Source organism: Dermacentor andersoni, chromosome 8 (assembly GCF_023375885.2).
Source record: "Dermacentor andersoni chromosome 8, qqDerAnde1_hic_scaffold, whole genome shotgun sequence".
NCBI lineage: Eukaryota > Metazoa > Arthropoda > Arachnida > Ixodida > Ixodidae > Dermacentor > Dermacentor andersoni.
In genome coordinates this window covers 124064955-124130880 of record NC_092821.1, presented here as the reverse complement: position 1 = coordinate 124130880, position 65926 = coordinate 124064955, and the positions used below count along the sequence as shown (strand labels likewise).

Sequence of the window (65926 nt, the reverse complement as noted above, 5' to 3'; positions counted from 1 at the left end):
GTGCAGGGGGTGCCTGGCTGCACCCACCCGCTGCAAGGTTCAAGGGTGCAGTGCACCGCGGCGGCACCTTGCCTTGCACCCCGTTCAATCGAGCGCTGGAGTGCAGGGTGCACTGCTGCACCTCGGGGAATCGAGGGTCTAGGTGCAGTGCACCGTGAATAGGTGCAGAAGGTGCAGAGAAACTTGGCTGAATCGAATAGACCTTAAGGTTTGTTCGATTCAGAAAAAAGGTGCACGGCACCATAAACGAAAAGGTGCAGGGGGTGCCTGGCTGCACCCACCCGCTGCAAGGTTCAAGGGTGCAGTACACCGCGGCGGCACCTTGCCTTGCACCCCGTTCAATCGAGCGCTGGAGTGCAGGGTGCACTGCTGCACCTCGGGGAATCGAGGGTCTAGGTGCAGTGCACCGTGAATAGGTGCAGAAGGTGCAGAGAAACTTGGCTGAATCGAATAGACCTTAAGGTTTGTTCGATTCAGAAAAAAGGTGCACGGCACCATAAACGAAAAGGTGCAGGGGGTGCCTGGCTGCACCCACCCGCTGCAAGGTTCAAGGGTGCAGTGCACCGCGGCGGCACCTTGCCTTGCACCCCGTTCAATCGAGCGCTGGAGTGCAGGGTGCACTGCTGCACCTCGGGGAATCGAGGGTCTAGGTGCAGTGCACCGTGAATAGGTGCAGAAGGTGCAGAGAAACTTGGCTGAATCGAATAGACCTTAAGGTTTGTTCGATTCAGAAAAAAGGTGCACGGCACCATAAACGAAAAGGTGCAGGGGGTGCCTGGCTGCACCCACCCGCTGCAAGGTTCAAGGGTGCAGTGCACCGCGGCGGCACCTTGCCTTGCACCCCGTTCAATCGAGCGCTGGAGTGCAGGGTGCACTGCTGCACCTCGGGGAATCGAGGGTCTAGGTGCAGTGCACCGTGAATAGGTGCAGAAGGTGCAGAGAAACTTGGCTGAATCGAATAGACCTTAAGGTTTGTTCGATTCAGAAAAAAGGTGCACGGCACCATAAACGAAAAGGTGCAGGGGGTGCCTGGCTGCACCCACTCGCTGCAAGGTTCAAGGGTGCAGTGCACCGCGGCGGCACCTTGCCTTGCACCCCGTTCAATCGAGCACTGGAGTGCAGGGTGCACTGCTGCACCTCGGGGAATCGAGGGTCTAGGTGCAGTGCACCGCGAATAGGTGCAGAAGGTGCAGAGAAACTTGGCTGAATCGAACAGACCTTTAGTAAAGGAGGCATTGCACAGCGCGAGGGCCCACGTGATGCTATTAGGCCAATAGCGACGCGGCGTCGGCCTCAGCGCGCGAGGAGGAGGCAGAATTCTTCAAAGCGTGGCACTACTTTACGAAGTTTAAGGGGCGTTACGTGAAACTAGGGCACCGCGACGTTTCGATGTCCTCGCTCCGGCTCACTCGGTCGGCGCATGTGCAATGTCCTGCTCATGATCTTGCTCCTCCGACATACCGTGTCGTGACGTCACGACACAGCATCCTTCTGGAAACGAAATCGAAACTAGCAGTAGAAAAGCTCTTATGTTATATCATTAATGGTGCGGTGAGGCTTGTCACTCTTCTTTTTTTCTAGGGTTTGGAGGTGTATAGGACTTTTAACCCAAGAAATGAATTGTCCAAGATGCCATGCCAGCTAGTATACTCTTCAAAAGTGCTAGAATTTTATCGACTACTGAGCATCAGTCACCCGTGCTTGTCATTACCTTTGAAAAGAAAAAAAAAAATCAGTTCTGGGGTTTTACGTTGTCATAACCTTTCCTTGTCGCGTGGGCATTTCGAAAGTTTTTTTTTTGTTTGTTTGTTTTCGCATATTTCTCCGCCCAGGAAACTGTGTAGACTGCAATGCGACCGAACTTAATAAAAAAAAGAACTGCAGCATGTTGGATAGGACGTGTCGTATATGTTTTAAATTGTTCCGAGGGCGTTTCAAGAACAGTAACGTTATTACAAATTATGACTTTTTTTCAGATTTTATGTCGCGATTGGCTGCCCGCTACACTGTCGGTCAGCATTCAGTGCTATCTACAAGTCGTCTATTTGGCGAGCAACTTACGTTACTTGCGTACTTACACTAACGCTCCCCCCCTCCCCTTTTCGTAGAATACTTTAATATTTTATTTTATCAGGGCTTTTCTTGGCCGCATTGGCTGTCGACTCCATGTGTTTTTGACCAGGTCCATTGCTAAGTTTAATCCATTCATCCATGTGTTTCTTACTGAATACAAATCAAGCACCTCGCTTCCACATGTCCTTCTATAGATCACAATTGAGGTTTGCGTGCCTCCAACGTTTATAGATGTAACGCTGTCTGCGTTGTATTCGAATTATACATTCAGTTAGATTCGCATTCGTATCGTAGTCATTATTGCTCTCGACAGTGGCGTAGCCAGGAAGTGTTAATTTTTTTCTTTGTGGGGCGCAGGGGGGGAGGGGGGGCTGCAGGCTGGTGTTGTCGCATTTTGCCTTATGCCAGATGTATTGGTAGAGATAAATTTCGGAAGCGAGGAGGGAGGGCGTGTCTGGTATGCCTGCCCCCCTGACTAGGAGTCCCCTGGTTAATGGGGGGTCTAGCCAGGGGCGTCGACCAGGGTGTATTACCCCCCCCCCCCCCCGTAGCTAGGCCCCTGGTTAACCAGGGGCGTAAACAGGGGGCGTATTCTCCAGAGGCTTATTCCCGACTCGTGTTCATTTGAAGTGAGGGAGATAGAGAGAGAGAAAAGAAAAACGCCATTCGTACACCGCTAACGAATAAATAACGTTTAATATAGGCAGCTTCATACACGGCTGCATTGCGCTCGCCTGAGCAAGTGTCCGAAACGTTTTTCGTTAATTATATTTTTTTTTCATCATTAAGCTCGCGGAAACAGGCATTTCATTGTTTTCGAATCATTGTGTTTTACTTTTGTGCTGCACTGATCGTGTTTACATTTGTTTATTGACTGTTTTTAATTGCTGATGTCCAAACACCGCTAATTACTTGGGGCTGCGGACTCGTCAAGCCGCCTACTGGCAGCTTTTTTTCCGTTGTCCTCCATCTGTAATGTACATGGTGGAAATAAAGATTTGATTTGAATAAGAAAACACTTCTTTTTCAATCGTTGTACAGGCGTACGCAAAAAAAAAAAAGATCTCTGCATTCTCATATTTCGTTCTATTTCCTTTACGTTATAACAAAGGGCAATGCGCCGGCGACGAGGCATAATAACTTTGTTTTGACGCGGCATCAGTCCAGCTGCTACAAGCGAGGGTACCGTCCGCATGCACATTTTCAGCAACACGGCTGCATACAACTGAAGCGCAGGTGGGTTTTTTCCGTTTTCCTTCTATTAAAACAAAAAGACTTTTCCATTCCTGTCTGCGATTACGTTATGCTTCGTGAGCGTCCCGGAAAACCAGTCAGTACTAACAATTTACGGCCCTACATAGAACAGCGCACTTGCTCACACGTACACGCGTACTCTCGCGGTATCTCGCGCAGTTCTCGTTCTCCAGGTCTCGCACGCTCGGCGCGCGTCCTCGGTGTGTGCGAGAGAGCGAGGGTCACCACTTCAAATATATATGTACAAGTCAGACGCCTGTATGCGAGGATTGCCGTTACAACGAAATTACCTGAATAACGAAGCATTTGAACTCTGTTTCCCGGTTGCATACATTGCAAATCTATAGAAGGCACAGCGCCTTAGCAACCGCGGTTGAACGCGATTGGCTGGAACGCCGCCGGCGTCACGCTCGACGCCCTTTGCAACCGCTGCGAGAGTACGCTGCGCCACCTAACGGCTTTTACGCTAACCTAACCTAAGCCTAACCACGGCCGCACTCGGCTCACTCGCTCCTCCGCGCTGAGGAGAGAGTCGAGTCCGGCCGTGGCCTAACCCAGCCCTAACCCTAACCTATAGCCTACCGTGGGCGACTCGCAAAGGCAATAATGCTAACGGCGTGACGTCAGAGCGTCGCCGACGGCGCTTCAGCGAATCGCGTTCAACCGCGGTTTGCTGAGGCGCTGTGCCTTCTAGATTTGTCAATATACGCGTCCCCCGGTTCTATTGGGAGTAGTGCGGGCGCGCGACCTATACAGCGAAGTCACCTGTATAACGAATGATATTTCGGAGGTCCCCAGTTGCACTTTGTTATAACGGCGTCCGATTGTAATCTGGACTCTCGCTCCTTTTACGGAGATTTTGGGTTACGTGGAGAGTGTAGGTTAATCTTGCCCAACGCGTCATAAAATTGACGCTAAATTAAATTTTGCTGTTTTAGGTGTCACTTAAAACCGCGATTTCATTATGAGGCGCGCCGTGTGTTCGGGGGGCGGAGGGCGGGAGCGACTCCGGAATAATTCTGATCACCTGGGGATTCTTCAGTGAGCTATACTGCGGCCATTGTAGCGCTACAATGTCGAAATGCGGCCACCGCAGCCGGTGTTCGAACCCGGCGACCTCGAGCTTAGCAGCGCAATGTCATACCCAACTATCGTGCGCCAAGATTTAAAAAAAAATATGCAAATGCCTCGTAGGTGGACAGAACCAAGGTAATGTTGTTTGCCGTCGCTTGGGGGTACACCGATATTTTTTGAAGGGTGGGGGGGGCAGGGAGATTCCACCTAATTAGACACTTATATATATATATATATATATATATATATATATATTATACTGTATTAATATACGTTATATTGTTATTTTAGTGGCTAAATGTGTACCACGCGAAGAGAGTCTGATCTTTAACATTTGCTTACTTGTTTTTGTAATTAATGGCCTTGGAATGCGGACCTTCATCGTTTCAAACTCAGCTTCCAAAAATGCAATCGTTTACTTCACCCCCCTCCCCCCACCTCTTTCTCTCTTTTTTTTTTTGTTGCGTGCTTTAGAGTTTAAACGGAAGCTTGTGAGCACCTATCTAAAAACAATGAGAACGCAGAAATCGTTTTTCTTGGTACTGCACCGTGTATTGACAAGCAGTTAGGCGAGTGATCAATTTATTTAGCAAAAAAAAAAAAAAATTAAGGTTGGGAACAGGGAAAAATATAAAACAAACAAACAAACAAGCAAACAAACAAACTGAGCGATACATCAAGTTTACAACTGTGTTGACTCAGGAATGATGTCACAGCTAGTCCTGTAAGCTGCTCACGTATTGAGATATCTGAAGCAGACAAGCACCGATATGAAATAAACGACTTATTTTTGAGGACGGACTTTTGCATAAACCCCACACAAACGTTGTAACAGTTTATACAGAACTGGGTATATCTTTGCAGCAGAGTCACATTTTCATGCCATCAGCTACAGTTTCTTTTTTTCGAACTTGCCTGTTTTGGACAATTTTTGTAAAGACTAAGGTAACGCCCTGAATCAAAATACCGCTTCGTTTATATATATATAAACATAATGCAACAAATTTAATTCAAATCGCTGAAGCTCCTGTCGAATGCGTTTTACATGTATCTGGACAGGGAAATCTGGGTACGGGAAAGCTCTCTTTCTGCCCATTTGAGGCATGCACAGCGATGCAGCGTCCATATGAACAAATCACGGCGTTTTAGGTCTCGTGAAATGCGAAAGCTTATGTTTTTGGTATATTTTCTAGTTCTTGTGGGGCGAATGAAGCAGACGAGGAGGTACGCATAGCCTCCGAGATGTGTTATAGTGAGAAACTCTATGCTGTCGCCAACCGCCGCAACAAACGATGGCGCGACAGCGAGACTCAATCTCTGAGGCCATTGATCGCGGCTTTGAGGAAGCGGTGCCCGCGCCGCTTGCATGTTTCGGCACACCTGCGGCTCAGGCCAGTACTGGAAGCCGTCGTAGCGCTTACTGCAGCTAATAAAATAGGCAGCAAGAAATAAATGTTGAAAGAACTACTCGTACCTGAACTGAGTTGTCGGCATGGGGAGCTTTTAGTTGTTCCCCCATGCATGACGTCACGCCTCCCGCCCCCCCCCCTCCCCGCCACACTTGTCGGTGTTGTTGATCTCCGTTTTTCAAGGTTTTCTTCCCCCGCTTCATGTCAGCCGCCGTTCTCACCAAAAGCAAGTTTGTTGCTGCCTGCTGTAGCCGTCTTCTCCAGCGTCTTGACGTGAGAAGCTTTCATCGTTTCATTGTCCTTTTTATATCTAGGTTAGAGATGCGTTTTTCTCGCGCCTCATTCGGTCGGCTTGCTTGTAGTCGTATGATCGTAGTAGTAGTAGATGTAGTAGTACTAACCATTGCGTCGTTAGTTTAGTGCCGTTCCTACAGCTGGCCGTCCGCGGACCGCGCAGGTACTGCGGCCAGGCCGACGCACGATGCAGATCAAAGTGCTGAACGCGCTCGAGGACAACTACATGTATCTGCTGGTCGACGACGCCACCCGTGAAGCGGCAGTCGTCGATCCCGTCGAGCCGGCCAAGGTGCTCGACGAGGTGAAGAAGCTCGACGTCCGCCTCACCACGGTGCTCACGACGCACCACCACTGGGACCACTCGGGCGGCAACGAGAAGCTGCTCGAGCTGTCGCCCAAGCTGCGCGTTCTCGGCGGCGACGACCGCGTACCGCGCCTCACGCAGCGCGTCACCGACAACCAGGAGCTGCAGGTGGGCAAGCTGACGGTGCGGTGCCTGCTCACGCCGTGCCACACGTCGGGCCACGTCTGTTACTTCGTGCCGGCCGCCGACGGACAGCCGCCTGCGGTGTTCACAGGTAGTGCACGTAGTCGTAACACTCTCCGAACATTTACTGTAGACTCGGGCGAGCCTTCTTGATAGGAGCGCATCGTAGTTGAACTAGTGGCTGTTCTTGGCTGTGGAACTAGAACGCGGGGGCGACGAGACGTGAAGAGGCTGGGACACACAACACGCGTTTGTGTACGGGCCCGCCACTTTCGTGTCTCGTCGTCCCAGCACTCTAGTTTCGCAGTGGGGAAGCGTTCATAGCCGCACCCCTGTCGCACGCGCGACGCTTGGTTCTGCATGCCGAAGTTCGGCCCTCTGCGGAAATCACATACGTGTGCCATACCAATGACTGGCGCAGCATTGTGTACAGGCAGGTCTAAAATGAGTACTCAACGCACTGTGTTTGCAAAAGCTTGGCCACAGACCTTGATGTGCTAGGAGCTTGGCATTTATGCTGTTTCTTGCTCACTGGTACTGGATTGCTACCAGCACCGATTTGCTATTTTCTCTGACACACATGCAGTGATTCTAAGCTTGCGCTTGAAATTTCTCTTTCTTCTTTTGCCACAAGTATAAACTTACGTGCCTGTAAAACAGGCTGCACACTACTGTCTGCTGGTAAACTTCCCTGCTGCGATAGAATATGGGCCAATTTACTCGCCGACATTACCAGATACTACAATTCTTTGCCATAAGTACAGCTTTGTATAGGGGGAAAATGGGAAGCATATTACAGTCTGGCATTCTTTTAAGCTTGCAGTCCTTGATTACTTATATTCTAGCTGTCTACTGGACTGTCATGAAAACATGCAGCGCTCCTGAATGTGTTGAGGGGGTCCCGCTTTGTTGCACAGACACTTTTGAGTGTGCTTGATTCAGTACAGATTAATGTCCATGCAGATCTAGTACTGCTATGCACCAGTATTGTTACGAGCACGGCAAAAAAAAAAAAAAAAAAAAAGTCTGGCTACAGCACTGCTTGGCACAAACCACTTGAATTCGATCTTACTACAACTGTGCCCAAATAGATGTAAATTGGGTTTGGTGAGGGCTGAAACTGCAACTGTGACAGTGGTATAACGCTTTCAATTTCATCTGAGCCAGTTCCTATTGAACTCTTTGATCATTGCACGTTGAACACCGCTACTCAGTCGAATTTATACTGCTTTTGCTTGAGCACTTTTGAACATCTTTGAGTCAGTACAGATTGAGCATTGCCACACACGTCATGTCTCTGGTATGTTTGACTGGAGTCCTGTTGTACTCAAACCTGCTTCGCCTGTCCTCTAAAAGTTAAGTGCAGCTAATCTTCAGCGAATCTTCAGCAAAGACAACTACTCGCATGAGAGAGGGCAGGTATTAAGCATGCTTGACATCAATGCTGCTCCTGAACGATGCATATGATGAAGGTGCAGAGTGGCCCATGTAATTTTGGCAAAGGCTGTAGATCGTAGCTCACCGAGAAGCCACTCCAACACATCTAAAGTAAACCATGCTGCAAAAACTTGTGCTGCCAACGTAAGCGTGCATATACCCTGACAGCTGTGTGCTGTTGCGTTGCCGTGTTTTTCATCTGTCTCCTCCTGCACAGGCCAAGTCTGTTTTGGTAAACCAGTTTCTATGTGTATAAATAATGTTTCGTTTATTGTTTCTCTAAGCCAAGCTTGAAAGAGCCTTTAGGCAAATAGTTGAAAAGAAGTAAAAGCTCTGGCCAAGGAGGGATGCTAACAGAAACAGGAAGTGTGGTTGGTTTTGAGTTCTCAGTGTTAAAATTTACGGTGCGGAAGAGATTAAGGCGAGAACAGGAAGGAGATAGAACTAACCCTCAATTGTGAATCGTCGTTGCCTGAAGTTTCGTTCGGTTGGTTGCAATATGGCACTTGCTTCTGAGCAGACAGACATTGTAGCTAAGTGTACAATCTTGCACAGCTGGCTTCATACGTGCTTGTGCATGCTGTTGTTTAATCATTCATGGAAAAAGCTTCCTGTCAAACAAACATTTCGGCGGGGTCAAGTGGTGTCTGTGCAGAAATTTTGGTTTGACAGGTAGCTGTGTTATTGCTTCCACCTTCCACTCACTGAGATATTTATACCATTTAGAAGGCAAACAAATATTTATTACCCACCTTCTTGAATTTTTCAAAAGTAGTGTATTCTTTCCTCAGCAAGTACACCAAGAAAGTGAAAGTATCCCATTCTATGTTACCTGAGCAATTCTAGTAGACGTGAGAGAAGCAGCCTTTGGCATACAACATTGCACTTGAGGCTTCGTTTACTCAGACATCACTGATTTCAAAGCATTCCACATGCTCAGGCCATTTTCGTTTTATTCATAACAAGTTCTCAGAGCTCACTAGGTTGTGTCCTTACAACATGATGTCATACTTACTTACTGGTAAGCTACTATTCCCAAGCAGATGCTATTCAAATTGCATGACGTGATGAAGAGCTCACGTGGAAACTTCAAGCCTGTCTCTGCTTCTTGTGAATTTTCTGGTTTACCGTGATTCTACATCTCATGGTGAGACTGACGCTCCTGGTATTCCAGACTTGTATTTGAGTAATCCTTCTGAGCATTCTTCGTTAGTGTCCATTTAATTAACGTGACCAGAATTTCAGAAGTGGGCACTATGCACACTGCCTACCAGCAGGGTACAATGAGTTTCACTGTACCACTGTTCAGACTTTCCTTTGGGTCTGCATGCTTTGTGGTGTAATAGCACTCTGTTTCGATAATTATTAATGTCTACCGCCAAGCTCTGCACGAATGCAGGTCTGGCCTGAAGGCTTTATTTACGAGGGTTGATCCAGAAATAAGGTTCCCAAAGAGCTCCAGCCACACGGGAAGGTGTGAGGCGAAATCCGGCAACACTGCTGCTTGTGGCTGTTCCCCCAATCTCGATTCCCCCCGGCTGCACTTCGCTACGTCGCCTATTTTTGGCTCAGCAGCCGTCGAATATGGAGGCTCCCATTGTTGATCCTGCCAAGTGCGAGATTCGTTCCGTAATTCGCTTTTGCACGCCAAAGGGACTCCACCCATGGATATTCATTGTCAGTTCACAGAGGTGTATGGCGACAAGTGTAGTATGTCCATTCAACACGTCCGAAAGTGGTGCAGGGGGTTTAGTGCCAGTCGGAAGGAAGTCCACAATGAAGAACGGAGTGGAAGACTGTCAGTTTTGGAGGTGGTTATTGAGATGGTCCAACATGAAGTGCTTCAAAACAGGAGGATCACCGTCCGTGAACTTGTTGCTCAGATTCCTGGGAGTTCTTACGATACAGTGGAAAGAGCTTTGACTGAAATATTGGGGTATCACAAGTGTTGTGCTCGATGGGTACCGCAACTATTGACATCAGACCACGAGGAGAAATGCCTTGACTGTGCTCGCCAGTTTTTTTCAAAAGTGTCAAGAAGATAAGGAAGGATTGTTGGACTTCATTGTTACAGGAGATGAAACGCGAGTATTTCATTTCACACCTGAAACTAAACAATCCAAACAGGGGCGACACCCAGAGTCACCTTGTCGCAATGAAGTTCAAACAAACTCCCTTTGCTTGCAAAGTCATGGCCAGTGTTTTTTTTTTTTTTATCATAAGGGGATACTGCTGATCGATTTCATGGAACATGGGACAACAATCAACTCAGACAATTATTGTGCAACACTAAGAAAGCTCAGGCGAGCTATCCAGAACCGCCGATGAGGACGACTGGCAGCCGATGTAATGCTGCTTCACGACAATGGTCCAACCTCACGTCTCCCATCAAACCCAGGAACTTTTGAAATACTTTGGGTGTACTGTCATGCCCCACCCACCGTACAGACCTTGCGCCTAGTGATTATCACTTGTTCCCCAAGTTAAAGGAACATCTGAGTGGCAACCGCTTCTGGAGGGATGATGAAGTCAAAGAAGAGGTGAAATGCTTCCTCAACGGGTTGGCGGCGAAGCTCTTTGACATTGGGGTACAAAAATTGGAGCACTGTCTACAAAAATGCATAGAAAAAGATGGTGGTTATGTAGAAAAATAGAGCAAAGTTTCATCTTTCCAATGATGTAAATTTCTATTAGAATGAACAATGTTGTCTATTTCTAAAATTGATGGGAACCTTATTTCTGGATCAACCCTCGTAGTTATGCCCGATCTTGGGGACGATAGGTGGATTTCGTTGGGTGGGCCAGGCCAGCATTCGAGCCCGACTTGGGCCTGAAATTCTTGCTGGCTCTCCCATTTCCAGAAGAAACAATGGATAATTCAAAGACCCTCATGCCTGTCTAGCACTGGGGCACAGTTGAAGGCATTGCTCACAGTTTTAGTGAATGTGTAATGTATCAAAACCTCACCCAGATCTATGCGGACGCAGGGGTAATAAAGAATACTATTGCATGGCCGGGAGCAGGCTTGCAGCAGTGCCATTGCTGGGCCACACTGTGGTTCTGACAAGTTAGGCTGCACCCGGGAGTTGTTCTCAAGTCTGTCGTTGGGCTGGGCTGGCGTGCCTTCTGCTAGACTGGGCCCAGGCCTTGCCAAGCTGTGAAACTGCAGCCTATGCACATGTCCAGTCTACTGTCACTGCTGTGATTATGTTTACTATCACAATTGGAGTACAAGTCAAGTGTTGAGGGTTTATGGCAATGCCTGATGTCATGGCTACAGCTTTGAAGCCATTTTATGCTTTGGGAGACTACTGCACATTCAAGCACGAGTATGGTTCTCCACTGTACACATGTTCTGTTCAGACATGTGCGAACAGGGCTAAGGATGGAGACGTAGTAGAGCTACAGTTTTATTGATTTCTTGTGCACACATATCACAAGAGGATAAAACGAAGCTATGATTACGTTGGAAGTTCACAGAGTTGTGAAACTGTCAGGGGAGTTCCTAAAACAAAACGTTTGGGTTATGTAAAAGATTACAGCATGGTAGTACAATTCTGTGGGTATCTCATGTTACAGAATAGTTAGAGAGGATGCAAGAGTACAAAGTTAAGCAAAATAAATAAAGAAACATGCAACAAGAATATAATACAAACACGCAATATCCTGCATTAGTTAGTGTAAGTTCAGAACTTTTGTATCTGCAAGCTCACAGCGTAAACGGCATGAAATGATTGCACAAGAAGCCAATGCCATTGAAAAAACAAACTACTACACACAAGCTTATAGTTATAAACAATAATCTTCTGAGAAGTGTTATCTAAAAACAAATGGGCTAGTTTGAATATTAGCATTGGTCGGTGATCTTATGAACATACAAGTTCAAAACACAACAGAAGCAGCAGAAGATGTTCAATGCTAAACAAGTGTTGGAATCGCAAATTATTGCTGCTCTTTTGACAATTTATCGAGAGAGTACTTTTTGCAGGCACATCGAAATAAATTTAGTTTCACCACATTTGAGGCGCATAAAAGGATCGCACACTGTGCTGGCCATTAAATATCGAGCAATCTCTGAATAAAAAAAAAGAAAGAGTAAGGGAAAGTAAATGTAGTGCCGTATCTTCTGGACAATAGTCTGCGTACTACATACACATGTTTAAAAGCTAAATTTTTGCATGGCACATACTATGTAAATGTGTGTGGTTCAGCGTAATTGAATTACTATTCTTAGAGCGCGGGCACACTTTGAAAAATCGAGGCCCATCACCGCGCCTGGAAATTTTTACCATGCCTTTGCAGAACCACCTAGTAAAACTTTATAATAAGCTGTCCAACAAAGCATGGTGAATGCAGTCATCATCAACATGAAAGGGAACAGTGAAAATCATTTTTTTTTAAAGATAACTCATGATGCACGAGTTTAAATCTAGGAATAACTTTGCACATAACAATAAGTTGTCTTGTTAAACTTTTAGTATCGGTTACACTTTTATGGAGGGCATGTGTGTTTTTCCCCTATGGGCATTTGAAAATAAGTGCGGTTTTCTCTTTTATATTGATGATGACTGTACGTTCGCTGCCTTGCATTCTTTTGTTTATTTGTTTTAAGGAAATTTTGTACAACACCTTATTTTGAGTGCTTTCATGCATTTTTCATTTGTTCATGAGTATCACTCAAACATTTAGTACTTAGAAGTAACTATTATTTATGTACCTTGATCTGTGATTGGCAATGTTGTATTACTTGGTTGAGCTGTTGATAGCTCTTTCTTTTTCAATCAATCAATCAGTCCGTTAATCAATCTTTATTAATGGTATAAATCAGAGTATACAATACAGGTAAATATACAGAAACAGGTCCCAAGGTTACAAACTGCAGACGGGACCTCCTATATTAAGACTTTAGAAAACTGATAAAGCAAGCTCATAATAATAAAAACAATTTAGGAATGTTACTCTTACAAAGACAGCGTCAAATATTTAAGTGATTACATAGAAAATCATAGTGAATACACAGTTAACTAAGCGGAATGCAACAGTTACACATTGAATAAATACGTTTTTAGTTTCTGCCTAAATACATAAATAGACATTATTCTTTCAGTTCAGGTGTGAGTAAATTTCATGATGAAATAGATAAGAAAACAAGGCTCATTTTCACATAATTGGTATGTATTTTAGGCAGCAAAAGGTTATTATGGACCGCAAGCCTAGCTAGTTCTGTTAGGATTAGATAACGTGATGGGAGGAGAAATGTCGATTATGAGCATGTGATGAAAAACCTTAAAGAACAAGACACATATACTGTGAATATATAGTTCAGAGATAGGCAGTATGTTAAGCTGGACGAAAATAGGATGCGAGGGCGTCAGTCGAGTAGGGGAAGTGATAAGTAGCACGGCTTCCTTTTGCAGTACCTTCAGAGTCCAAATGTGAACTGAATATGAATTACCCCATGATGTAATACAATAACTTAGGTGACTGTGTATGAATGTGTAATACAGCACTTTAAGAGTGCTTATGCTAAAGCACTTTCTTACCCGCCGTGGTTGCTCAGTGGCTATGGTGTTAGGCTGCTGAGCACGAGGTCGCGGGATCGAATCCCGGCCACGGCGGCCGCATTTCGATGGGGGCGAAATGCGAAAACACCCGTTTACTTAGATTTAGGTGCACGTTAAAGAACCTCAGGTGGTCGAAATTTCCGGAGTCCTCCACTACGGTGTGCCTCATAATCAGAAAGTGGTTTTGGCACGTAAAACCCCATAATTAAATTTTTTTAAAGCACTTTCTTGATTTTACCAAAGCCTTAATTCCAAATGAAATCTTTTTACAAACAGAACTGATATATCGGTGAAACTTCAAATGAGTGTCAACTATAACTCCTAAATATGTTGTAAGATCACTTGAAGGAATGGCTACAGTGTTGACATAGAGGCAGGGAATAGTTAGCAGCTGTATTGTTGGGTGTATTAAAAAGCATGAAGGTAATTTTAGATGGGTTAATCAGGAGTCTATTAGAGTAGCGCCATTCTTTGGGAGAAGTTAAGTCAGCTTGAAGATTAGATACGAGAGTTGCAGAAGCGGGATGATGAGAAAAGGTAGTCGTGTCATCAGCGTAGAGTAAACAGGAAGAAAGGTTTAGGCATAGGGGTAAGTCATTAATGTATGTATAAAAAATAATAGTGGGCCTAAAATGGAACCTTGTGGAACAACTCTATTCATAGGGGTAGAATTAGATGTATAGTTGTTGATCTAGACGGCTTAAAACCTGTCAAGAAGAAAGCTTTGTAATAGTGTCAATGCAGGGCCTGTTATTCCATAGCACTCTAATTTACAAAAGAACAACTAAATGGTCGATGCTGTCAAGGGCTTATGAAAAGTCAATGAAAAAAGATCCTGTGATCTTGCCATTATCAAAGAATTATCTCATTTTTGCTGTATCAGCAAAAATTATATCATTGCTGTATAAGTGGACAGATTGCAATTGCTGTATCAGTGGACAGACTCGCCCTAAAGCCAGACTGACATGAAGAGAGTATGTTAAATGTACTAAAATACTTAGGTAGCCTTACTTTGATTAGTTTTTCCAAGGTTTTATCAAGGGAAGGAAGAATGGATAACGGATATAAGCCTATAATTTTCAATGTTAAGTGGATCACCTTCCTTAAAAACGGGCACTACATTTGCCAACTTAAATTTTTCGATAAGACACCAGTGCTGAAACAGTGGTTAAAAATGTAGCTTAGAACGGGGGCAAGAAAACATGTTACAGATTTAATATGTTTTCAGTAAACGTTGCCTAACCCAGGTCCAGTATCGTTTAATCCTGAAATAACCGAACAAATCTTGGAGGCACAAGTAGGAAAAAGAAAAAAAAAAGAGTGAGAAATACGAGTAAACAGAGGTGCATAGCAGGAAGAGGGTGAGGTGGTGAAACTAGGAGAAAAGTGATCGCTACATCACTGGAAATGGTGAGGATAGTGTTGTTAACACGAACAGACTTCACTTTGCTGTGCGAGTTGGTAGAACTTAAAAATTCATCTAGGAGCTGCCATTTTCTCTTTGTATCATTTTTACGGAGTTGAAGTTCATATTCGTAATAATTTTGTTTAGCATTCTTTAAAAGGAAGGATAACATGTTGGTGTATTCTTTTATACCACAATTTTAAGTTTTTGTTGAATGGTTGATCTTTGGTCTTCTTATGTAGGTTACCTTTCTTGCGAAGGGATTGCATGAGTGAATTAGACAACCAAGGGCAGCGCAGGGCAAAGTGGCGTCCATTAGATGATTGCAGTGTAATTGAACGCTCAGCTGCTGAATAAATAACATCGTAGAGCATGATCAATGCCTCCTCAGGATCATTAGTGGCATATATACTTGACCAATCTGCGTCTTCAATCAGCTGACAGTAATTATCCAAATTAGAAAGACACCTCTGACACGATACGCTGCTATGAATGATGGGCCTTTCAAAATATAAAAATATGGGAAAGTTATCAGTTATGTCACTCGATTATGCCTGCGTGAGTGATGTCACCAAACTTCGTGAAGATATAGTCAGTTAATGACTGCGATACAAAATGAGTACAGCAGGTTGGTGCAGATAAAAGCGATTGAAACCCATAGCTGTATATACAAGCCATATGCGCAATGTTAGTGGAGTTAGATTAATGAAGTAAATTAATATTCACATCACCTATTATTAATACATTTTTACACTCAGCAGTAAATTTGCCCAAGTAAGTGAGTAAGAGCTTAACAAATAATGGAGGGGTCTCGAGAAGGTGAATGATAGACAGCAGCAAGAATAGTTTTTCATTGATTCTTACAAAGTGCTGGCCTATCAATTTTCAGCCAGACAGATTCACATTTCATGGCATTCAAATGTAAATCATTCCGTCTCTTATACAGAACATTGTTCGACACAAAAATGGCAGAGCCACCATGAGGATCACCACTTCGATGACAATATTCACTAGAATAACCAGGGAAGCCATACAAGTCACCGTGGCAGGGTGATAACCAAATCGCGTGCATACTTTGTGTTCTTCCCTGCTCCCCTCTGCAATGCGATTAGCCCTAGGTGTATAATAAATAAATAAATAAACAAATAAATAAATAAATAAATAAATGAGATCTTATAGCTATTTACTAGATTTACTAGATAAATCTCTTGCAAAGCATTTGACTGCATTATTCATTCCATTTTACTCAAAAAACTTGAATTGTATGGAGTGCGTGGCCATTGCTGGAATCTTATAAAATCTTACCTTGGCTACCTGCGGCAGTATGTTCAAATAGGTGAGCACTGTTCCGACCAAAAACCGATTGCAAGAGGAGTGCCTCAAGGCAGCATTCTTGGACCTTTTCTTTTTGATATCTATATAAATGATCTGGTAAATATATGCGCTGAAGCCAAATATATATTGTACGCCGACGATGCCAGCATATTTTTTTCCGCTACAGACTGTGAGCAAATCAGCTATATAGCAAACTCCGCCCTTGTAAAACTTCTGGAATGGTCTGTAGCAAATCAGAGGTTAACACCAACAAAACTAACGCTGTGCTATTTAGACCGAAATCAAAGCAGGTAAATATGAACGTAGATCTTATCTATGGCACCAGAAAAATAGAAATAGTAAGTAGTATTAAAATTCTTGGGGTCACGTTTTTGCAAAATATGCTGTGGGATATTCATGTAGATTCTGTTTGCACTAAACTGTCAAGTGTCGTTGGTATTTTATCCAGATGTAGGTCTATATTACCTTTCAGCGTAAAAAAGCTGATATATTATTCTCTTTTTTACTCTCACCTCTCTTGCTGCTTTTTGGTATGGGGATCTACCACAGTAACAAACTTAACAAAGGTGTACGTCCTACAAAAAAAAGATAATTAGGCTTATTTTTGATGTCCCCTACAATTCTCATACACATACTCTGTTCATTAAAGCAGATATAATGCCTGTCTGGAAATTGTTTAGCTATAGACTAATTGTTGCCTTTAAGTGCGAATTAAAAGAAAATCGAAATTTCTTTCGCAACCTAGCCAAGCTAGAAATAAAGCCTACATCCTATACTGTACGTCAGTCTGACTACTGGAAGGTGGCCACTCCCCGTGCTAACTATTCTATGGGTACACTATCGTATATTTTGCCTAAACTTCTTAATGATCTGAATAAATGTGGAATTGATTTAGGTCGCACTACAGTTCGCGAACTGCGCCACGTGATATGTCATGTTTTTGAACAATTCTAATATTGATTCCTTGTGATACATTAAATCGAATCAATTTTGCGTTTCTGTATGTTTGTATTCCTGTATGTTTCATGTATGCTCCTGTACTGCCTTGTAGAGGGGACCGTGGGCTCTAGTCAAGCTGTTCAGCAGCTTTTACCCACGGCCCCTCCATCGTTTTGATGGACATAAAGCTTATTATTATTATTATTATAACTCTGATCGTTCAGCCACTGTGAAAATGATGATTAATATTTGTATTTGTCTGACCTTCATGCTTGTGGCTTGGGTAGTTCTTGTGACTGTTTATTACCCTATATCTACCTCTTATTGGCCCAAATTTCAAAGCAGTGCTACTGTTCTGAACGCAAAATGCAATACGACTCCGTACATGTGCACCAATGCCCTACGAATCATTGCATGCACTTGTAACGCAATATTTTGTTGAAAACGTACAAATTTCCAAAGTTGCACAAACCTGTTTGAAGCCAGAAGGACCAAGTTTGGGCTATACTTCATGTACTAACCATCATTCCCAGGCTGGCTGAGCCGGTATGCTTTTGCAGATGCCGCTAACACTAGCGCCATATGTCCCTGTGGTGATTTTTTGCAAAAGAGGCTCTGTGCAAATAGAGGTCCCAGGGTCTTACAGCTTGGCAATACTTTTTTTCCTTACCGACTGAATTCTAATTACAGTGAATCTAAAAAAAAGAAGCTTTTCCATTGGGATTCTTCCCCGAGTACCTTAACTACAGCGGGTGCGGACTGTATTCCGGAAAATACAGTACTTTAGTTTGGGCCTGCTGCACGACCCATTGACTCAGACCCATTGTAACCATACCCATTGAGTGGCGTGCTTTCTCGGGGAAACCTTGGTTGCGGCAGATAAAAAAAAAAATGTCCCACAATTACGATACTCCCTAATGCGAAATTTGAGCGCGGCTTTGTACATGTTTTCATTTCGCGATATATTGAGGCAAAGAATTTGAGACCGAAATCACCGCACTGATGACGACGGCGAACGCGCGAGGAAGCTCTGTCGGCGGCAGCTGCTGTGAATCGCGCCCACGCGCTGCCTCTCGCGATCCTCCAGGTTAGCGAGGCAGTCGCGCCTCACTTGGCTCCGTTGGCAAACGTTCCACACGAGACAAGATTGTCCGCGCCAGCCAATGTATCGCGAAATGAAAACACGCATAGAGCTGCGCTCGAATTTCCAATTAGGGAGTATCGTAATCGTCGGTGAATTTTTTTTCTTCGCTGTTGCGAGGGGGCGTATTCCATGCGGCTTTCGCGATTTCTCAGCTCTTTGCCAACGCGCTGTGGCAGAGGTACGGCACTTAACCACTTCGAACGGAGAGGTTCACTCGTTGGCACACAGTGATAAGTAACGTTGGATTCGCCTCTGCAACTGCCCTTGGCCAAGTTCCGCGGACCGGGCGCGCATCCCGCTACATCATATGGACGTGGCATTCTCGCTGCTTGTTCCAAATGCAAGTTTCGCGAGCCAGCAGAACCAGCGCAGCACAACGCGGTAACGAAACAAGTGAAACTCCAAAGCGCGCGCGGCGCAGAGTCGAGCGAAAACGAAACCTTTCGACCACCCATACTACTGAAGGGTAACGTCAAAATGTTATTTTTTCTTAGAATCAAACAGAAGTAGACAAGTAGCATTTTCTTCCGTCTTATAACCTAATGAAATTATCTTTTCAATACGAGTAGTTGAGTACTAGGGACATAAATTATGATGAGGAGTGCCTTCGTCATCGGTCTAGTACCGGAATGTCGCTGGGGGGTCTCAAATCGTGTCATGCATTTACCTCAATTTATCGGTTACTAAAGCTCTGTTCGCGACTGTATTGACACCTTAGACGTTCTAGAGCATTGCTTTATCACTTCAACTTGACTTCATAGTAACCTTTAGCGTCCCTTTAAGAAACGCGGCGCGTGTTTCTTCTCTCCGCAGTCGCGTATATGACAGCCACAGCGCTCTCAGGAACGTAGCGAGGCAGTCTATCATGACGTCATCATGCACCCACTTTTTTTGGGTAGCGAAACTGGCTCGTAGAAACAAGCGACATGGTAAAATTATTGCCGTAACATATCTGCCCCCTTCCCCCACTGTAAACCTGAGTAGTTATTGGCTAAGCAAGGTCACGTGAAGCAGTGCTTCCTGCCGCAAATTTGTTTCGTTTTCGCAAAGATGGCGGCGCCCAAAGTGTCAGTTTTCTGTACGCTGGCTTCTGTTCTGTGCGAAAGCCGCTGCGGCGTTGAAAAAACATGTGAAGCTGGGACGGGTCACCATTTATTGTAGGAGTGAATTGCCGCAAATCGCTGTCGCAATAATAAATTAAAAAATGGGTGATTTAGCGGTATAAATGGGAAGAGAAATGCGTTAGCGTTACGTCGCACCTCTTTGAGGTCCCGGATCCACGATTTAAACCGCGTTCACCACATTATAAAGTTTTGTACAGGAGCTCACTCGGCATCCGCCCTGCCTCTTCGGGGAGCGCAGTGCAATTGACAGTAGTGAAGAGTTCGTCTGGTCAGGTAACATGATGATGAAGAAATTTCGGTCACTGACCAAGTGAAGGTGAAACTAACACAGAGACGTTTCGGGACCCGTCTGGGTTCCTTGCACCGAGGGCCGGAGCGTAAACGTGAGCGGCCTGCACGGTGCAGCCACCTGGTAGAGCAGGAAACCGTACGGGTCCCGAAACGTCTCTGTTATTTTTACCTTGACTTGGTCAGTGACCGCAATTTCATCTGCAACTGACAGTGCTCCGAAGCAAACTGCTGCCAGTTGCGCACACGCACGCATGCGCGAGCGCGCGGTCTTCTAAGCTCTCCCGTCCCCTCTCTACCTCCAACACATCCACTCTTCCTCCCACTTCGACAGTAAACAAACGCATTAAAACCCATTGAATACAAATAAATCGCTGGCGACAACTTGTTTTGATGCGTGCCCCCCCACCCCCGGGTGTCGTTCGCACAGGCGACACGCTGTTCATCGCCGGCTGCGGCAAGTTCTTCGAGGGCACCGCGGACCAGATGTACAAGGCGCTGGTCGAGCGGCTCTCCAAGCTGCCCGACAGCACGCGCGTATTCTGCGGCCACGAGTACACGGTCAACAACCTGCTGTACGCCTCGACCGTCGAGCCAGACAACGAGTCGATCAAGTCCAAGCTGGCGTGGGCCCGCGAACGCCGCGCCAAGATGGAGCCCACCGTGCCTTCCACCATCGCCGAGGAGCGGAGCTTCAACCCCTTCATGCGCGTGGGCGAGGCCACGGTGCACAAGCACGCCAAGCTCGACGACCCAGTCTCCACCATGGCGTTTCTGCGCAAGGAGAAGGACCACTTCCGGCCCGCCGCTTGACCTTTCTTTTTCTTTTTCCCTGCGACCTGTATACCTGCGTTAGAGAGCCCAAATACAGCCGTTATCCGCCGTTGTTTTCACAAGCGTCTTGTCACTCGACTCTCATTAGAGAGTTTTCGTTTGTCCGGTGTTCCGGTAAACGCAGGCGGACTGGGCGTCTTACCGGAGGGGCGGAGGCGTAAACGTGAGCGACCTGCACGGTGCAACGTGGTGGAGCAGAGTTCGACTAGACATACGAAGATAATATTGCAGTAACCGAGTGCAACTCTTTGCTGCTGGTGTTAATTTTCGGCCACAACACGATTACGCCGCTGAATACACTTCGGTACTGCAATATGCGCGCTGTACGTGCTTGTCTGATTTAGCTCTGCGCCAACAGTTGGCTGCACCGTGCAGGATGTTCACGTTTGCGCCTCCGCTCATCCAGTAAAACGCCCAGTCCGCTTGCGTTTTTCTGAATACCGGACACGTTAAAGCTCTCTATTATACTCGTGACTTCTTCACTGCCTCGGGAGTTATAGTTCTTTCGAGACCCCTTGTGCATTTTATTGCACAGTCACTTGAATCATTCTACAAAACTGGGGAGTTTTAGCTGTTGCCCTTTGGGTGTCTGGATACGTAGACGTGAGTAGCCTACGGTTCCTGGACATTTTATCTAGGAAAGCTGCCGCGCAGGTGGTGCCATCTTACGGCGAAATATTTAATAAGATGGGACACAAAGCTATTATTGAAGTGGCCTGTCGTATACTACTTAACTATGGCCCTACTGGTGTAAAGCTTCGATATAGCGGCATAATCGTTAACATGCAGTTATTTCTGTGGTCTTCTTTCGACGAGAACACTCGCGCGACACAAAACGTTTCAAACGCGCTGTAGTTGAACAAAGCGCCACGAGGTGTCGCTACCAGCGTTGCCGTAGTATTCTCCACGGTTAACATTCCGTAAAAGGCAATGCGCTTTGCACATGAAGTCGGTTCATGTGGATCTGCCATGACGGTGGTTTGAACAGGTTTTGGATTGTAGCGCGAAGTGACACGGACACAGACTAGAAGCAGACAGGACGAGCGCTTAAGAGTTTAAACAGATTTTTGTCGTCAGCTTTCGAGAAAACGGACGCTAACTTGACCTGGATCGTCGTGTCGCCACAGACGACTAAATGTTGCCGTCAAGCGCGTTTCGAACACCGCGAGATGAAAATACAGGGTGCAGTATCACCATATCAACGCACAACGCAATGTTACGTCTTCATATCTAAATGTCATGGACAAGGAAACGCTTGTTTTACAACAGACAAGAGCCGGTTTTAAGCAACGAACTGTAGTTTTTTCGCCTTGGGGGGGGGGGGGGGGGGGGTATATTACGTCTCAATCTGCTATAAAAACTAACTTCACCAGCAATAATGCTCCTGAGCCCTCTTCGGCTATCAGGAAAAAATGTTGACGTTACTGCTGTTCTCGTTTAAGGATCTCAAAACCTTCCCGGAGGGACTTGGGTGCAATACGTGGCCCCCAGGTGACATCAGAAACTCTCTACACTGGAACGTCTTTCATTGGTTCTACTACATCGCTGGTGTAAATAAGCGGGTTTGATTTCTAAAGAAACTGGCAGCTTTTCACCAGTGAAGGAATAGATGTCTTCACCGCGGTAGTAGTCCATGATGACGTCATTTCCAAGTGCGCGAGTCACACGTCGTCGCGCGACCTGGCGTGAGCGTCTGGCCACGCGACGAGTGGCCCGTCTGGAAGCTTTTGAAGCTGCTGTTCCGTTTTGCGGTTCACAGCACGCACGTTGCATGCGGACTTGCAGACGGCGCCGAAATTTGTCATTCGCTCATCACCGGCCGCGGGGTTGGGGGGCGACGGCAGCTGGACGTCGCGATAAACGCAAGTCTGAACGGCGGAGATAACGATCTAGGCATTTCGTTTGGACCGGCACCTCGCCGAGTCCTGACAGGTTCGTTGTGGGGTCGCGAGGTGAAGGGAAAAAACAAAAGAAAAGAAAGAAAACGACACGTGCAGACGAACGTTCACAGAATGAAAGCTAGCAGACGAAAAGAAAGGCGTCCCGTCCCGTCTGGTATTTTTGCTCGCACACGAAGAAATGAGCTGCATGCCAGTCGGAACGCGACATTCGCGACGCTCCGTGAACTGCGATTGTCCGCATATGTAACGGCGACAGCGGATCGTGGTGCGCACTAGTTGTATCCCTCCCAGGGGAATATATTTTCGCGACAACCTGGCCTGTACCTACGAAATTTGTCTTGCGTATGCTGAGAGCGTTTCCTCGTTTTTTTTTTTTTTTTTGCGGCGTTTGAACGGAAGCCACTCGAGATAGCGATAGGGACGTGATAGCGAGACGCGATTTGTCCGCCAACGTAGCCACGAAACTCGCGCGGAAGTTTCGTAGATAACTGGTCAAGGTTGTTTGCGGATACGATATCATTGCGCCATGGGCACTGGGTTGCGGACGTTGCCACACTCCGCCCTGTTGTCGCTTTTTTTTTTTAAAGAAGTATTGGTAGCTTTCGGCAACGTGCTCATTGTGTGGCCTTCAAAACACCACACCGTAGTGACTGGCGGTACAGTGTACCGGCGGGCTTGCTTGTGATACCACGTGGCCACCACCTCCCCTTTTGGTGGCGTGTTGAAGCGCGTTATAAACGAGTCGTTTAAACGGCGCTGTAATTGAAACATTTGTGGCGCTCTCAAAAATTGAGGCTTCGTACCGCAAATTATGGAGTCTGCGGTTACCCTAAAAAATGCAACAGAAGTGCAGCACAAAACTTTCGCGTCAGTACTCATTTAAACTTTTCTTTTGCGTGGGGGGGGGGGGGGGGGGGGGGGGGGCTGCTGTACGGGTTTATATATACGGCTTGCATACGTTGGCGGTTAAATCGCGTCTCGTCTCCATGTTGTCACCTCTGATTGGCCCAAAGGGACATGCTACGGCTTCTCTGATTGGATTATAGACCGTCGAACATGTCAGATTTTCGACGACCTCGCAGAACACGTCGTGGTCCAGAATATATAGCATCTCAGGTGTGATGTTAGGTATTCCTTTTTCTTCGATCCGTGCGCTTTGTTTATTTATTTCTTTTGTTTTGTTTGATCATGCGCCATTCACAACAGGGGCCGTTCCCGCTGCAAAACGTATAGGCGAACAGCGCCGATCTGACCGCTGTCGAAGTGCAAAAAGAAAAAAAAAAAAGAGTAGCATTGTAATAATACGTAATAGGGCGTCGTTACATCGCCTCGGCCTTTGATTTCCCCCCGAAGATGTGCACTTGTCGCCACTACGCGCTTGTATGCTGCGTGTTACATAAACAGGAACGTCACGTAGTAGCCGATATGGCCGCTCAAATTTCGCCGAGAGGTGTATCATATTGCAGTGCGTTTGTTTGGCTGAACGTCTCGTTTTCGGGCGTTTCGTTGCATCACCGGTTTGGTCTGCGATAAATTCCACCGTGAGCCTCAATGGTGGCGACGCGCTCAAAACGTGGATTCCGTCCCGTCACCTCTGTAAACCGTAACACCGTGTTTTGGCCGTAGCAGTGACGCAGGTGGTGGCGCCATCCGTTCCGTTGATAGCGGATGACGAGTTAACTTTTTTTTTTTGCTGCTGTGCGCGAGCAAAAGTCTTCGCCCCGAGCTGAAGCGGCCTCCGCATTCCAGGAGGCCGCGGACCCTGTCCTCCGTGCCCTATAGCTGTCCGCCAGCGCTATACATCTTGTCCTCAGGGTTCCGGTTGGACAGCTGAGCCTCGTTGAAGCGGAATATATGTATAACTTAAAAGTCGTCGTCGTCGCAGGACACGGTAGGTGCCGGAAACGCAACCCGCACCTATAGGATGTATTATGAAATTTTGAGCGCGAAGGAGCCAGCGATTGAGCAAGGCTAATGGAGATCGGTCAGTACAGGGTCGTCCACTGCCTCATGCTGTTTCTGAAGTCAGTATACCTTCAACATTTCTTCTACTTCACGCAGGGGAGAAGTGCCTTATGCGGCGCTTAATAATGATGTCGATTAATGAAATAATGTTGATGCTAAAATTCAGCTGCTATGAGCTCTTGAATACTAATGAGGTGATTTCCCTAAATTTGGCTGATTCCTTACAGTCCCCCCCCCCCCCCCCCCCAACGAGAAAGATAGTTTAAATGAGTACCGTCGCGAAAATGTTGTGCTCCACTTCATTCGCACTTTTAGGTAACCGCAGACCCCGCAACTTGCGGTACGAAGCCTCAATTTTTGAGAGCGCCACAAATGTTTCAATTACGGCGCCCTTTAAAACGACTCGTTCAATACGCGCTTCGCCACGCCGCCACCAAAAGGGGAGGTGGTGGTCACGTGGTATCACAAACAAGCCCACTGTACAGCCAGTCGCTACGGTGTGCTGTTTTGAAGGCCACACAATGACCGCGTTGCCGAAAGCTGTCAATACTTCTTTTTAAAAAACGCAGCGGGACGGGCTGTCCCACCTTTCTTCCCGTAGAGTGCTGAGTGGACTCGGCTGGGCCGCGGCCTCGGCGTGCTGCTGCCTCTGATGCCCTCTCTCTTTCTCTACTTTCATTCCCTTCTCCCCCGGTGCAGCGCGGTTGAGGTGTCCTCTACTGAGGGACAGTTACTGCGCCACACTTTACCCCATTTCTTCCACTTTTTGCAACATAAGAATCTCCTTCGGACTCGGCTTTTCTGCAGCACGGCCATGTTGTGTGCGTGCGCGCCACAGTTATTTGGCCCCACGAGACGGCCACGACAGGCTTCGTTTCGATGACGTCTTGAAGAGTCTGCTTTACGTCCGAAGCCGCGCTTGCTCTGTAGGCGCGCGTTTTGAAATGGTCGCCCCGAAAATACAACGCAATTAATCATTCGTCGCGCTCTCTGGGAGAATCGAGGCTTCGCGGCGTAATTGCCGGGTCGACGGCTATCCAACAGAGCAATCGAAAACGATATCGCGCGATGCGTCGACCGCATGCACGGTGTGTCAGTGGCGAAGGGCTGAATCGGCGACAGCATGTGTGCGCAGATCGTGCCAGGCGATTTGCATTTCGAATGCCGTCTGCTGCTGCCCCAGCTGTTGGTCGGGTTTGCCGCCGCTACGACGATTTTAGGCCGCTGCTGACACGCCGTGCGGTCGACGCTCGCTGGGTATTTTTTTTTTTTTTTTTTGGGATGTTGTATAGACAGACACATCCGGTACGTCTGCTCCGTTTGCAACCTTCCGAACAAGCGAAGCCGCGGCGCGCAGAAAGCACAGGAGGGCTTTTGTTTGGTCGTTTGGTCGAAAGGCGCGCACACCTCTCCCCTCCGTTGTTTTGTGGCCCGCTTTCTCGGCCCGCTCGCTTCGTTTGCGCGCGTTATCTGATGCTTCCGACTGACGCCACCGCCGTTATTCCGCGGCCGCCTCCCGGGGACGGCCCCGTCCGTCGCCTCCTCCTCCCTGCTTCATCGCAGCCGGTGGTTGTTGGCTCTGGGCCCAGTTCGGCGTCGGACGTGGCCATGGAGAACTACGAGCCTCTGCCGCAATCGCCTCGAGCGCCCCGGGACCCGGTCTGCTGCTGCTCGCGAGACGAGAACAGGTGAGACAGTCCGTGCCGCGACAGGAAGTGGGCACGTCCTTGTGGTTTTGCCGGGCCGGCTCAATGTACCGATTCGATACTGCAACTTTCTTTTATTTTTCGCGCTTCTTGAATGGCGCTCTGCTAGAGTTATCACCAGGAGGACAAGATATCGGCTGGTCTTGAGTGATGGATTATAAGAAAGGGATAAAATGCAGTTAAATAAATCGCTAACAGCCCCGTTTCCTTCTCGCTATACAGCCGGGGCAAACCGACCGACGCGGTTAAGTACACGTTAAAATGCGCTGCGACTTGAGCGACCGCACGCATCCTCCAAGGGTCTATTAATATGTATACACCTGTGAGCAAACGTATACGGACCACGATGTCTCCCAAAAAACTGAACTTCCTTGCAATTGGTATGCATAAACGGAATTTCACGAGCAGACTGGAAAGTTCGCAATGCCAAGTTTGGACTGCAGCCCTCAATTTCAAGTTGCATTCACAGGCCGAGGAAAAAGTATCGCGCAATCCCTTCCTGGTCGGTGTACTTTTGCTCACGGGTGTACTTACAAGAGTTCACCAGTTTTGGTGGCACGTGCAACCTTCCAAGTTCAAAGGTTGCGCGCGCGCATCGCCGTTATCATCATCATCTCGTCCGCACTCCTCCACCCTGGTGGCGAGAACGGCGCGTGCAGTCTGTGGTTCAGGTGGACGAATAGCCTGCAGTGCTACGTACCACTCTGCAATCTAAGAAAAATTTACACCCTTTGAGCCGTGTCTTGTCACACAACGATAAACGTCATCTGTCTTGTCCGCATTTTCTTCAACGCTGCGAGCCCGGTACTTCCCTGGGACGAACGGCATGCGCGTTATCAGCATGGCATAGCATTGTCGACAGGAAAGTAGCGAGCGCCGAGTTTTCAAGAAAGGAAACGCAAGCAAGGCAGATGACGATTATCGTTGTGGGACAAATATACACCCCAAAGGGTGCAACCGTTTTAAGAGTGTTAGACAAAGGTACACCCTTTGGGGTGTATATTTGTCCCACAACGATAATCGTCATCTGCCTTGCTTGCGTTTCCTTTCTTGAAAACTCGGCGCTCGCTACTTTCCTGTCGGCAATGCTATGTCATGCTGATAACGCGCATGCCGTTCGTTACTGGGAAGTACCGGGCTCACAGGGTTAAAGAAAGAAAATGCGGACAAGACAGATGATTATTGTTGTGTGCACTCTTAGGCAAAGTTGCACCCTTTGGATTGCCCCTTCTGCCACACAACGATAATCGTCATCTGCCTTGATGCGTTTCCTTTCTTGAAAACGCCTCGCCCGCTACTTTCCTGTCGGGAATACTATCGTGCTGATAACGCGCATGCCGCTCATTACTGGAAAGTACCGGGCTCGCAGCGTTAAAGAAAGGAAACGCATCAAGGCACATGAAGATTATCGTTGTGTGGCAGAAGGGGCACTCCAAAGGGTGTAACTTTGCCTTAGAGTGTGGCAAATGTACACCCCAAAGGGTGCAACTGTTTTAGAGTGTTGTGTGGCAAGATACGACTCAAAGGGTGTAATTTTGTTTTAGAGTGTAGATGGTTCGATTTCCGGAAGCGATGGCCGCGTTCCCGCGTGGAAGTTGAATGTCAAAATGGCGCCCGCGTGCGCCCGTGCTGATTGCGATGCTCTGGCTTGGCGAGTTTAGGTAATCGAAATATGTTCCTTGTGTCTCCGTGACTGCATAATCTTGCGACCCAGTTGTGAGTTTAAAAGATAAAAAAAAGGAAATCGTTCAATACACTGTACACACGCATTTACGGACTCCTGGACCCTTTGCAAGAGACGGTAATCTTGCAGACGAAGGGCTTCTTGCAGGGGCGCTGGAATTAAGTGCATTTTGAGAGTGGGGGCAGGAGCTTGTGACTAGTTTTGCTTACACAAACTGTTTGTTATTGTGAAACCAACGCGTAATTACTATACTAGAGGGGGTAGGGGGAGGTTCTGCGTGGCATGGGGGTGTGCCCCCTCTGGAATGGAATCTGCAGGGGTGCTCCCCCCCCACGTGGTCTCTTGCGAAGATTTCAGCTGGGTAATGTGCTTAAAATGAGCACCGAGTAGCAAAACCCCGCTGGAAATGTTGCAAGTTGTTTAACCAGCAAAGTGTGGGTTAATCAGCGTGTTGCACTTCTCAAGGGAAACACTGAGACAGAGGTACGATCTGAACAAACGTTGGCTGTCCTGTTTATCAGCACTCAGTTTGTTGTTGTCTTACGAGGTCATCAGCCACCTTTACGGGATAGCAGCATTCGTGCATTGTCATATGGCTGTGGAGTCTGTTTACTCGGCTAAGCACGGCAAGGAATTGGCATGCCAAGGACTGCATTCTTGCACTGTGATATGGCTGCGAAACATATACTTACTTGACTAGACATGGAAGGTTTGCATGCGAAGTGCAGCGTTCCTGCGCTGTCATGGCTGTGGAACTGTTGTTTAGTTTACTAAAAAAGATGGTAACATTGGCATGCAAAATGCAGCTGTTCGGCCTGAAGCCCCTTGATTGGCAACGTTGGCATGTGAATTGTGCCTCGATTGGTTGGTCTTTGACAAGGCTGGCCAGAGGGAAACTGCATGGTGGGCTTTAGATTGGCTATTTAATCAGTAGCGTCCTTGCTGTTGTTGTGCACACCTGCCTGGCACACATATCTTCAGTGTGTAAACACGGCACAATATTCAGTGCAATGGTGTGCCAAGCTGCAGATTGTATCTTGGGTGTAAATGCGGTGCTTAGAAAGTTTTAAGAGAAAAGATTTGTTTCAGGAGCTCCTATCTGGATACATGGGACTGGAGAAATAATTTTGGTGGGCGTCCACTGGACCTACTTTCAGGACGTTAGTTGCATTTAAGAGAAATAGTCACAAAGGATGCATCATGTTTACAACTCTTTAATTAACTAAGTAAAAAAAGTAATTGTCACAGTTCTTTAAGCTGCATATTTCGGCACATCTAAAGTGGACAATGTTTATATACAAGACATCAGGGGGAAAGATAAATAATTCACGCATAGGAATTTTGCAGAACCCTTGTAAATAGCGTAATGATTTCACATAAACTGTGAAACTAGGGCGTCATATTTGTCCACTTAGGGAGATCTTTAGATGCAGTTTACAAAATTGGGTTATCTGTTTTTTTTTTCTCAGGTTTACAAAAATGGTAAACTTTGTGCTTAATGTTTATTTGTATTCTGCCCATCTTTAGCAACTTATGTAAATAAATTTTATACCCTCAACCAATATTCAGCTTCCAACAGTTGGTAGAATTTAGCTTTTTTCTTTTATAGGCAACAGTGCTCATTCAAATTGGTTCAGCAGTTGTGTAATAAGATTTCTGTACTTCACACGCAGTATTTCGATAGGTAAATCAATCCTGGCCTAAGCTGAAACTGGTGCTCCTGTTGCAATTGTAAGCATGGCTAAAGCTCACATTTCTAGCTTGTTTATAACGTCCACTGATTTCTCCATGCAGAAGGAACATAGATGATTGTGTGGATGTATTTGCACATGAAATTGATTTTATAGGAGCTATTCCACTGTGATAACTTTCCAGATGTAAGGGAAAGAAAAAAAAAGAAATCTTGGTGGTGCCGATTATGTATCGAACTTTTGAAAACAGCGAAAGAAACTGCGCTTGTAGGAAACAGAAAATTACAATCACTAGTTGATGCAATCAACTAGTGATTGTAATTACTAGTAAAGTAATTACAATCAGTAGAGTTAACGCTCATTTTTTAACGGTTGATACGTTCCCGGAATACATGATTTCTTGGCACCAACGTTCGGTACGTCGCCAAACTACGATCGTATGAAACGTTTTCCGGCCGCTAAATCCCGTGTAAACGAGAAAACGTGCGAGGCGCGCGCGATCGAGAACAGTATATAGCTGCCTGCCACGGCAGCTTCACCGCAACACTCGCCCGCCCATCTCACGTGAAGACGCCGGCGCTCACTCGGTTTCTCATTTCGTCACTAGCAAATCTCCAAGGTCGTCGCGCGCGGCATTCACAGCTATCGCCGCCAAACCTATTTCGATAAGCATCTTTTGTATCTATCTGTTTTACAGCGCGTGGTTGCGTAGTGCCGTTGGTAGCGTACTGCGTGCTTTTCAAAGTAAACGGTAATCCAAACGCGCCGTCGTTCCCTGCTGCAGGCGGCGCGCTGTGAGCACCACGTTTCGCTTCGGCGGCATCCGGCGTCGCCTAACAGCTCGATTTCGTTTCGCTTTCCCGTCGCCCTCTTAAAACACCACGCAATAGGAAAACAACAAAACGCGTCTCGGACCGCCGGAGCACCATCAGCTCGACGCGCGTCGGCTTCTCGTGCCGCAGCGACCCGCGCGACGCTTCTCATTACGTAGATGTCAACAATAGTTGAGTCTGTCAAATTTCTGTAGTTACTTCGGATCATACGTTCTCCCGGTTAGCACGTTATTTTCTCGTCGTTTTTTTTTTTCCAAAACGCATGAACGAGGCTCTACAGTGTAAATATGCATTGTATAATTTCTGAAGCAAAGGCTGAACACGAAGGATGTGCAAATCTGCACTAGTATTGCCAACAGCACCACTTGAAGACAAGCACAAACAGACGACAAAACGTTTCGAAGGGAGCGCGAATCTTGTTGGCCGTCCTCCAGCTTTAGTGGCCCACTAACACTTTTTACGTTTCATGTAATTTTACATCCGATAACAAGTCCTCATAATTAAGCAAAACATGTTTTTGTGTAAAAATAAAGCTATAACAGCTTTTTACATGCTGTCACATTAGGAAATTAATCATTGTGATAGACGGAATGGTGCTAGCCAGGCACATATTCAAGGCATTCTGGCTCCCCAAGAAATGCCAATCCGAAGTCACGATATACACAATATACTGGCATTCCCATGCATGCCACAGCGCAGCAGCACAGGATTTCCCTCTAGGTAATATAGTGAGAAACTCTATGCTTGCAGGCAACTTTCTGAAACACCGAAGGGGCAGTTGTACGGGCGGAGGTCCTGCACATATTATTGCTGCATCGAGTAGTCTGGTGAAGTCCGGCGCTTTCACTTTCATGGAGCACATACGGAATCAATGATGTGGCTTCCATGTGTGACAGTTTCACATTTGGCCAAAAGGGGGAAAAGAAAGTGAAAAAAATAAATGTCAAGTTTAACATTGAGTGGCATAGTTTATGCCTTACTTTAATAGGACATAAGATGGTTGTGTTTCCAGTTTCCCAGCTTAATAAGCTCATGCGAGTAAGACTTTGTAAGTATTTTCAGGAGCACTGTTGCCTGGTACAAGATATGCCTTCATAGCTTTCCCTTCACTGCTGCAGGAAATTGTCAAAGAGCATTGCAGTTCCACATGAATGACGTCACTTTTACATGCCAAGCTCTCGGAATCAACTATGAGCGTGGTGGCTTAGTTACTTTTGACAGGGGTAGTGTGTTGAGCTTACACCAAGTGCACACCTGCCTGTATGTTGCATACTGCCTGTCCGCAGCGATGGAGATGCGGAAGGCTGCGTACAGCTTCGAAACCCGCACCTGGCGAAGCTCAGTTCGGACCACCTCTACCACCTGGCCCTGTCCACCACCATGCATTCTCTGGTGGACATGTTTGGTGATGTCAAGGTGAGTCTGCTCTGCCTGCAGGTCTACGTAAATACTACATTCGAATCCAAAAAAATACTAAAAGCATTTGTTGAAAAAGAATAGCAAATATTCTTTTAATGAGAAAATATTTTAAAATTTGACATCACACTGGGCGTAGAAGCAGTGCAGTTTGTGCACAACATTAGAAGAATGCAATTAGTTCGGCCATAATTGTCTGTAACGAGTGATGAACATTTTTTTGCCTTCTGCTGCTGCCTGCTTCTTTTTCACTGCTCTGTAGTTTATTGCTTGGTGTGCTCATTCCGTTTTGCTGATTTGTACTTCTTTTCCCATTAACTGCCCTCTAATTCCTCCAATAGCACTGCTAGACTCGCCTCACTAGATAACGTTCTAGCGTTAAACGTTGCCAGGTTCATATTTCAATGGCGCCCTGTCCGGAGCCAGGGATTCTTAGCACCCTCTGCTGCGTCACAGGTCTGACCGCCGCCGTGGTCAGTTGCTTCGCAGCTGCTGGGGACTGAGGGCTGGGGTTTGATTGTTGTGTTCATATAGGAGGTTGTGGCCAAGTACTGCACCAGGGTGGCCAATCCTGCTCTGGTGAGGGAGTGCATTACCGGTTCTGGTCGCCGGGATCAGGCCACACTCCAGGCCTGTTTATGCAACTTTATCAACACGCGGGTCTTTTTTTAAATCCGGTGGAAAATTGCGCGGCACCGGGATTCGAGCCACGGACCTCTTGCACGCGAGGTGGGTGTTCTACCTCTACGCCATCGCTGCACCGCCTAATATAATAATAATAATATAATAGGGCTCAGTGAAGTTAGGAGGCCAAAAGAAGCATATACAGTGCTAAAAAGCGGGCACATCCTGTGCTACCGGGGCTTAGCGGAGAGACGAGAACTAGGAGTCGGATTCCTGATTAATAAGGATGTAGCTGGTAACATACAGGAATTCTAAAGCATTAACGAGAGGGTGGTAGGTCTTGTTGTGAAACTTAATAAGAGGTACAAAATGAAGGTTGTACAGGTCTACGCCCCTACATGCAGTCATAATGACCAGGAAGTCGAAAGCTTCTATGAAGACGTGGAATCGCCGAAGGGTAGAGTGAAAACAAAATACACTATACTGATGGGCGACTTCAATGCCAAGGTAGGCAAGAAGCAGGCTGGAGACAAGGCAGTGGGGGAATATGGCATAGGCTCTAGGAATAGCAGGAGAGAGTTATTAGTAGAGTTTGCGGAACAGAATAATATGCGGATAATGAATACCTTCTTCCGCAAGCGGGATAGCTGTAAGTGGACGTGGAGGAGCCCAAACGGTGAGACTAGGAATGAAATAGACTTCATACTCTGCGCTAACCCTGGCATCATACAAGATGTGGACGTGCTCGGCAAGGTGCGCTGCAGTGACCATAGGATGGTAAGAACTCGAATTAGCCTAGACCTGAGGAGGGAACGAAAGAAACTGGTACATAAGGAGCCGATCAATGAGTTAGCGGTAAGAGGGAAAATAGAGGAATTCCTGATCAAGCTACAGAACAGATATTCGGCTTTAACTCAGGAAGAGGACGCTAGTGTGGAAGTAATGAACGACAGTCTTGTGGGCATCATTAAGGAGTGTGCAATACAAGTCGGTGGTAACTCCGTTAGACAGGATACCAGTAAGCTATCACAGGAGACGAAAGATCTGATCAAGAAACGCCAATGCATGAAAGCCTCTAACCCTACAGCTAGAATAGAACTGGCAGAAATTTCAAAGTTAATCAACAAGCGTAAGACAGCTGACATAAGGAAGTATAATATGGATAGAATTGAACATGCTCTCAGGAACGAAGGAAGCCTAAAAGCAGCGAAGAAGAAACTAGGAATTGGCAAGAATCAGATGTATGCGTTAAGAGACAAAGCCGGCAATATCATTGCTAATATGGAGGAGATAGTTCAAGTGGCTGAGGAGTTCTATAGAGATTTATACAGTACCACTGGCACCCACGACGATAATGGAAGAGAGAATAGTCTCGAGGAATTCGAAATCCCACAGATAACGCCGGAAGAAGAAAAGAGAGCCTTTGGGGCTATGCAAAGGGGGAAGGCAGCTGGGGAGGATCAGGTAACAGCAGATTTGTTGAAGGATGGTGGGCAGATTGTTCTAGAGAAACTGGCCACCCTGTATACGCAATGCCTCATGACCTCGAGCGTACCGGAATCTTGGAAGAATGCTAACATCATCCTAATCCATAAGAAAGGGGACGCCACAGACTTGAAAAATTATAGACCGATCAGCTTACTGTCAGTTGCCTACAAACTATTTACTAGGGTAATCGCAGATAGGATCAGGAACACCTTAGACTTCTGTCAAGCAAAGGACCAGGCAGGATTCCGTAAAGGCTACTCAACAATAGACCATATTCACACTATCAATCAGGTGATAGAGAAATGTGCAGAATATAACCAACGATTATATATAGCTTTCATTGATTACGAGAAAGCGTTTGATTCTGTCGAAACCTCAGCAGTCATGGAGAGGCATTACGGAATCAGGGTGTAGACGAGCCGTATGTAAAAATACTGAAAGATACCTTTAGCAGCTCCACAGGCACCGTAGTCCTCCATAAAGAAAGCAACAAAATCCCAATAATGAAAGCCGTCGGGCAGGGAGATACAATCTCTCCAATGCTATTCACAGCATGTTTACAAGAGGTATTCAGAGACCTGGATTGGGAAGAATTGGGGATAAAAGTTAATGGAGAATACCTTAGTAACTTGCGATTTGCTGATGATATTGCCTTGCTTAGTAACTCAGGAGACCAATTGCAATGCATGCTCACTGACCTGGAGAGGCAAAGCAGAAGAGTGGGTCTAAAAATTAATCTGCAGAAAACTAAAGTAATGTTTAACAGTCTCAGAAGAGAACAGCAATTTACAATAGGTAGCGAGGCAGTGGAAGTGGTAAGGCAATACATCTACTTCGGGCAGGTAGTGACGGCGGATCCGGATCATGAGACGGAAATAATCAGAAGAATAAGAATGGACTGGGGTGCATTTGGCAGGCATTCTCAGATCATGAACAGCAGGTTGCCATTATCCCTCAAGAGGAAAGTGTATAATAGCTGTGTCTTACCAGTACTCACCTTCGGGGCAGAAACCTGGAGGCTTACGAAAAGGGTTCTACTTAAATTGAGGACGACGCAACGGGCTATGGAAAGAAGAATGATGGACGTAACGTTAAGGGATAAGAAAAGAGCAGATTGGGTAAGGGAACAAACGCGAGTTAATGACATCTTAGTTGAAATAGAAAAAGAAATGGGCATGGGCAGGACATGTAATAAGGAGGGACGATAACCGATGGTCATTAAGGGTTACGGACTGGATTCCAAGGGAAGGGAAGCGTAGCAGGGGGCGGCAGAAAGTTAGGTGGGTGGATGAGATTAAGAAGTTTGCAGGGACGACATGGCCACAATTAGTACATGACCGGGGTTGTTGAAGTGTGGGAGAGGCCTTTGCCCTGCAGTGGGCATAACCAGGCTGATGATGATGATGACTTCTTTCTCCGCACTTGGCTGCTTCTGCTGCCGATTCCTCCTTCAGTTCTCTGCAGCTGACTTTTTCAATTTTCTGCTGCCAGAGTGCGCAGTGAGTGAGGAGCACTGATCTACAGACAAGTGAAAAAGAATCAGGCAAATGAAGAAAGAAAGAAAATAATGTTTCTTAAAGAATACATGACCAGTCTTCAAGGGGCACTGAAGAAATGTTGACTGCTGAAGTATTCTCCTTAAGCCCTGTTTTTGGTAATTTTGCTGTAATAGGTTAACTGTAAAGGAAGAGAAGGAAGGTGAAATGTTAAATTTTCGTGTATTTTTGTTGATACAACGGCACTGGCGGGTCAGTGTGGCATCACGAATCTCAAAACTATTTTTCATGTCTGGGCCAGTGTGGTTCACCAAGGTCTAAAAGTTGCCAAATTGAGTTGTTGGCTAACTTGGGATACAATGTAGTTCACCTTTATCGACAACAACTAGGCCCAAACTAACGCTGTCAAAATCTATGACATTACAGCTAGTTAAGTGTGGAAATTTGTAGACGCTTTTGCTACCCTTCATGTTTGTGCCTTTTCCGATGTACCAAGCCTCTTTCCAGAGTGGCTTTATTGGTATAGGTGGCATCCAAATCCACATCCCAGTGGTGGCGGCGCCCTCTGGATAACAAATGCAGATTTCGAATGCTATGCTTTTGCTGGTTGCGTGTGGCAGAAGTGATTCTGGGAACCGGAAATGCGTCATAGGTGTCAGGTTTTGGACATCACCTATAGTAGAAGTGCAATTTACAAATGCAGCTCAAATTAATTTTCTCTTTAGTGCACCTCTTTGCCTGATTCAGTGTCGCTCTTTAACTCGCCTTTGAAGCCAGTGGAAATTAGAAGTATTCAAGTCATTTTGGACAAAGTGTGACAAGTGTAATTTTTTAATATGCTGGAAGTCTTCAGAAACGTTCGGTTATTTTTCTACAGGTGGGATGGAGATAGGAGAGTTAACACAAACCATTTTACTTGTGGGCATCAGTTAAGGAAAAGCTCTAGTTTGGAACCAGCTATGTTTTCCTTATTCAAATACTTGTCTGAGTCTTTTATGTAAAATACATATGTATCTTACTAAACAACTGCTACACTGATTTGAATGAAATTTATTGCACTTAAGAGAAAAATAGAGCATCAAAAGTGGGTAAGTTTTCTCATGTATGAGTTGACAGCCTATGTTTAATCGTTAGGATTTACAAATGTTTTGCTGAACTCCTACTTAAAAGTTAGTACTTGTATATTTCAAAGTGGTGTATAATACGTCTGTTTCATCCTCTTTAGATGTAACTGTGATTTCATACCTTATTGCCGATTAGGAGAGTTCTAAACTTCATGGTTCAGTCCATTTGTTTTTAGTTTCATTTTTGCAATTTCTTTAAGGTTTTGGTGCAAAAGTTCCTTTAAAAACATCTGCTTCCTACAGTTGGTATATGTAAAGTTTTTCTTTGAAATGCAACAAACCTTATCAAAACCAGATCGTTGGAAGCCAAGCAAGAATATTTCTTTGTTTACATATATTTAGGTAGAAGCTGTGGAGGTACAGCTTTAGCGGGGGGCTTTAGCTAGAGATATTGACATCAGCACCAGATAAAACATTAACATTGATATGTCCATTTGCTCTGTCTTCTATGTCTTGTTGGAGTGTTAGAAAGCAGACGATGAAAGAAAAAAAAAAGCACTTTCTTCTAGCTTACCGACAGCATATTCCCCTCCATTCGACATTGTTCCATGGTGCAGAACTCTTTCCTTGACACCGGTGTAGTTCTAGGTTTCTTGAATGATGTTGCGCTACTTGTTATCAGCGCGAGAGACCTGTAGCCCATCCTATCACCAGAGACTGCTGCGATAGTAGCCTTTTGTATAGCACATGACTCTAGGTCCTTGCATTCAGGGGTCCTGGTGAGGCAGTAGTTCATGACGTAGCCAGGGGGGGGGGGGGCACACAGGCCTGAGCCCCCCAAAATTATTGTGCTAGTATCTAGCCTACCCAGCTATCCTCACCCTTCCCGTCTAAATTCGTGTGTGCCCCCTCCAGAAAAAAAAAAAAAAAATCTGGCTATGCTCCCTGGCGGGTGCTACTGGCACTGACAGGTTCTCGTATATCACCCTTTTGTCATTTATGTTCATAACGCACTTCACTAGGCATTGTCATAATTTTAGTACATATATTTTACGAATTTTAAGCGCATATTTCTTTAGGCCTCTTTACCAGCCATGTTACATCTGCCCTTTGCCATTCATTACTCAGTTAAAAACTCATTATCGCTTGCTTGCTTGGCGCTCTGTGGCCAGACCTGGCCCTAGCACCATTAAACCCTGCACATCAATGAATGAATGAATGAATGAATGAATGAATGAATGAATCAATCAATCAATCATGACCATTTGCTTCGGTGCTACAGTTTGTGTGCATGGGTGGTGCACCGTCACGCATGGAGCAGTTTGCTCGGCTGGCCAAGGAGGAGCTGGATCTCAAGTTGCCCACCGGTACCGACCTCTGTGACCTTAGCCATTATGCTGGCCGATACTCCATGTACAAGGTCGGGCCCCTGCTTTCTATAAGTGTGAGTATGCGTGCGATTGTGGAAGCACTGCACTCCACAGTGCTGTTTCAGCAGCAAACACTTGCCAAGCAATGTAGTACCATAGTTACTTACTTAATGCTCACAGTTTCTTCTTTGAATATTGATGCGAAGTTGGGAGGTTGAATGGATTACATGGGGAAATTTTGGGGGTACATTACATGGGGAAGTCGGTGTGAAAAGGCTTCGTACAGACAGAGGCAAAATCCAGTTTGGTAGGCCAGCAGTGCTTTCGCACCTAAACATAGAAGCATGAAGTTTACAACCCATAACTCTGCACCAAAAGTGTATATAGCAGTTCTTTAAACTGTCTCTGTTAAAGCATCTTAAGTTAGCAGAGGCAATATATTAATTAACAGCTAACATAAACTTCACTTCACATGAGATTGCTACAGTGGCAACGAGGGTTTTGTAGAAGTCGTACTCGCAAATTAATGTATATCTTTAGGAAGGGTGTATAATACATCAATTTTGTCCACTTTGGATGCAGTATTAGGTGTAATTTACAGAATTGTCATATTTTTGTTCTTGCCGAGTTAGAGAGCTGTAAATTAAATTGTTGCAATTTGCTAGAATTTTTTCTGAAAGTTTGTCATAAATTAAAGATGCACTTTCTAGAGTGACAAGATTTTAACTGTTTCTTTTAAATGCAACAAATCTCATGAAATTCGGTGCAGTGGACGTTGAGAGGTGTGATTTCCCCATTCGTATGTGTTTAGACTGGAGCTTCCAACCTAAAGCTTCCTCTTAAGCAATGGAAAACAGAGTCCGTGCCGCGGTTGTCATTGATGTGACGGGTTGACTGTATTTGATGTGCCTCTTCCTGCACCTGTGAATGCCACCAGTGCATTGTGCAAGAACGGTGCTATCTTGAGGAAAGATGCAAACAGGTGTCTTCGTCTGCCATGTGCAGCATGGCATGGGTGCCCCGTCGCTGTCCATCCTGTTGCACGAAGTATTCAAGCTGCTGCACTACGCACGCTGCAGGGACGTGCTGGTGTTCCGTATCGGCACCAGTGGAGGCGTTGGTGAGGCTCTGCAAGACCTCTTTTGTTGTCCTTTGTGAACAGCAGAGCTAAGGACTAGAACAGACATGGAGAACCATGGGGCACATGCCAGTCTACCAACCAAAGCTTGATTGGCAATATTCTGCTATATATGTGCCACCATGCCACCACTTCAACAGATGTCTGCGTAAGTTCAGAAAGTTCAGCCAGGCATATAAGTGGTGATGAATATTTTGCTATTATACTTTAGTTGATAGCTTGGTATGCGGTTCTTTATGGTTACTTCTCTTTTGTCCTTGTGTATCTTATGGCACTGCTCGCAATAGATCAATAGGTTCTGCGCACTTAAAGTTAGGAGATACAAATGGGCAGACATACAATACGATGAAAAAGGAATACGAAAGAACGCAAAGCAAGGTGTGGCGGTTTGGGTACGCAAAGATGCCTTGGTGTACTATTTCTAAAACTCCCTCATTTACCAAATGGCCCAATCTGTCATCCTGCTTTATTATCACACTTTCTTCCTTTTATTTCTTTACTGCAAACAGCACTCATGAATGCTTTAGGATATGTGCTGATTATGCTGATCTCTTTGCTTGTTGCACTTCAAGTTCAGGCGTGGCACGATGTAGCCTAAACAGTGTACGTACAGTCAAACCTCATAATGAAGTCACAGCTGCCACTAAAGTTACTTTGTTGTATCTGATATTCATTATAAAAGTACCCGCTAATATTAATGAAAAAATATGCAGATCCCACGCACTGTGGGAATCGTTATAAGCGAAGCTTTCCGTGATGGATGTTTTGACGATAATTAGAGGTGATGTTGACTGCTAAAGCTTAATTTCTTCAACGTTGAGGCTAACACGAGAGTGGCGAGTCGATGTTAAACGTTACCTTGCGTGCACCACTGATGTTTGTCTGCGTAGTACACATAACACACAGGGAGAGGTGTTTGCTTGAGGTGTTGTTATGAGACATATTTTATAACTTCTGAGAGGATTAAACATTGTCGTTTCCTCACATGGCACATCGCACTGTGGCAGAAGTATTAAACTTGAATTGCATTATGGGGCTGTATGTTCCAAAACCACACTCGGATTATGAGGCAAGCCGTAGTGGCAGACTCTGGATTAATTTTGACACCATGATGTTCTTTAACATGTCCCAAAATCTAACTGCATGTGTGTTTTCTATTTTGCCCCCGTCGAAATGTGGCTGCCGCGATTGGGATCAAATCCACGACCTCTAGCAATGTCATAGCCGCAAAGCTAATGCAGCGGGCACAGAAGTGTTGATTTGACGGTCAACCACTTCCGTAGTATCTCCTGGACCTTGCAGTGCACTTTAATTAATGTGGCTCTGCTTCTGCATGCCCTGCGTAAGTTGCCCGCTTGACATATTTGCATGGCGTTTATTTTTCATAAATAGCAGCAACGTACTGTACCGTATCTTGAACTTAAGCTTATCCTGTTTCGCCGCAACCACTGTCATATAGCAGTGGGGTTTCCTTGCCTTCTCATGTCACCTCCCCCCTCTCTTACATTGGAACTGCTTCTTCTCTCTGCAGTTCTATCTGTGTCCCCTCTGGCCTGGCAGGTTAGTAGAAAGGGAAGCGCTGCAGTTTCTGCAATGCTTCCTAGGGGAGTCAAAGATAATTACAGCTGTCAAGTGGCTAATGTGGCGACAGCCAGGGAGCTCCAGAGGGCATTGTGCACATTCGACATGGCGGGGTGAAAACGAGTTTCCCCCATCGCCTTTTCTCTCTTACTCGCACTGTCATCTATATACAGGCTCTGAACCACCCCCCGACGCAGTGTGCGCGACAGCAGTCCACAGCAGCAGCAGCAGCAGCAGGAAAGTCGAAGGAAGAGGCAAAAAAAGTTCCGCTTTAAAAAGAAAAACAAATCCGAGATTGCACCTACATGAGAGATGCACAATTGTTGTGCCATATGTCGGCATTGCAAACTACCCAGCAAGGGTGTTATTTTCGGCCGTTCACTTTTCTAAATGAAATCACTTTCAGGACATCTCATTTGACTATCACTTTGACTCCTCAGTGTCAACGGGTGACAGCATCCTCCTGGCACTGTGAAAGCATGCTGTCTGACATGACTGGCAAGCTGCCGCGCTGCTGTTATTGCTGAGATCGTCCTCTCGGAGCTGTGTGACCACACCGTGTCGATCACAAAACTGCCTATCCTCGCAACTCTCTTGGATGAATTCATTGCGGGCATTGTTGCTCCATGTCTAGTTGTCATCACTACCTGTGGCACCAGAAGCTTCACATTTCCGATACTTGACGGGATCGTCAACCACATGACCACATTTGTCTACTCTAGTTAGCAGACTACATTCCTCCCTTTAGGTGCCCTTCCCGGCCAACTCCACTGAGGTAGGGTTTCCGAGAATTACTCCGAAAATGCCATGCCCATTCCCCCATTGCTGTTCCCCCATTGCTGGCGACCGAAAGGGAATGTATTATCGCCATATTGTAGCCTTTACTATAATGCCAAACACTCGCAGATTACAGTGGTTTGGCAGTAGTAAAATGAAACTGTTAAAGGGTGAGAATGATTTTTTCTACCAGTCAGCAGTCGAGTATTTTGGTTGGAAAATACTTTTTCTCGTGCTTATGTAAAACATTTTTGCAAATGATCCATTGACATTCGAACACAGAGAAAGCAACGGAGAAAGAAATCCTTGCTGCTGGAGAGCTTGTCCTAACAAAACATCTCGGCACTCTTTGAAGCTGCAGAAATGCAGGCCAGGAGCTGGCATCAGGAGACCAAATGCTCTCAAATCTCTTGGAGCTGCCAAGCCTATATTCCACTGTGAAATGTGGAGGCGAATGTGATGGCTATATCCGATACCGTAATTTTGACAAAGGCATATTCTAATACAAAGAGCCCAGCTAGGGACTGCTGGCCTTATCGATTCTCGAGTATGATCAGTTATTGACCTGCCGTGGTTGCTTAGTGGTGATGGCACTGGGCTGCTAAGCACGAGGTCGTGGGATCGAATCTTGGCCACGGTGGCTGCATTTCAATGGAGGCTAAAGGCAAGAACATCTGTATACTTAGATTTAGGTGCACGTTAAAGAATCTCAGGTGGCCCAATTTCCGGAGTCCCCCACTATGGCATGCCTCATAATCAGATCGTCGTTTTGACACATAAAACCCCATAATAATGTGGTCCTGGTGTTGGAAACCCGACGAACGTAGTCGTATGCCTTTCTTAGTGACCCAGCGCTTTTTCATCTTCCTTGTTTTAGTGTCCCTGACTCTGGCAACAGTTCATGTCATGCAGTGTGTTTGGGGGTCAAAATTGTCATTTTTTGCATCGTACAGCCATGCGCAATTGCAGTACCAGAACACGAGACCATGGAAGTCCGAACTCGGCCTCGAGGCACCAAAAATTTGTTTGTGGGCCAGACGGTGTGCAGCCCTGCCATAGTGAATGAAGGCAATGTGTGAATTGCAACAAAGAAATTGTTCTTGAGAAGATGGCGAGTGTCCCACTGCTGATGCAGCGAATGTGTTCAGAGCCAGAGGAATCGCTGAAGTCAGCCGACTTTTAAAGCAAGTAGTTGGAGGAGTGTGCGGCCTCCATGGGAGGGAGCATGAATGGTGCAGGAAGCCGCAGATTCGCAGCCATTGCCATGTCACCACTGACATGCTGTTGTTGTTCTGATGCCGTTGTGCTGCCTTAACCGTGGCACTGTCGTGATTTCCTTGTCGTCGTGCTGTCATCGCTGTCACATTGCCATCACTTCCATTGTTGTCACGCCACTGTCGTCGTGTCGCCACTGTTGTCGTTGTACTGTCGCGCCGTCTATGAAAACATGTCGACGATCACTTGTGTTTCCATCATCAAACATGCTTATTGACATCATCAGTAAGCTTTTTTCTTTCTGTTTCTCTCACAGCCTGGTTAAGGGGCATTCCTGAATAGTTCCCAAGTCCATACGTGCATTAATTCTTGCTCAGATCTGCTTCCCTTTCCATGCTTTTGCACATCCGCCATGTTATGAAGCACAGAATGGAGGCGAGGGTGAGAGAAAACAGGCAACAGGGGACAAAAAGAAAAGACAGAAACAAATTCCATAGCATTTTCTTTTTTTCTCTGTTTTTGTTCCCATTCGCACTGTGTTTCATAAAATTAGTGTGCGTCAACTTGTGCAGTGTGTTCAGTTTTGTACACACCTCTCCTCTCTTTTTTCTTTTCTTTCGTCATATAGGTGTGCCCGCTGGTTCGGTTGTTGTGAGCACAGGGACAGTTAACGGCCTCCTCAGGGAAGAACTAAACATGGTCAGTCACTTTTCAACGTTGCCGCTGTTTTCAGCATTCGACAACATTTAAGTGTATTTGTTTGGTGCAGCTAAGTATGAAAGGCAGTTGACATTAAGAGTTACAGCTTAACTTGTGCAAGTGGTGAACACCAGACGAATAAAACTCTGATGAGCATTAGCAGCATCGTTTGCAACCACACTGCTTTGAGCTGTTTTCAAAAGACCACTCCAATAGTAATTATTTTTTTTTTTGCTCTTTGGTGAAACAAAACATTGGTCTGCAAGCATTTCGTGTTTAAAGATTGTACAGTGCACAGCTTAGCAGCCAACAAGCATTATCAGAGGCCTCTAATGGATCTGTTTATTCGAAACAATGCTCTATAATGCAAAAACAATTGCTTTGACTTTAACACCTTTCAATCACTGTTATTTGTTGTCCTGTTTCAATGCATCCAGGTGATTAACATGAGGCTGAGCAAAGTGTTTGACATACATATTAACAGCAATACGATTAATGTTGTGTTATATACAAGGATGTGTTGTGCTCACTGCACCTGTTCATTCTCCCAGTGATGACATCTGTTGATTGCTGCTGGAGTGTTTGGGATGAAGTTGCAAATGAGGCTGCTGCTGACAAAGGTCCATTTGAACCAAGAAACCATACAGCAGGGGAACATTAGGAATATGCATTCCTTAATAATGTGTGTTCTTGATTGCACTGTCTCTGAAACATGGTGCCTGCGGCATTAACAGCACATTTGTCATTTTTTGAATCGTACACGTTACGGATTACCAAGTTCAACTCATTAATTGCGATGACGGATCAGTGACTGTGACGTTCTGCAGAGAACGAAGTCACAGGTTTGGTCCCTTGAGGTGACAAGGGATGTGATGTCAAACCCTAGTGAGGGACTGATTGATGAATTGATAAGCCAATCAATCAACCAATCAATCAATCCACTAAAGCGTGGAAGGAGGTCTTTTATATGTCAGCATTCTCTAGGACACACGGGCCAGGATAATGTTAGTGCTATTCCAATTGTTTTTTGCTACAGTGAAATCTCGATATATAATGAACTTCAGGAGATCACGGTAAATTGTTCGTTATTATGAAAGATCATTATAATGAAAGCTCCAAAACTAACCATTACGCCCATCAGCCCATCAGTTCATAAGTTGTCACCGTATGAGCTATCCACGAAAACGTCGCTGTTGGCTCTCTGCAAGCGCTGTTGCTATTTTCCATAGATTCTGCTGCCACAGGCGTGGAACAGACGCTGACGCCAAGGAAACTACCAACAAAAAGGTAGCTCCATGTCCCCTACAAAGCGCAATGTTTCTTGTTTTTTGTTTGTTTTTCACATTTCTTGCCATGGACAACGCAACTGTCTCGCTCGAGGCAGACACCTGCTGAACTATGTCCGAGCCCAAGCGTGCGTAAACAGCAGGTCTGGAGAGAGCAAAGTGCGACCGTGTGGCATCCCCTCGGAGAGTACGGAGGTTACATTTCACACCAGGCATCCCCACAAGAAGGGAGGTTACATTTCACAGGAGGCATCCCCGCAAGTATGGAGGTTATATTTCACGTGAGGCATTTCACCGCTCCTCAGTAGGGCCCCCCAAACAAACGCAAAAGAAAGTCATGCTCAGAAAGAAGTGAAAGGAGGAAGCGACGCGCCTCCTTTGCTAGGCGCTAGGTGACAGTTTTCTAGGCGTGGCAAGTGCTCGCAAAACCTGATGCCCGTGGCCTCCGCTCTCCTGTGTTCTTTTTTTCTCAGGCGCCGTCTCAGTTTTTCCAAACCCATGCTCTGCGAAGTTCAGTTCGCTCTCTGCGCGGCCTTGTCGTCTGTTAGCCTACTGTTTCGGCTGCCGTGAAAGATACTTGGAAATCTTAAGAATCCACAGATTTCGGAATACTAGTTCGTAGTACTGAGGCGTCGTTAACATCACACGGAAATTGAATAATGATCGTTATTCCAAAAGTTCAGTATTCTGAAGTTCGTAGTACCTAAATATTTTTACATTGAAACTATAAGAATTCAGCAGGGGATTTCTGAAAAGTTCGTTAATCTGAAAAGTTTGTTAATTAGGTGTTCATATTAACGAGGTTTCACTGCTTCTTTGCTATCACCAGGATCAGCCTATCATGAGTAGTGGATGATAAGACAGAAAGAACAGGCTTTAATTAGTTCTATAACTTAGTGGCCTATGGTGGGAAAGAAGGCGTTCGGCGAGGGTAATGCAGAATTAATAAAGGCTGGCTTGACAATGAGATGCCATGGAAAGTTATAGAACGGAGTGATCGTAATCATTACATTATATGGGCCCGGATTAATACCCGTGTCACACAGGCGTTTGGAAGGCCTTCCAACCGATAGTCAGTTGACTCAAATGTCAAGTTCGAGCTTCTGCACGGCCAGTTTCGAAGGCCGCCGAGTCAATAGTCTATTGAGTCAACGGAGAACCCTACAACTCTATCGAAATCTCGATGGCCTTTGAGCAACAGAAGCGGAAACAGCGCAAGCATGCCCTCTCGTTCAGTGTGCTCGTACTCACGGTTAGAAAGAACAAATCAAACCAAATGCTCTAAAAATACTATATGAGTGTTATTAATTTTTCAATAAAGTATTTTTGCCACTTGACATTTGGGAACACACATCAAAACGGCAGCAACCGGAGCGGCGCAAATGTTGCCGCAGTTTCGCTACTCAACAACTTAAAAACTAAACATATATGTATGGCAATGTATAAACAATGTTTTTTTAATGTATAAAGAATCATAAAACAAATTATAGTGCTTTTAAATGGTTTTAATGTGTAACTTTTCATGACATGAAAACGAAAATAAAGATCGGCAGCGCCACACAATTTTGCGAGAAACGCCTGAAACACTTCAACGACCTTTCAAAAGTGCCGCTTAGCAGTGCGACAACACCTTTGAGTTGATTCGAAGGCCGTTGACTGGAAGGCCTTCCAAATGTGCCCGTGTGACACAGGTATTAGAAGCCGTGTAATTCAAAAGAAAACTGGACGAATTCAAGTTGTTCAACGGGACTCAAAACAATACATATAGCAGGCCTCATTTTATTGCAGTTGCAGTTATACAGACACTTGAGCCGTGCTTGCGCTGTTGCTCTCAGTTACTGTGCTGTCCCGGGTGCGGCAGCGAATGCGAGACCCCCACGGCCAGTGTTTGAGGTCACGTGATCTGCTGCGGATTCATGCTGTGTTCCCACACCTCCAGTATTTGATATCCAGTGGTCTGCTGAGCTTTGTAGCACACCAGAGGAACGTGGCAAGCGGAGTGGCAGCATAGAACGTTCACTTTAGGGCAAGCAGGTACACTCTCTGCTTCCAGCCCCCTGGTCACGTCAGCGTGTAAGCGTCATCATCGTACGAACGCTATTCATGCATGCTTTTGGGCACGTGGCACTAGACAGGTTGAGTTACTAAGTGAACGTGTACTGCAACTTATACTGCCCACAGACTTACTTTGTGTAATATTCTAATACTTTGCCATCAGAGTCGATACTTTGACCTACACGTTACACTGATACATATTGTTCTTTACATTGAGCTAATCTGTGCACTTGATGCTTTGCCACAAGGCAGCATTGCTGTCACCGCTTCTCATGATGTATGCAGCACGTGCTCGGCAAACTTGTGTCCCGACCTGCCAAGCTGGACACGGCGCTGGCTGAGGAGATTGCAGTTGAAGCCCGCCGCTCGCTGCCCGGGACAAATGTGGTCATGGGAAAGACGATGTGTGCAGACGACTTCTACGAAGGTGAGAACGGTTGTTTCAACACTTAGTTTCTGGAAGGGAACACTTGCTTGGGTTCTGATAACACACAGATGAATAGATGCTGTTGGAAAGTTATTACATTAGGCTGCGTTGGTAAATTATAGTTTTTAAATAGTGGAACAGCCACCGTTATCAGGAGCAGAGGCTTGGTACGCCAGAAGTCGTGCAAAAAACAAAAGACGAGTGGCACTGCCTCTTTGGGAGTTCCCTCACCAGCTGTCTATAACATAGTGGATTTTCACAACTTCTTTTGAAGCTGCTAGCTTATTCATTGTTTATCTGCAAATAAGTGTTACATTCCATTCTAAAGATACGACAGACTGAAAGTTTTGAGAAGCTTTCATGTCCTAAAATGTCCAGGCATGAGAAGAAAAAAAAAAAAAAACTGCGTAACTTGTGACGTCACACTGACATGCTGCTGGCGATGTTTGGGCAGAAAATACAGTATAAGGAATAGTGTGGCCTTCATTTTCTACACTAGTGATCAACCTTTTTCTAACAAATAATGTACATGTACTTTTGCGAGAACATTGCCACTCTTTAGAGTTGATTTAGGTGACTATATGTGCCTTGCATCACGCATGAAGCAGTTGAGTTCATATCAAAACATATAAATAATTTTCAGTAACCGAAAAGCACCCAATCAAAACAGGGCAGCGCAGAGAGCTACCTCTTGTGAACGTCAGTGGTTGACGTTAGGGAAGGCACACTCTGGGAACGGCAGCACTAGAAGTGACATCTTGGGATGGCATGTTCAGTTACAATTAATTATGTGTGCCCTTGTGCCACGTGGCTCTGTAACTGTCATTGTGCCATTGTGCCTGTAACTGTCATTGTGCCAGTCAGACCTGCCAGTGTGCCAGTGTCTGAGCCCAAATCAAGTAGTGTGTCATTGAGGCAAACTGTCGGCAGAATTGCAAAATTAATGGCTGCATGCGTGCAGGTCAGGGCCGGCTGGACGGTGCCTTCTGCGACTACACGGACCAGGAGAAACTGCAGTTCTTGAAGAAGCTGCACTCCATCGGCGTGGTTAACATTGAGATGGAGGCCACCCTCTTTGCTGCCATGTGCCACCATGCCGGCATCAAAGGTCAGTATGGCGCAGTGGAGCTGTCCGCTTAGTGGCCCTGAACTTGTGCCTGAATGTCACTTGGAGCACACAATGACGAGTAGATGCACCTTAGATAGATGGAAGCTATACTTCTGCACAACTTTCCGTGACACTGAAGAGAAAGATACGGGGGCAAAGCGTCCGCATGATCATGCTTGGGGACAACTTTGATTTTGCTATTCAAATGCATGTAAAGGCAGAAATGCTTGTATGTGACAACTGTTGGACCGATTTTAATGGCATTTTTAATTACATTTGTTCCGTTTCAGAGGTGAAAGTTAAGCTTTAGCTACTCTAGGCAGAAATAATTTGTTTTAGGACTTCAAATTTTGAAAAAAAAAGGAAGTTTGCAGAGAATCTTCAAGTTCCAAAAAAAAATTGAAGCACGAAGTTTACAAATTCGTAACTCGGCACCAAGACCAGGTATTGCAATTCTGTGAAATGTGTCTGTTAAAGCATCTCAAGCGGACAAGCAGAACTTATCAATTTACAGGTTACATAATTTGCTATAATGTTTATGGAGGTCTTGCAAAATTCCTCATTGCAAATTAATGGTATATTTCATACCCGTGCACAACATCTAAATTTTGTCCTCTTCAGATATATTATTAGGTAGGGTTTACAAGATTACTATATTTCTTTTATTGCCGAGTTATGGAGTTGTAAACTTGGTACTTGTACTTCAGTTTTCTGAAATTTTAAGATTTCCAGGAATTGAAAAAGATGTATGAGGATTGGTGCAGTGCTTGCTGTGAAACACAACTTCTCCGCTCCCATTTGTTTAAATAGGAGCTCCCGAGCGCAAAACTTCCACTTAACAAGAGTGATTGAATAAAATGAACTTGCCAGTCTAAGCGTCTCAGAGTCTTCAATTCAAATCAAAAGCCACCTGTAAAGCAAGAGGGAAAACACGAGGTAGGCGGGAGATGGAAATTCAAGATGATGAGCAAACGAGAACAAACAAAAAGGGGGAGCCAAAATGAGAACAAGGGTAAAAGTGGGAGCCAAGGTAAACGAACTGCCACTTTGACCTTGTTCTCGTTTTGCTCACCATGTAAAGGAAGAGATATTTATTGCGCATGCGTGATTCAGAGCATTGGTTCACGCATTTTTATGTCACTCGGCAATTCCGGCTTACTGGCGTTTTGCAAATCTCTGGGCTGTCTCAAAATATACATTTCACCTAAATAGCTCAAAAATGCTTCAGTATTGTAATGTTGAAGCAACGTGGCTAATTATTGGGGGCATTATCAGCTACCACCACTGTGTGAGCACCATTTGTATTTTGTGGCTCCTTGGCAGTCCCCTCGACATCGTTTGTTAATAAGTCCGCCATGGCACATCAAGGACTTCCCCAATGAATGTTTTAATGGTGTCAGCCCCGTATGCTTTTCACGTTGCTGCTGACACTGGCATAGTTTACGTTGACAGAAACATAATTTTAGGGGTCTGCAACCAGTAATTTTCGTGGCCAAATTCAATATGAAATGAATATTGGATACTTTTCTGATAGTTTTTTGAAAAATGATCACCAGCTTTCACAAATAATATAAAATGGGGTTCACATCCTGGTATTCATAACATTAGCAAGCTTTTATGACATGACATTGTGTGTCGGGAAGCATTGTTTACTAAAAGTACAAGTGGAGCATTGGGAACAAATATGCTGTTTGTTCACATACAAGGGACTCTTCGGGGAGGGCAAATCGTCGCAGCTAATTAACTGGTAAAGTCTAGCTCCTTGAGTGATGTAACATGCTCCCGTGCATAACTCTTACTGTTTGGTGCGTACTATAACTGTGGGGATGAAATTTACCCTATTTTTGTTCCAATTTTATGTTTGATAGAGCACAGTTGACTTTTTAAAATATTTGAGCGAGACTCAAAAATTATTTGTGGTTACATATAGGGACTATTCATTTTTAATACTGAAGTGAAACAGTAGGGCAATATTCGATTCGATATTAGTGGAAATGTTAGGATATTAGTGCAACCCTATACGATTAGCTTTTGCCCTAGTGAGAGGTTACTCCGGGATTCTCGCTGATGCGAGTAGTAAGTTTGAGTGATGGCTGCAGAAATTTGGCTTAATCACATGGATGGTTCATGCTACGCATTACTTTTTTGTATGAGGTCTATAGTAAAACCATGCGAGGGAGTGGGCATTGTTTTGCATATAACACAAAGATTCAGCTTAATTGGGTTCATCTTAAGGGAAATATTCTGTTCAAATTGCAATCTGTTTTGAATACCTGAGAAAATTGCTGGAGTTTCCTAAATAATTGCTTTTTATTTTTGGCATTCTTTGATTAAAGCTAGAGAATATCATTTCTCGTACAAAATGTCTTATCAAATTATTGCCATAGAATTTTGTTCACGAGCGCAGTCAGCAACTGATGATTCGGACCTGCTTGATTATTTGGGCAGCTTGATTATTTATTGGTGGGCAACTGGGCTTGTGTAGAGCACCTGTGGAACACTAGTCGAGGCCTGCAATTAATTGCTCCACCTGAGCTTCTCTTGTAATGTCATTGGGGGTATTATACCACATGTCCAGGAAGGCAGTGTTCTTTAGGAATGCAAGAAGACGTGATGTCTCTTTGTCGACTGTAACTAACCCTTCTGGAAGTGTAATAAGTTGCAGGCACGCATGCTGAAAGGTCCTTGTTTTGTTAGGATCTCAATAAGAGGACCCCTTTCGTCACTTTTGCTTGGGAATGACCACAAGAATTGTTTAATGTCTCCTGTCTTATTGCATAATATACAGAGAGGTGTATCGGTACACCGATCGCAAATAACTATGCTTTCATAGAGGCTGATTCTCTCTTGATCCAATGCAGTAGCGAGGCTTTCTCGTGACGTAACTGCTCGTTTATGCGGGGTGCATATGACAGAAGCCGAAGTGACTGAAAGTGAGCGCTGATGTCTAGTTTTCTGGCTCGATTACCATTTGAAACATTGATTTACAGGTTGTTCAAGAAGGCTGCAAGTGCATCAGCTTCATCACTGTCAGTAGTAGTATCTATTGTATAGTATCTATGTATGTATAGTATGATAGATAACGTGTGATAGTATCTATTGAAACATGCATGTTGTGTGTTGGCTGCATATGGTGGGTATATCGCTGTCCTTGTGTGTTGCATGCAGGTGCCGTAGTATGTGTGACTTTGCTAGACCGTCTGCAAGGGGACCAGATCACCGTGCCCAAGAGCATCATGAATGAGTGGCAGCTACAGCCCCAGCATGTAGTGTTGCGCTTCATACAGCGGCGCCTGGGAATCGCTACGTCATCACCGTAGTTAGTGCAGTTACCCCTTTCACCCCTCACCACTATTTGCAGGTGCAGTAAACTTTCTTAACAGAGAGCTTGTGTGTACGACGCCTTGTTCCTCTGTGGTAGTGAACCTTCAGACTATTTACCTTCCGTACTTCACGTATAACCCATGGCTGTGTATATAATCCTTGCCATCATTTACAAGGACCAAGTAATGGAACTTTTGGATATTCACCTTGCCTGCTTTGCAAGTTTAAGGGGCCACTAAGGAAAAAAACAGTGAACTGACCAGTGTTAGTAACTTGCCTATCGACAATACCAAAAAGCCACTCTCACTATGATAAGACACTTGGTAGGACTGAAAAGATGCAAAAACGATAGTTGGATGGTGAATGCTGCCTTGACATTCCTGTACCAGCTTGCCATCACGTCATGGATTTAGATGCTGTCTGCTCTGGCCTACCTAAACATTTATAGGTAAAAATGGACTGCATAGTATTTTAATAGAGCTGAAGACTGAACTTGGGAAGTTTCAAGGACTTTATTGAACCATAATGGCTACAATGCAAAAAAAAAAAAAGAAGATGCTTTGAAATCCGTGACGTCACACTGAAGTACCGGACCTGGGGTTTTGGCAAGAAATTCAAAAAATCAAACATTTACCCTCATTTTCTCCTCTGATAATCAGCCTATTACCACGAAACAAATGAAGGTAGTATCCTACAAGAATACTTGATCAATATAAAGTGATTCAACATTTCACTTTAGTGTCTCTATAAGTTCGATCCACAGATTACTAATACTGTGTCACTGGCTACACTTTCACCTATTTATTTATTTATTTATTTATTTATTTATTTATTCATTCATTTATTTATTCATATTACCTTACAGGCCCATTGAAGGGCATTGAGTAAGGGGGGCAACAGTAATTGCATGACAAAAATAGCAAAGTGCAACATCGTTATACAATATTAACATGCAATGAATTCAGGTTATCACGGAATGCTTCACAATTGGAGATGGATGCAGTCTGATCCAGGAGACCGTTCCAATGTGCAATAGCTCTAGGTAGTGGGGATGAGTTAAATGCCTGCGTTTGACCATGAATGCACATGAAACTAAGTGCGTTGTGAATGCATCGAGATGTATTCACAGGAGCATGAAGGGTAAAACAGTGAAAGTAATTACTATATGTGTACCTGTGAAACAGACATAAAAGAGCAATGACGCGGAGGTCTTCTAATGACTGTAATACAAGGTCTTTTTTTATTCGGGTAATGCTCGAATGATAGTCATAGTTGCCAGAGATGAATCTGGTTGGCCTATTCTGAATGGCTTCCAACATACGGATTAGATAATCTTGATATGGTGGCCATGTGGATGAAGCGTATTCTAGTTGTGGGTGAACATAAGTAAGATATGCTAATTTTCGTACATTAAAAGGCGCGTTGCGCAAGTTTCTACGCAGGTGGCCGAGAGGTTGAGAAGCTTTGGATGAGACAGTTGCTACATGCATTGTCCAGGATAAGTCCGATGAAAGATAAACGCTGAAATATTTGTACGATGGGGCAGTCAAAACTACGATATTATTAATTGAATAGTGACACACTGAGTTAGTGCGCTTTCGACTAAACAAGATTAACTTACATTTGGAGGCGTTAAGGGACATCTGCCAAGATATGCACCATCTATAGGTTAGTTCGAGGTCATTTTAGAGAGTAAAATGATCATCGAAACATTTAATATTGCGGTAGATGACGCAGTCATCAGGTGAACAACCTAACTGAGGATGAAAGGTGAGCAGGGAAGTCGTTGATGTATATTAAAGAGTAATGGACCTAGCACACTGCCTTGGGGGGACACCGGTCGGAGACGTCGCAAAGCTTAGATGAAATGTTGTTGACCACTGCAAAATTCCTGACGCGAAGACATGAAGTTATGTAGCCAAGACAGTGTGAATGAATCAATACAAAGGACAGACAACTTGAAAATCAAATGGCAATCAGGTACAGTATCGGACGTCCTAGTGAAATCAAGAAAAAGTCAATTGGTTTGATTGTTAGTGTTCATGTTAAAGTGAAGGTCAGTCGTGAATTCAAGTAACTGAGTGTCGGATGAGTAGCCTTTTCTGAAGCCATGCTGATTAGAGAAAAAAAGTGATTTGATTCAAGGTGACTGTAGATATAACAAGCTATTATGTATTCAAGTAATTTGCAACATATGCATGGTAATGAAATGGGTCGATAATCACAGGGCGAGTGCTTGTCACCGGATTTAAATAGGGGAACTACCTTACCAATCCTCCTGTCCTTGGGTAGCTCACTTGATGATGAAGACTAGTTAAAGAGGAAATATCAGTAGTATCCTTCAGTATTTTAGATTTGATGTGATCAATGCCAGATGAAGTAGAAGCTTTAAGATTTGTGGTGAGGTTCGCGATACCTTCAGCAGTGATGGGAGTGATGGCAGTGATGGAGCCATGAAAGGGGAGGGTTGTTCAGGAGCAAATGGCACATTGGAACAATCTTTCTGTGTACAAACAGACGCGGAATATGCATTGAAAGCATTGATGCAGAATGCAACAACAAAAGTGTTCTGGCAGACTTTTTTCCTTTGTTGTTTTTTAACCAGTTTTCATGTGTCTTTAATAAAGAAGTATGCCCTCTTGCTATCCATACGTATGTCCTCGTTACCTAGAACTGACATTCTTACCAATTGCAGTTGATGTCTATGAATTCGGCCCTGATGGAGTTGGTAAAATTGGTATAGTTATCTGGAGGGTTGAATTGAACGAGAAGCAGTAAAAACACCAAAACACGCTGCTGATTATTATGGCACAATTTGCCCAGATTATAACACATCCTAGAATAGAATGCGCACCCACTATTTGTGGGATCAAAGTAGGAAACACGTTATAAATGATATTAGAGCTCCTAATCAAAGTAGAAAATTGAACGTGCACCAGATTTTTTAGCACGAAAAACGTAGCCGCTTCCAATTCTGGCAACAAGAAAAAGATGAAACCAGTGAAAATTATCTTCACAGAATAGAAATTTATTTAATGTCCATCATCATCACTCTCGGACAGCACTTTATCGCTGTCTATGAAGAATTGGAACATGTCGTCCTCCGTAAAGTCCATAGCACATTTAACGTTGTGCATTTACCGAACGACTCTGCAACATTCTCAAACATGGTGGCCCATGCCTATACTAACCACTTTGTTATTTTGTCCTGCTATGCACCAATTCTCCGTAACCTCAAGAACACATGACGTGACTTGTTACTGCTAGCTTAACATGTAAAATGAATCATTTCAATGTGCTTTCATAATCAGACTGAAAGTGACGCCTCGTTGTCGCCATGCTGTACAAGACGTTTTTCTGTTGCTATCCACGGTAGCCATCTTGTGGTGGCAATGGTGATGATGATGGCTCGGCTGGCTCCTGTTGTGAACAAGGTTCTGGTTTCATATCAAATCACACCACCCGAGCAATATGTGGTGTCCCAATCCATGCCCTAGCGATGGCTCTCTCTGGCTTACAAAAACTAATTGTCTAATACTATACTTTTGGTGACTGTATGCATTGGAAGCAATTGTGGAGCCGAAACATGTCATAGACATGTTTCGGACACCACTTACTTTCAGAGGAATTTTCTGGGAAAGAAAAGGCACGCATTAGAATCGTGTAAGTACTGTAATGTAGTTCATTGTGAGCTTACATTTTTGAAATTATCTGGTGAAGGCTAACTTTAGTATGAAAATAATGAAAGTTTGGTGGCATAAAAATGTATGGCCACCAGCTGGGACCTTTAGCCGGCGTCAAAATACCTGAAAAATTGAATTGACTGGAGTCGAATTACGTGAAGTCTACTGTACTGCAGTAGAACTATTGGTACATATTTTAGGGGACCGTGAAAAAATGTGTTTGAAGAAAATGTAACATCTGGTAATAGTTACGTCAGAATTACTGGTGAAACAAGAAGCTACCTTCACATATAATGTTACTTGAAGTTAAATAGGAGGCCAATAAACTACTGAAATCCCACTCAGTAACGCTTATCTCAGCCTGGTGGTTAGATTGAATGCTAAACACTGTCTTTGCAGCAATTGTAGCCCATGCATCACACTAAATGAAGCTTGCAATTTCCATCTGATGCTTGGGTTGAATATTTGATAAAAACGTCGTCTTTTTGATCATTTACAGCCATATTTAAGTTTCTGCACAGCCTTCTACATAGGAGCAGCATTGAAGCTAATCATTTCGACAGAATTACCTGTCTGGTTGAGAAAAATTAGGACTTTCAGGCTGACTCCAACCAAGTAAGGGAATTTTATTAGCCCAACATTTCGGAGCCTGTTCGACTCCTTCTTCAGGGGGTATGTGAAGTATCGTGAAGGGCAACCTACCCTCAGTGTACATCCATGGCCCTGGCGACATAACGAAAAGAAGAAAAGGACGCCCAGCCAGGTAGATCGTCGCTTGAGATCACCAACAACAAAACATCTGCGCTCTCCTGTGCCCTCCCCCTGCACCCCATCAAAGGGTCAAAGGCACTCTCGCGGGTCAAGCTCCCCCAGCATCGATCATCCCAGCCAACCAACACCACTGTAGCCATCCCACCCTTTCACCTCCCCGCCCCATTCCTGTCTGTCAAGTGTCTCCCCACCTTTCGTACTCTCCCCTCCTTATTACGAAAGACCCTTTAAAAGTTACACACCGCCACCCCCGAAGAATACCCCCTGAAGAAGCAGCCAAACAGGCTCCGAAACGTCGGGCTAACAAAATTCACTTATTTGGTTGGGGTCAGTCTGAAAGTCCAGAAGCAACATTGCATGGAATCGAACGGCACTAGACGGTGTCCGCAAACATGACCCTGGAACAACCACTTGTGCCTTCATCCACCTTCTCTTGGCTTTAACTTCGTGAGTTCTTTTACTATCGGCCACCATCGATGATTTAAACGTGGCGATGGAAATCCTTCTGTGCTGCATGGCAGGTTCTGCTAAGTGACTGTTTTTCAGCGAAGACATGTGGCGGCCAATGTAGGTGCCACCGACGGACTTTGCCGTATCGGTGGTGCGCTGTTGCATGTTTTTGGATGTAACAACCATGGAGAGAAATGTAACAAACGAGAAGCTAAATGGTCCCATGGAAACTATTGCTGGCCTTGCTGACCAAGCTGGCCTTGTTGCTGGATGGTAGCTTGACTGCAAACATTCTTGGAATGTGGCACACTCCGCTTGGGAGTCAGGGCGATGAGGCTTTCACATGGTTAGGGGGCAATTAGCTTGGAAAATGAGTTTGTAGCATTGCCTGGACTTGCCCTGTTGAATTTTAGGGCGGTCATAACAACATGCAACTTCCAATTACCCATTTGAGGTACAGATATTTGTGCACGCTTCCTGCCCATTTCTTTTCATTCATTGCCCGAGTCCATGTTCCTGTCTCATTTGTGAGTTTATCACGGACCGCAATGCTGATCAGCCCTTCACTGACTGTGATTTGGTGTGGTTTAGCAGTTTCCATATCTGGGATTGCCAGATGATAGTGCTATTAATAGAAATTAAAGGAGAATCCGTCTATTCTGCGGAGTATTTTCTTGAAACATTGTGTGCAATACTTCGAATGAAAGAAGGTCAATTATCTCTCAAAACAAAAGCCACACTTCTGGAACTTTATGCCCGGGCTGCCTGATCTATGACACCAGTGGAGCATCACTTTACCTTTGTGAACTAGAGCAGTCCTGTGGGAGGAATATTTCCAAATGTTGATAGGTGGAGTCAAAGCTTGTTTAAGAATTTAGTTTAAATCTTCCTGTGTTGATAAACTTGACTATACCTGAGCAGGCACTACCAAAAGCCATGACTTTGTGGTAAGGCAGTCTGAGATGACTATCTGTATTGGCATCCCTTTTGCAGTAGCGTGGTGTCAGATAGTCATCTAGCCCTAGCCTTGCTTCAGCTAATTTGGTATTATATGCAAGCATAGCACCATACAATATTGTCTATCTCTCCTTGATTGCTCTTCATTAAGACCTCTTTCTCCTTATTAAGACCTTTGTCTCTATATTGTGCACTTACCGATGCCTGTAATGACTCTGGCTCTGTCAATCTGTTCCCTGCTTTTTTTTCATCAGTACTCTGAAATTCTTTTGCTTATGTCGACTGCTGGCCAATGAATGTTTCCATCTGCTTTGAATCGCTGCACTTATGGAAGGTGGAGGTTCCCCGCGGTTCTCGGTGGGTGAATACCTGGGCATTCCATTCCAATGTGCCGACTTGTGCCCTGACTTTTGCTGCAGGAGACACATGCCTTATCCCTGTCATGTCACAGCATCACCTATCTTTTCTTTTCTTGTACTTCTATGGCATTAACTTATTCAGTGTTCCATATTTGTAATCTGCCATTCTATTTTATTTATTCGTACTGCAGGCCATATTTGGCTCAAATAGACATTTGTTGAGGTATTTCTTAAGCAAAACCATAATCTATTTCTATATAAAGTTCCTTCTGAGGCAATACCACTGTGGAAGGTCAATGTACCTACGTGACAGCATTGATGATCTACTTCATAATCCTGCATGCATGCCCGGGAACCTGCAACATGTGCTCCTTTAGCAATGCACCAACATGCAGCATACCATGTTTCTCGTTTTATTTCTTTCCATGACAAGATAGCATCATTAGCACATTTGAAGCCACAGCCACGGCTTCCAGGTTTCAGGGAAGCGCCTTTTGTACTATAGCGTCTCTTGAGCCTGTCACCTCGCAGTGACGTCAGTTCTGTGCGCACGAGGGCAAACATAGAAAATCCCTGCACAACACACAGCAAGATTCACGGGGAGCTGCTGACACCACTGCTGATGTCACTGGATTGGCTGCGTCTTCGTCTTCTATGGCTATCTCTAATGAGTTGCGGTGCCATTCTGGACAATGTCAAATTCTGCCGCGTTGTCGAATTCAGCCATGCTGATGTTTTGAGCCAATCAGGGAGGGCGTAGCCAGTGAGAGCAGACAAATGGGTGAATTCTGCAACACTTTTGAATTTGATAGCATCCAGAATAGCTCCTCTGAAAACTGTCAAATTCTGCCACATTGCCAAATTCGTCATTTTTGATGCCAATAGGATTGACTAACTCTGTGGCTAACAGGGTAATCATACCCGATAGTTTTCTAGGAAACTCCATGGCTGTGCCATTCCTGATTGGCTAGGGAAAAAAATGGTGGAATTCAAAAATAAGGTGGAGTTTGGCAGCGTCCAAGATAATGTAGATTTTTATGCGATCTCTTGACACGTGTTCTTGCTGGTGGGTTAAGTGGCACAATTATTTTTCCTGCTGTAGCTGCTGGGTCAAAAGCAGATGCAGGGTACACTGGGTTTGAAGTTACTCTTGAAGCAGGTGCTTTCGTGCGTAGACTGCATTCTTACTGCATGCCACAACCTTCTGGTTGTGCTGTATAATGGTAAAGCCATGGCACTATCGGACGTGCCACACCACAACCCCGCATACCTTGCAGCAGTGTACATTTTGCTGTGAAGCAGGTACACATAAAGAAAGAAAAATGAGCAGGACTATTCTTGGATGCTTATCTGAGTGTTGCATGTGCCTCCTTGCCTAACATGTGCTATGGCGCGTGGTCAAGTTTGTAGAAGGTTCTTCTTGGCCCAACTGTGATCTGGTGCTCCTGGTCGCTGGGACAGACGTTGAAGTGAGGGTGGCCCATTGACACAAACTGCGCAAAATTGTGTCCATGCACCACTGTATGTTACTGGCTTCTTGCGCCCCATTTCGTCTGACGGAAGCGCCGTGCACCAGCAGCCCTCCGAAGATGCTGCAGGTTCGATGCGCACGTCTATGTTTGTTAGGTGTGGAGGGGCTCCCTCTGTGTCTTGGTTGCGACGTTGATCTTGGAAAAGTTTGGAACACGTTTTAAGGCGGGGGGGGGGGGCGAAAACATGGGACGTCCTCACTTGTTGCATGATACGCGGTCGCCCTTCATGCATCGGCCCACCGATTTCTTGTAGAGGCTCTCGGCGGGACAGTTGTGGACGTAGCCGCGCAGACCCGTGGACGCCTTCGAGTTTGGCGCGCACACGACGAACTTGCCGCAGTCTTCTGGGTGCGGGAACACACCGCGCTTGTGACAGTCCACGGTATTCTCGTCAATCAGGATGAGCGGCGGCGCGAACGGGTCCGGGGGTATGGTGGGCAGCGGAGCCGCCGCCACAACAGGCCGTCGGTGACCGCCCCCAGCAGCAGCAGTTGCTGCAGGACGCCTACCGCCTCCGCGGCGTCCGGGTCTCCGGCTGGGTCGACGCGTCGTCGTCGTGGTGGTGGTGGTGGTCGTCGAAGTCGTCGACGGCTCCTCGTCTTCGTACTCGTACTCGTACTCGACGTCTTCGTACTGCGGCGGCGCCGGCGTTGTCGGCCTCCGCGTCGTCGTAGTCGTCGTCGTGGTGGTGGTCGGCGGCAGGGTCTGCTGGACGGGCCTACGGCGCAGCGCGACCCGGTCGCCAGGTCGCACGCGGATTCTCTTGCCGCGACGACCTCCGCCGGGAGCCGGCTGGTCTCCCGTGGGCTTGCCGTTGACTCTGACCACCTTGTTGATGCGCACCTTGGTTCCCTTCTTGAAGCTGAGCGGCACCAGGACCTCGGCGTCCGTCTGGAAGTCCGGCGGGAAGTCTATCGGCGTCACGGCCGAATCCCTATACGAGGACGTCGACGGCTGCGTCGGGTACACCGAGGGCGGCACCGTCGGGGGTGAGAACGCGGGAGCGGGAACGTTCACGGGAGTGTTCACGGGCGCCGGTGCCAGAGGGGGACCGACGGGCGCCTCCTGGTAGCCTTGAAAGACTTGCTGCTGCTGTTGCGACGGCGGCTGCAGCTGCAGTTGCTGTTGCGGCTGTCCCCTCTCGGGCGCCTGGTACACGAACTGGAAGGGCATTCGCGGAGGCAGCGTTCCGTGTATGGGTCCCACGAACACGTTGGTCTCTTCTCGGGGCGTCGGAGTCGGATGTGCAGCGTACGGAGTCGGCGGCGGAGGAGCAAACTGCGTAGGCGGCGGGCGAGCCGGCTCGACGTACTGGAACAGCTGGGGTTCCTGGAACAGCGGGGGCCTCCGGATGACGTGACCCTGCGCCGCGGCGCTGCTGTCGTTGTACACGGGCCGGAACGGCGGTTCAGTGGGGACGAACACCTGAGGCGGGAGCCGACGGGATCCCGTGCCGACGCCGGGTCCCGCCGGGTTCTCGGCCGAGGTTAGGATGGTCTGCAGCTTCTCGACGCCGCCGATGCTCTGCAGGAGTTTGAGCAGTTCGGCGACGTTCTGGTCGGCCGCCTTGGTGGTCGTGGTCGGGGGCCGCGGTGTGGTCGTGGTTGTAGTGGTCGTCGTCGTGGTTGGTCTCGGGGTCGTGGTTGTCGTCGTCGTGGTGGTGGTGGTGGTGGTGGTGGTGGAGCGAGCCTTGGACCGCCGCGGCTTGCGCGTCGTGGTGGACGGAGCCTCGGTTGGTGTCTGGACCCTGCGAAAGTCGGCGAACATGTCAGTGTTATCACCTTGGTGCCCAGTATCCGCGCACATTTCTAGTTTCCTCTACAAAATGATTAAAGAAAACTAAAGGTCTAAAGGCGCACACATCAACGCGACAGAAGACTTGCAGGAGATACAACTACGCATTTATTTATACCCTCCTTGTAGACCTCAAAGAAAGTCAGATATTTTTCGATTAAGGTACGCTGACACCACCAATGAGCACACTTTGTCTGTAAGACATCCATATCATGTCCGAAATGTCCGTGCACCGTTTCGGAGACACAGCTACGGCACACACCTGACGTCCATTCTCGTATAGCGCACTACGGACGTCCCAAGAATATTGCGCATGGACTTTTTGCGGCTTGTGCCTGAGTAGGTTGGCATCCGAAAAGCTCTCGAGTTTCTTCGTAAAATATTTGTGTTCTCCTAAATTCGAATTACAATCTGGAGCTATCCCATGTCTGCGGCTCGTGTGCACGTAGTACTCTGCGCATTTTCTTACGCAATTTCAATGCGTGCAACAAAAGTATTGTTGAAGTTCCTGCAGGACACCAAGCTCGACGAGCGGCTCTAGCGAGGCAACTGTCTCATGTACGTAAGCACTCACCACTTCTCTTATCATCATCATCCATCCACTACTTTCACTCCCCTTCCCTCTTCCCCAGTGCAGAGTAGCAGACTAGAGCGCACTAGCTCAGGTCGACCTCTCTGTCTTTCCTATCAATAAATTCTATTCATTCATACGCCATTTACCTAGAAAACGTCAGTTGAGATGCCTGCAGAGGGCCTAGAAGAGCGACAAATTACACTTTCAGGCGCGTACATACGTTTGCACGCAATCAATTCCTTGATGCGTGGGCCCGTTGCATCAGTCGCACAGCGTGTGCTGAGAACATAGTCGACATTATAGCAAACACCGTGGAAAAGGCCATGACATGTCTGTAAAATGTACGCGGCATGTCACCATGATGTCCCTCGCGGACACGCAATCCTCAAAACACGGAAAGTGTGGTCAAACGATCGTGTCTGAGGGAAGGACGTATATTCGACGCATCTCTAGGACTTCCATGTTCTGGCAGCGGATGTCCGTAGGATATCCATTTCAAGTCATTACATTCACCGGTTTTTCCTTGCGCACTGTATCGCGAGAAGTAGCTGTACACAATGTCGCCCTGTTCGATAGGTAGGTTTTTGCTGTACTTTAATATAGCGATTGTTGTGCAGTCAAACCTCGCTATAACGAACCAGTAGATAAAACGAGTAACGCTGCTTGAAATTTCTATAGAGACATGCATTTTAAAAGTTCGTATTAACGAAAAATACTGTCGATGTAAGTGCACACCATAACGATCGAATATTTACTAACCATCTGACGCGGCAGTTCAAGACTCCTGAGAGCGTTCGGCCTGCCAGGCAATGCGCCAGATTGGCTGAAAACGAGCCAGCGGCCGTGGCCTTCGAGGTCGGGTCGCGTAGCGCGAGGTGAAGATGTTGGAGGCCTTGAAGCGGCCACGCACTCTATCGCCGGCGACTCGCGCGTTCTGCGCACGACAGTGTGCACTACTGTACACATAGCATTCTGCGTCTTTTTCTGTACTGCCGTGTGCTACCACGCTTGAATAAAACGCGGTATAGCTTACGGTACAGCGCGTTGCACAATGACCGAACCTGGACGCCAGCGTCAAGTTGATTCCGCTATAGACCCTTTTCGTGGAGCAGTTTGCCGTCGAAGCACGAGAGGGCGCTTTCGGCGGCGCGTCGCACGTTGCCTCAGCGGCAGCACACGAATACGAGATCATTGCGATTGCTGCCTTGTGCGATCGGCTGTCTGAAATGTAACTGGGTGTTCGCTAACGCACTGTGCTTCATCCATGTTGCAAAATGGGAAGCGGTAGAGGGAATACGTATGTAGTAGTCGGTTGCGAACATGGTGACTCGCTTATTAAACATGAAAGGAATCTGTGTGACGAAGGACCGTTGCTACATAAGGAGTGCCGGTGTTGCCGGCCCTTCGCGATGCAGTAAGGTTTCCCCCGAGGATAAAAAAAAGATATCGCCCATCCGCCAGCGTTGTGTCGCGAACTTCTAAAGAAAGGAGTTCAACCTCGGAACGTCGGTAAGAGTAAGATCCCTGAATAAGGTAAGAGTGAGCACCGCGCGTTACACAGGTAGTGACAAAGGGAATAGCACCACTTCCTGGCATAGTAAGTTTCTCGTACGTTATCTATACACGTCTGCCCCAAACTCGCACGCAAAATAAGTGAATGGCCGCACACTTGAATCAATGCGCCGAAGCATGGGCGACGGCGACTATAACGACAGCGCACGAATGTTCGAAGCTGAACGTTTCGTGGCAGCCCACAGAGTAAGCGAGCGACTAGTGATAATACGTCTTAAGCTATTACAAAGTACAGAACATCTACGTTCAAAGTCTTGTGCGCAGCAAGAACAAACCTATCGCAACTAGCCAGGAAGCACAAGTTGGCTACAAGCTAGTTTGATACAGCTTGAGCAGGCTAGAAGCTTCTAGAGCTATGTCAAGCTATAGTTAAGACATCTTCAAGATGGCTAGCACTTGATGTCTAAGATATACGCACTAGCATTTGTGAAGACGTTTAGATAGATAAAAATATGTCAAAAAATTTCAACACCATGGCTAGCACTAACGGCATTGTGAAGACAATTAGAAAAAAGTGTTTGTGGGCGAGGAGCTTGTCAATACGTAGAGTGGAAGGGGGGGGCGACGCGGTCAATTTTGTAAACGCGGAAGTTGCCCGTATTCATCGGAAAAGGTGAGGGGATAGTTGCTCTTATAGGGCGTATGAAACCCCTTGTAGCGTAATCAGCGCCACAAATGGAGCACGCACAAACCGACTCTGCGCAGATTTCCTACGCTCGTTTTGAAGCGCGCACGTTCGCTTGTTCAAATCTGGGGCCACATCGATTGCACGTTGCGCCTTGCAGCCCGCAAAGGGGGCGCGCAATTTAAAATGAACGCAAAGAGCGAGTAAAAACAATAAAATGTAAGCTGTTCAAAAACATAGCCGTGCATCGAAGTTGTTTTAAAGTGAAAATATGTAAGCACAAGGAAAGATTAGACAGATTTATCCAAGTGCAACGCCGATGTCGCAAGTGGCGACACATCATCACAGAGGGCGAAAAATCAACCGCGGTGCTTTCCAGCATGAAATGCGTAAGTGGAGTCACTGTATTTTTTATTGTACATATTAATTTCTATATTTTTTTTCTGCTAGGGGCGCTATACGCGACTAAATACCTTATCTGTAAATGTACCTATAATAACCGACAAAAACGCGTGTCATTCTTTTTCTTCAGGATAAGTAGGCAATTTTCATTGCACCTATGTTATTAAAGTCTGTCCTTTATTACTTGAATAAAGTTAAATAAAGGTTTTAATGCTTCACTGACGTTCGATATGTAGCCGCTCATTGGTATCGATTGGAGTACTGCCATTTATCTGTACAAATATTACGGCGGTAACTTTTGCGAACGGGGTGGTCGTTTCGTTTGAGAGGCATCACGCACGTTCGTCTTAATTAGACGCCAATAATAATGTCCCAACCTGTTTATGCGACTAACATTCGATAGCTGCCACCAGGTGAACGTGTTTAAAGACGGCGAACTTTATCAGCTGCGGCGTTTCGCCGGCATAACGGCAGCACGGCTTCCATCGTTGGTGATCTGTCGCGTCTGACCGCGTAATGAGGTGTTGCTTGGAAAAAAGAAAATGTGCCAGCTAGCGCCAAAACTCATCGCCGGAATCGAGGACAGTCTGTCTGGATCGAGACGACCCACGAAAGCGGATTAACCTTGCATCCTCTGGGCGTCTACACCGGTGAGTAAAAAAAAAAAAAAGAAAGAAAGCACTGCTTCCCATTCTTAACTTCGAATTTCTTTGCTTGCGAGACGGATGAAACAGATTTTTGTAGTTGTTTCTTCCAAGTGGAAAAGAATAATTACGAAGTTACCGATCTTCAAAGGCATTCAAACGAGGCTCGTTATTTTCGTGACGTCGCTAAAATTCCTGAAGCTCGCACAACCACGTAGCTATACGTCGACCAAATTAGTGGGACACTCTCTATCGCGACGCGTCGACCGCGCACTTCCGAAAGGACAGCCGTACTTGCAGACGACGTTCTCCTTGTAGTCGCACGCCTCGGACTTCGAGTTGAAGTACAGTCCCGAGGGGCAGGTGAACGCGTGGGCCACCGTGCCCAGGTTGGCCGGCCCGGAGTCCAGGCACCAGAAGTACTTCCGGCAGTCGCGCGGGTTGTTGAAGAACCCTTCGTCCTCGCACTCGAACGCCGGTCCCGGGTCCGGGGTCGGCGGCGGCGGCGGCGTGGTCACCGACAGGGCCAAGTTCTTGCGCGACCCCGCGCTGCCTCGACGTCCCGGCGACAGCGAGGACTTGGCCACGCGGCGACCGATCTCCTGTTGGCGTTGCTGTCGCTGCGCGGCCCTGGGCGCCGCGGTCGTCGAGCGGGTGTTGGTGCTGGCGGCCAGCTCTTCCTCTTCGTCTTCTTCGTCCTCGTCCTCGAAGGAGCCCGAGGAGGTCGCGCCTTCCAGGAGTTCCTTGCGCAGCGCCGTGATGAGCGGGCTCTGCTCGCCGCCGCAGTGGCCGCGGAAGTCGTCGTTGTCCAGCGTCCAGACCATGGCGCCGGCCAGGCCCTTGGAGAGGACGTAGCGCGCCTTCTCGCGCACCATCTGCTCGTCGTCGAAGCCGACCCACTGGTCGTCCTTGAAGGCGTACGGTCCCATCCGCCGGGGCTCGGGCCGCTGCAGCTCCCAGTCCAGTTCGTTCACGTTCTGACAGATCTGAGGGAGAAACGAAACGAAAGATGCTTCTTTTTTTTTTTTTTTGAGGACGCTTAAGCTTCGCC

At 46.0% G+C, this 65926-nt stretch overlaps 3 protein-coding genes across 4 annotated transcripts in view; 2 read left to right on the top strand and 1 right to left on the bottom strand.

The window, feature by feature from the left end:
* Positions 1-5933: 5933 nt before the first annotated feature.
* Positions 5934-20726, top strand: tzn (tenzing norgay). 2 transcript variants are annotated; one of them, XM_050176618.3, is made up of 3 exons: positions 5934-6083; positions 6268-6685; positions 20261-20726. In XM_050176618.3, the coding sequence occupies exons 1-3, from the start codon at positions 6012-6014 to the stop codon at positions 20641-20643; spliced, it is 873 nt and encodes a 290-aa protein (XP_050032575.1). In that variant the 5' UTR covers positions 5934-6011; the 3' UTR covers positions 20644-20726. The 2 variants fall into 2 exon arrangements, with proteins under 2 accessions (XP_050032575.1, XP_054925531.1); XM_055069556.1 differs by having other exon boundaries at positions 6037-6124.
* Positions 20727-26093: 5367 nt separating this feature from the next.
* On the top strand, positions 26094-51574 carry LOC126529012 (uridine phosphorylase 1-like). Its single transcript, XM_050176616.3, has 8 exons — positions 26094-26218; positions 31731-31860; positions 37815-37976; positions 38908-39022; positions 43242-43312; positions 46939-47080; positions 48042-48188; positions 51357-51574. The coding sequence occupies exons 1-8, from the start codon at positions 26139-26141 to the stop codon at positions 51506-51508; spliced, it is 999 nt and encodes a 332-aa protein (XP_050032573.3). The 5' UTR covers positions 26094-26138; the 3' UTR covers positions 51509-51574.
* A 6555-nt stretch (positions 51575-58129) lies between these two features.
* Positions 58130-65926, bottom strand: part of Cht6 (Chitinase 6) — a 77819-nt gene continuing 70022 nt past the window's right edge. The window contains exons 7-8 of the mRNA XM_050176614.3: positions 65170-65861; positions 58130-61011 (exon numbers count right to left, since the gene is read on the bottom strand). Coding sequence (XP_050032571.1) covers positions 59460-61011; positions 65170-65861 — 2244 coding nt within the window. The 3' untranslated portion in view covers positions 58130-59459. The remainder of the gene's footprint in view (positions 61012-65169; positions 65862-65926) is intronic.

What these genes read in the sequence shown, in the direction of transcription:
- tzn (XM_050176618.3), top strand. Translation starts at nt 6,012, where the DNA reads ATGTCAGCCGCCGTTCTCACCAAAAGCAAGTTTGTTGCTGCCTGCTGT. An exon ending in GTCTTCTCCAGCGTCTTGAC is followed by an intron (nt 6,084 to 6,267) that starts GTGAGAAGCTTT and finishes CGGACCGCGCAG; the next exon opens with GTACTGCGGCCAGGCCGACG. An exon ending in GCCGCCTGCGGTGTTCACAG is followed by an intron (nt 6,686 to 20,260) that starts GTAGTGCACGTA and finishes TCGTTCGCACAG; the next exon opens with GCGACACGCTGTTCATCGCC.
- LOC126529012 (XM_050176616.3), top strand. Translation starts at nt 26,139, where the DNA reads ATGGAGAACTACGAGCCTCTGCCGCAATCGCCTCGAGCGCCCCGGGAC. An exon ending in GGCCCCTGCTTTCTATAAGT is followed by an intron (nt 37,977 to 38,907) that starts GTGAGTATGCGT and finishes TGCCATGTGCAG; the next exon opens with CATGGCATGGGTGCCCCGTC. An exon ending in TCAGGGAAGAACTAAACATG is followed by an intron (nt 43,313 to 46,938) that starts GTCAGTCACTTT and finishes TGATGTATGCAG; the next exon opens with CACGTGCTCGGCAAACTTGT.